This window comes from Teleopsis dalmanni, chromosome 1 (genome assembly GCF_002237135.1).
Source record: "Teleopsis dalmanni isolate 2A chromosome 1, ASM223713v2, whole genome shotgun sequence".
Taxonomy (NCBI): Eukaryota; Metazoa; Arthropoda; class Insecta; order Diptera; family Diopsidae; genus Teleopsis; species Teleopsis dalmanni.
This window is the reverse complement of record NC_051846.1, coordinates 186,865,756-186,927,305: the sequence shown is the minus strand read 5'-3', so window position 1 is coordinate 186,927,305 and position 61,550 is coordinate 186,865,756. Positions and strand designations below refer to the sequence as shown.

Here is a 61,550-nt window from a genome sequence, read left to right as displayed (position 1 = left end):
ATATATTTTAATATATTTAATATATTTTAATATATTTAATATATTTAATATATTTAATGTATTTTAATATATATAGGTATATATATTTAAATATATAAAATATATTTTATGTACGTTTCGTTTAAGAGTGACTTGTTCCAGGCATAATTTATCGGCTGAGTTCCGGTTTAAGTCTTGCAATAAATATAAGCTTTTGAGACATGATAAAAAAAAGTGTTGTATAGTTATTATTAATACATTTGTATTAAAAATCATAAAAATAGTTTTTTTATTAATTAAATAAAAGTTGGTTGTTGTTAAGCTTACAAGTTTTAAGTGATATTAAATAAATTCTAGAATTAATAAATATATAGAGTAAAAAGTTTTTACAGAGGAAAGATAATAAATCCAAAGTTAGGCCAGGTACTAATAAGATAATGTATGTATCTAATAATAAATATATTCCTTTACAGCATATATTTTTTTATTAGACCCAAAAATATGTTTCCACACAAGTGCTAAATTTTTTATTTTCATTATAGAATATTTCTATATACTTTTAGCAATATTGCTTCAAATCTCTTATAAAAATTTGTAATTTAATTTTCATTAAATTACTACATTAGTAGTAATTTTACTACATTAGTAGTAATTTTTATTTCCTTTTCTCATCTGAAATCTCTTAAAAATATTTAACTTTCTCAAAGGATTAAAAATCGTACTACAATTTTAATATTAGGATATATATATATATGTATTTATTTTTTAAATTTATTTTACTTATATTCAAAAACACATAATAAATTTTGCATATTTATTTCACTTTTACAATTTTACTCATTTCTATTCTCAATTTTACTTAAATATTAATTTCATTTTCTCATAAGCATACATAAAATTTAGAAGTAGAAGTAAAACTAAAAACGAATAATCCAAATGATATAAAAAGTTTTTAAGACTTAAAAATTACATTCATAAAGATTAAAATTTAAATAAAATTCTTTTTTTTTGTGTAAAAAAATGTTAAAATTATTACAAAAAGCAGAGGTGGTGGTGATTATTGTTTAGTAAATGTGTGTGTTTTTATAGTTGTTATCCTTATGGGTTGCATTATAATTATTATCATCATCATCATCATCATCATGCAATATATGACGATTTATACTAATCTCTATATAAACGGTTCTGATTTATTTTTAATCCTGAATTTCCTTCCATTATAAACATATTCTCTCTTTTCGACGTCAGCATTCAATAAAAATAATAGGTCTTCTTGTTGTTTGTTTGTTTGTGGTGGTTGTTATAAATAAAAAATCGTGGGTCAGTTACTTTTGTTGAGGTTGATTGATTTGTAGGGTCGCGAGATGGATGATTCCTTAAAAATGCTTCGGTTTTGTTTGCTGGTAATGCAAACAAGAAGAAAAGAACTAGAGATCAAATTCTGCAATTTCCTTTTCGTGATTCTTTTTTTATGTTTTCATTTTGTTTGTTAATTTTGATACATTTTAGTTTTTTTTTGTTTAATTTTTTTTTTTATATATAATTTTATCTTAATTCATTGTTGTCAAAATGTTATTTGTTGTTGCATAATTTATGCAATTTTTTCGACTTTAGTCACGAATTGGAATAGTTGGTGGCTTAATATGGCCACCGTCTCCTTCGGAGACAAAACGTTTACGTCCTCTGAAAAAGAAAGAAAAAAAATTATTATATAAATTACATTTTTCATTATAATAAATATATATATATTATAAAATAAATAAATATAATATAAAATAAATATATATATAATATAAAATAAATATATATATAATATAATAAATATTATATAATATATAATAAGAATATTGGAATTTTAAAAATAATTTTAAAATTTAAGCTAGTATCAAGACCCACAAGCCTTCCTATTTATTTAATCTATCCCTAAATCCATTCCCACTTCCCAAAAATGCCTTCCCCTCTTATACAACTAATATTCAAACCCAAGTATTCGTCATAAAATTCTCATTTTATGTTAATTGCTTTACAGATCTCTGCGGGCTACAACAATTTTGTTCTTCTTATAACCTATAGAGATCTGTAAAGAGCTCTGTAGGTCACAACACCCAATTCGTTGTGGCAGAGCTCTGACGTAGTTCTGATTTTTCGGGCACGTCTATTTAAAAACGACTTTAGTATGTCATTCTATAGTGCTTAGAAGAAGAACTAACTTATACTTCAATATTGATATAACGTATTAGTCAGTCTTAATGGGCTCTGGCATATTCTTATGCCACTTTTATAATAAAATGGCATATAAGAAGTAACAAGTTCTAGAGATTAAAAATTATTTACAGACATTTAATTAGAAAAAATAGTTTGATAAAACACTGATCATAGATATTTTGCAAAATCCAAACAGCAATTTAACTGCAGAAGTATAAGATTTATAAATGCATAATAGGGTTTAAAAATATATTCAAATACTACTGATTATAGATATTTTGCAATATTCGAAACAGCTGTGTAGACGGTATGTAACTATATTTCATTATATGGTCCTAATGGTCCTTACATTGATGATGTATATTTTGCAATATCCAAAACATTTTTATTTTCAAAGACCATTGATGAAGAATATTTTGCAATATTTATAACGGCTGTATGATCGGTATGTATCTATAATCTACAATATACCTTTATTACCAAGGACCATTGATGATAAATATTTTGCAAACCAGAAATGGCTGTATACGAGTAGTCAATATCTAGAATATTTCTAAAGATTACTGACGATATATATGTATTTTACTGTATAACTGTATTATCTATCTTTATCTAGCTTTTAAAGTTGGTTTTGCAATACCTACTATTATAAATGGTGGGTAGTTATAGATATTCAATATAACAACAATCAGACATCTGAAAATCCTTATCGAAAAACTTACTTCCGAGAAGTTTTTATGTATTACTAATGTACGTGTGTTTATGAACTAGTGGTATAAAGAAAATCGGAATGCTATAGGGAATGACACCCGGAACAGAACTATGAGTAACCTTTAATAATCTACACGTGGTAATAAAAAAATTAACCAAAAAAAAAAACTGTGGTTAATTGGTTTATTGCCCAGGGGAATAAAATTGAAATCTACTAAAAACTATGAAACCACTTATAGACATCAATGATAAAAAAATTAAAAACTAATCAATTTTCAGTTAATAGAGTTCAGTGCATGCACAATTTACAAATTCAATCAACTTTAACATTGGTTGTCTATGGAAAATCGATTCATTTCGCCCTGTCTAACGTTACTCCTCTCGTCCACCACCCATTACCCATTACCCAGTAAAGCTTCATGTATATTTGAAATTCCAAAACAAAATATTGTAAATTGTAACATTACACAGCCGTTACATTTTCTTGGCTAAGGTTAATAAAAAGTGAAAGTTCCAATAACAATACCAATTTCGCTCCTATGTTGGATACACATTATTTATCCTGTAAAATATGTGGGTGTGTCAGTCATTTCGAATAAATCCGATGCAGAGTTTTGCGCAACTGCAGTACAAGTAGCGCAGCTATGCAATTTTTATAATTGGTGCTCTGTTGCGGCAACACTTAACTGTGATTACACTCTCAACCGTAGCTATTAGCACCGGTCGGGCTCGGGTCTATTAAAACTATGGTATTTCGTCGTACACATTTACACTTCCATTTGAATGGAAAGCGTAAGGCGGCAGGGCAGGGCAGGCAGGCAAAGCTTGCATTGCACTGTTTTGCAAGGCAGTTTAGCACAACAAATAAACCACTTACGGGCGAAAAGCTTTTTCATGCTTAAAGGCGGAGTTCATTGCATACACAATATTGCAGCAGCAGCTGCAGTAGCGGTGCCGAGTAGTGAGTGCATCCATTAACAATACAGTGGGTCAATGAAGTTTTTTGACCGAAATGTTATATAACGAAAATATTGTGGACTGAATGAAACTAGAAATAAGTACGATATCACATAAACACTGCTTGGACTGAAAAAAACTTTTAAAAACGCCGGCTAAGTAGTCACAACATAAAAAATAAGTGGGGGAAAAAGATATTCGGTATTGTCATTTCTTTTTATTTGTAGTAGAGGATAAAATATTGATTAGATGTATGCAGGGTAGCTGTAGAAAAGTAGTATCTTTCTCAAAAAGATTCGTTATTAGGAATTCCAATATTTTAAAGAACACTAATACTCATCTTTCACATGCTGAAAGATCCTAGCGTTAATAGTAATAGTACATTGAAGTACTATAAAACTTTATCAGAAAGAATATGACTGTAATATATTTATCTTGTTAGCCATAATATCTTTAAAGTCACCCTCCTTTCCAATTCTATCAGGTCAAGACTTACACAAAATGAAATTAGTCCGGACGTTTGAAGGTAAAATAATTCGCGATTATATTAATTATTATAATTAATTATAATATAATATAAGGGCAAATCCAATGGCAAACACTATAACGTTTACAATTTCGTTAGAAGAAACTCTAGTAATCGATTACGTTGTCTCTTCTGCTAACAAGCTGTTTTACTTGATATCATTACACACTCTCGTTAGCAAGACAGGAGTTCCATCACTAACCCCTGACTTGCTGTAAATTTTGACACACAGGTTCCTTAATTAATTACGTTTTAACTTAAGTAGCACCAAACCATTCGTTCTCTGATTTCAGGCTACATTCGTGCTCATCACGAGCAAAAATTCGTTCGTGTGTACAAATACTGTCAATGAATAATTGTTCGCATTACTGCCGTATAACCTTACACCCATTCAAGCTATATAAAAATGTCTATTCCAAATGTCTATACAATTTTGCATAGTGTTCACAGTATAAGGTGCCTTGGTACATCCTCACATATGACATACTAATAGACATATTTAGAATAGACTCGGTCAAAAAATAAAGCTACTCCTGAAAATCGACTAATCTCAGAATAATCTCTAGCCGCACGGGGCGGTACGCAGTTCTTAGATTAGTCATAGAATAATCACAAAGTTTTTGAGAAATACATAAATTAGTCAGAGAGAAGGGTGGGACTCTGCTGAAAACCCCCAGCTAACAGAGAGTAAAAGTGCCCTAACTGCACTAACTCGGAAAAGACTTAACAAGATGATGATAATGATAAAAACTCAAGTGGGCTTTGGGTACTAGGCCGTTACTTCAACCTAACTTAAGCTCATAGTTTAACATAGCGATCCTTCAACTACTATGTAGAGGATACTTATAACCCATAAAAATCGTTGTTATTTACTATTTGAATTGATTGATAGGTTCAATAATATCTTTGTAATGACAGTGTGAGGATTTTTGAAGAGGAGTGTATAAAAGTTTTTTGAATTAATAGGAGTTTTTATGTGTTAAATCCCAACTAGGAATTTTTAAATTATAGACCAGATCTTGGACTTGAATTTTTTATTTCACAAGATTCTCAAAGGGATTTTCAATACTAAGAAATTTTTATGAAAAAAAAAACAATAGGCCAACAGACCTAAGTGGATCCATTGTAATAATCCATTGTAATGATCCATTGTAATGATCCAGTGTAGTAATCAAAATTAATACCAGTTAATAGAAGAAATATGCAAAATTTTAAATTTAATAACTATATAAATTATGGAATAAATATACTATTATTTAAAGCAAAATAATATATTCAAATTATTCAGCGAAACCAGTAGCCATGGACTAAGATTGCAATATATTATTGCACAGTTAAAATTGGATCATTAAAGTGCGATAAATATTAATTGGAAAGGCTATCATTTTGCATTAAATCGCCTGAAATGGTTCACGCAACATAAACTGTGATCGCACAGCCAATGTCTGTACAAATTTTATTCATTTGCTCTATGAGTTGGCACAAATTTTCGTCGTTTTTTTTTTCATTTTTTTTTCTTTTTTTATTTTTTCATAATAAAAATATCGGCTCAATGCATTTGTACCAGAGATGCAGATGCAGTTGCAGTGATTTTTTTCTATATATTTTTTTTTTGTAACGTCATCATTGACGTTTTTCTCTTTTCTGTTGTTGTTGTAGGTATTGTCGTGGTCGCCGACACTGTCGTTATAATCTTTGGATTCGTATATTTGCAGTTGGAATTAGTGTTTTTTTTTTGTTTTTTTTTCCTCTGTTGCACAAATTTTCGAGTTTATTCACCCGCTGACCTTTTTTTAAAACGTTCGGTTCGCAAACACAACCGATTGCGGTTACCAGCAGAGGCGTGACTGCGTTGTGTTGAATGGCGACGACGACGATGTCTTGAATTACTTGGTCGTTGGTGGGTTGAAGCTGGAGTTGCTACAACTGGTTGCTTCGCGTATCTGTCTTTTTAGTTTTCAAACAAGTTTACGACTTTTTGTCTTTTATTAAGATTGTTGTCGTAATCAGAACACTACGCCACCACACCGTCACTTAAGTTTTTCAATTATGTTCGATCGTTACTCGATAGTAATAAATACAATACATGTATTGTCATGTGATATGTGATTATAGACACTGGCTGTTAGCTGCTATTGCATATTGCATATAATAATAGTTGCAACATTATTACAAAAAGTAATTACTGGACTGCGCTCAAAAAATAAATAAAAATTAGAAAACTAGAAAATTACTCTAGTTTTTAAAAATTCTGTATATTATATATTTCTATTTTATAGATTTTATAGATCGTTTTCTATCATTATAAAAACAGAACAATAGTACACCGCAACCTATGAAATCTATAGTGGAAATTCTAAAAACATCTATGCTAACTAAGGCGATACATTTGATTTACATCAATGAAAATCAAAAGGATAAGCTAGATGGATTCGTTTTTAGATAATCGCAGATCGCTAGCAGATATATTCGGCGTATGTTTCATTAACTAAAACTATACAACTGATTTAGTTCTATGAAAATCTGGTGAACGAACTGAATCCGGTCTTTAATAATTGAGCGTATGTTTCCCTATACATTTTACAGAATCTGCAAGTGCAACCTTCCTTTAATCCTATCTTTAAGAGGTAGTACCTAAGAGGATATTATCCAATATAGAAATCAGTGATTAGTCTAGGTAAGTAAATGCGCTTTAATTCGATTTTAAATTTGATTTTACGTAATAAGCAAGTGTGTCTAGTTAAAAATATGGTCAGATCAATACTTAGATTAATAGACGCACTAAAAGCAGTGTGCGTATATTTCAACTACAACATACAAGTTCTGGGTTTAAAGCCTACTAAAAACTGTTCTTACAGTTAACAAAATAGGTCTCTTTTTAAAAAAGGTTCACCCACACTTTACAAATGTTTACATAGAGATACATACATAGACATTAGAGACAAAGAGATATATAGAGATTAGAGACATAGAGATATATAGAGATTAGAGATAGAGATATATAGAGATTATAGACATAGAGATTATGGACATAGAGATATATAGAGATTAGAGACAGAGATATAGAGATTTAACTTATCTTATATAATAAGTAACCAATAAGTCTACACGTGGCTTACAACCAGGCAGATAAATCTAACCTTACTTATTTAGACTGATACTGAAATTGTCTTCTTTGTAGACTCAAATGGCTTGTTTGGATTGCTTAAAGCCTTCGTAACTAATTTATATGAAATGTTTCAATGTACCTATATCAGACATACAGACGTACATATTTCGCAAAAAACCGTGTGTTTTATTTTAAAATAGTTATGTGTCTGTAGATATGAAATTTGTAGATATTTAGATGAACATGGATTCTCATGGATTCAAGAGTATTTTTGCATTATTAAAGCAACTATTTCAATATATAGTAAATACATAAATCAAGTCAAAAATCTCAAATTCTTTAATAACTTTGTGAAGATGATTTTTGAGCACACAATTTTTTAACTTACATATTAATATAAGTCTTTTTAATTCAATAATGGAAATACTTCCTATATTTGTTTCTAATCGCGTCGAGATAGTTTTTATATTTTAAAATTTAAAGCTTACTTATTGACGTTAATCCTCTTGATTCATTAGTTGCTGCTTTTATTTTAAACTGATTTTTGATATTCTGGAGATTAACATTTGACAATGCTTAGATTTTGTATATTTTCACTTAAGTTGGAATTATTTTCTTTTTCTCCAATCTTTAATAGTCTTAATATTTTTTGTAAACATTAGTGAATTCTTAAAGCAATTAAATGCCTTCCATATTCTTGACAGTGATTAAACATTCTTTTAAATTTTCTTGCTATTTCAAAAATCCAACTATTTGAGATTGATTTCATATTTTTTCTTTCTTCACTGATCACGGAAGCAGCACTAAAATAGAATTTAGTAAATTATTACAAATATATAAAATTAATTAATTAAATGTAACCAGAGAAGAATATACCATATAATCTACTTGTCAACTGTAATACATTAATCCATTTGGATATATAAAAATAAAAAGAGAAGATCAATCCAAGTAAATATATATCGATGCATTGCATTAACAACTATTATTTTAAGGAACTACACTGTTTTCAGATGCAGTTGGGTCTACGTCCCCTAACCATTCGACTTAATAGACAACTAATTACCTTACTACCCATCCAAAAGGAACTCAAAACGCAATTACGTGTTTCTTTTGACATTTGTCTAATAATCCATTAATATTTATGTTTTCGTAGCTCCCATATATATAATAACAATAATAAAGAATTGTAATACCAAATTATAAGCATGTGAAGAGTAGTCGTCTTCTTTCAAAAGAGATCAAACAAATCCTTTGTTATTAAATAAACTGAATAAAGAAAAATTCTCTTTCTCACAGGTAAATATTATCCTGTAACATTCATTAATCACAATATCACAAAAGTTCCAAAAATACTTTAAATCCCAAGGCAAACAAAGCGCAATCAAACCAAGCTCAATCTCAGTATCGTCTACCCCTTAACACACTTATTTTGCTGAGGTCTTTGAACTCTGAACAGGTAAGGTTCGAATGCACGCGCTTTTCATTTTGATTGCAAGCTGGCCGGCCTGGCTTGGCCGGGTCTCTCATTCAATGCATTGAAAATTTCAATTTTTGAAATAAATATTCTGAAAAACTTGATTTTTATTGCACAAAATAAAAATGCTTGATTGACTAAATAAAAAAGATAAATTTTGTAATTGCAAAAAATACAAAAATACAAGTAGCACATGCACACGATGGAAATAACTTTTGCTTAAAGTGCAAATAATAATAAAAATAGAAACATGTAAAAAAATAATAATAAAAATAATAATAAAAACAAAAATAAAAATAATAGTAAAAATAATCAAATAATTAACAAATAAAAATATAAAAAAAATAAAAAATTACAAAAAAGTTTTATTATTTAACAAGAAGGGACCCACAGTCCGAATAAAAATATATATAAAAAAACCACTACAAATAAATAATTTAAAAAAAAAAACAACTTATTAAAAAAAAATTTTTTTTAAAACATAGAATATATAAAAAAAATTAAACAATAATAGAAGATATTAAAAAATAATAGAATATATAAAAAAAATAATTGAATATACAAAAAAAAAATTACAAAATAATAAGAATATGTAATAAAATAATTTAAAAAAATAATAGTATATGTAAAAAAAACAATTAAAAAATAATAGAATTATATATTCTAACAAAAAAAAAAAATAATAAAATAAAATACATATAAAATAAAACATAAATAAATTAAGAATAGATTTAAAAACAAATTCAAAACTAGAAGATAAAATATATAATAAAGATTTAGACTATATTAGGTTAAAGCCCGCCCCGCCTATATAGCACTTGCGTTATGGTGAGTCTATTATTTTAAGATATTTCCTTCTTCTAATGCTTTAGGTTTATAGAATTTATTATATTAAAGCTCTTATAAGTGCATTTTTGAATTAAGAGAGACCCGTACCGCTTAACCAATTAATTTATTTTTTTTGTCCATTTAATGAAAATTTCAATATAAGTTTTTAGTTTCTCGAATATATTTTATATATTGTTTTCTTCAGTTTCCTCGAAAAAGAGTTATATGTGAAATATAACGAAATTGGTTGGGCGGCCCTGCAGCATTTCAGTAATTATTGGATATAAACATTCTCTGCCATATGATTTTGGTTTGTTTCTCGAATCAAAGAATTACTCCCCACATTAAAAGTAAATAGTCTGTAAATATTTATATATTGAGTTACAGCTAATAGCCATTATTTAAATTTATATTGACTTTGGTGCTACCACTATAACCTAAGCTTAATATTTATATATATTTTAAATATCCCTCAAACAATTTTGCTACAAATTTAGAACGTATATATACTATATACTATAGTATAGTCATATATTTCATATAAATTTCTCAATTATAAATAAGATTATTACAGTCTAGTGTTGTGTTTATGCTATTCTACTCGAATTATATGCGGCAATATATACCATTTTTTATACAAAATCCTTACAAAATCCATATAAAAATACGCTAACAAAGTTCGATAAGTCATAGTGTAAACATAGTAACTATAAAATACTTAAATTTAGTATTTAGAATTTTTTACAACGCTGGAATTATTACATCTATCTTTAGACTGGTTTCAACTAAATAATATCGAATCATTCCGTATAAATTAAATTTTTGTATATCTATTTTATTTTCTGAATAAAAATTAAATTCTCTCAACCCATTTAAATCTTGCACACTTTTGTATAAAAACAAAGGAAAAATTTTTTTTTTAAAAATTTATTTATAAATAAACACCTTATACCTTATTTTATATTCATTTTAATTTTATTTTGAAAAATAAAATACAAACATTTCTGTATTTTTAAATATATATGTTTGAGATGTTTCACTTTTACTGAAGGCATAACAACAAAAACTAGGTTAACAAGTTATAATAAAAATATTAAATTTATGTTCTTGAGGTTGAAATGAGAAAAATTTAAATACATTAAAACCTCACACAAAAAAATTAAGTATAAAAAAAATTAAGTAAAAACAAAAATTCTGGTTCTATAAAAATATATAATTTTAAGAGCTTTAATAAATATTTAAATTGTCACACCGTCATCCTTTTTAAAATTAGAAAATTTGTATTTCATATATTTCAATTGAAGAAATTGAGATCCGTAATAGCCATAATTAAAATGTCGAAAAAGATACATATCCCAAATAAATTAATTGAATGGATGTGTTTAAAAAAAAAAGTATTTATCTTGGGTACTTGTTTTTATTTGAAAAGACAGGGTTCAAAATATAAATAGTAAATATATGCACTCCTAAAAGAAGTAAGTATTTAATTAAAACGGCATGCGTCAGCTAACAGCACTTTTTTATTCAGTTATGTTTAGTAAATCAAAAATAAAGAAATTTATTATTAATTATGTTTACAAAATATATATCTAGTAAGAAATGCTACCAACATAAATCTATTAGACTTATTTTTATCTCAATAGCTTTAATTAAAAAAATTGGTGCCTTCGCTTCGAAACACTATAAAAAAATGCACGTTTTCAATGCTGCTTAAGGACTAGTGCTATAATTTAGCCGACTTTATCCAAAAATAAAGAAAATTAAAATATCACCTCATTATTTTTCCACATGTGTGTTAGTATGCTCTTAACAATTTTGGTTTGGACGAGATAATAGATACTACGACATATTATATTATCACAGAAATAAGTGAGTTATTAATATTAAAGTAAACGTTTGGTTACAATATAAGACTATGACCTCCTAGTGAAAGCAGGAGTCTCTGAAAAGTGAGGTGCGATGTCAGACGTAAAAATAATAGGTATAAGAAAATTTAATTAAAAGTGTATCAGTGGTCTAAGGGCATTAACAATCTGATAGGACGGAAACAAAATTTTAATCCTGTAGACCATGTACTTATAGTAAAGTCGGTAATTTTTTTGCTATTGTAATATTTTTTTCAGGTTATAACTTAGTATTTAAGATTTAGGGTTATCTAATTTTCGAATTAGTGGTTCTAAGGAGAATTTGCAAATCGTTAATAGTTGGACACGTAGTTCGATTTAAGTCTGTGATTTGATTCATTTTATTCACATCCCTGATAAACAGTTTACCTTTACCTTTTATAATATACTAATATATTATTATACATTTAATCAATATTATATACATATTGTTCAGCCCCAAAACCATAATTGCACAACTATATCAACAGATTAATCCATAGTAATCCATAGATTACAAATCTGTGTACAAACAGAAAATGTTCTATAATGTTAATTTTTTTTGCCGAATGCAACGAGTCTTATGACGAAAAACTTATGATGATAAACTATTTAAAAGTTAGAAGGGTTCAAATAGAAATGAAAAGGTAACAACAAAAATTTTTAATTAATTTATAGAAATTTGGCTGACCATACAACGCTGTTTCGAGTATTGCCAAATACTCATTATCAGTGGCCGGTCTTAGGAAATATTTGAATTTCTTTTTAATTAATTTATAGTCCGTAAAAGTTTTAATTAACCAAGACGATGAGCCGAGTAATGCTTCGGCAGTCGTTAAATAGAAATAGGGAATCAAACTAATGAAGCTTTTCAAAGACCACTGATGATGGATATTTGAAGATAGCAAAAATAAATTACCAATAAATTAAACTTGCTTACAATTAAACATAACAATGTAATTGTTCCCACTGTTATCTGTTTTCCACTCGAAGTTGGGTTTCTTGTCAGAGTATATCAAACTTTTAATCAAAATTAATAGAAATCATAAAATACATAATAAAAAAGAACATTTATTCTATAACAAAGTTATTTAAAACCTATATTATTATTTTTTTTTTTTTGTATTAATAATGAGAAAGATTTATTGAGACGAAACTTGAGTTGTAATAAAAAAAATAATTTTTTTTGCTGACCTCTATTATTTTTTTCATTAAATAAATTGTATTATTATAAAATATTTAAATATATTATATAAATACTTAGGTTTGTAGAAAAGAAACTATGGCATTTATTTTTGTAAAACGCTGAACATAACAAAATTCATGAAAATTTCATAAAATTTATAACAAAAATAGAAAAATAAACAAAAATTAAAAGAAAAAAAAATAAAAAAAATGGAAAAAAATACGATATATGAATAGAGTGCCAAAGAGCAACAGCCGCGCTCAAGGCGAACTGCACTGCATTAAAACTGCATAACGGCAAATACTGAAAGCTCATAAAAAAAAGCTTGAATACATATATATTTTCTCAAGCGGTTGTAAAAGCGTTTAAAGACCACGCAACTATAAAAATGCCCAAATAATAATGATGCAGTGGGAGTGGCCCTAGTAACACCTGCTCATCAAACCAAACCAGTTGCTACGGAGCAGTAGCACGTACATAGCATAACTAACTACTAGAAAACACAAAAGCAACGATGACGATTGCTTTGGTGGCGACTACGATGAGTGCACCCATTATATTTCTGTAAACAATAGAAAAAGCTTTTAAAGATTTAAGTTCCAACGTCCAGGCCTCACCGAAAACAATATAAAAATTCATATCTTCACATGCAAGCAACGTACTCTGTACTCTGCTGCTGCTCTTTTGCTTGATTATTGGCTGACTGCATACAAACGATCTTGAACCACATACAGGTTGTTGCACTTTTCCATACGCAACAACACAACATTGTTATGCGCAGCGCATAGGTTTTCATTATTTCAAAAAAAAAAAAAATAAACCAAAAAAAAAATAAAATCGGCATACATGGAACTATCGAAAGAAACAAGATACCAGATACAGAGCACAAGTACTATTACCGCCAAATATATGCGGCGGTGCTGTGCTGCTCGGTGGTTTAAGCGGCGTCTGTCGTTAAACGCTCACCGCTTTTGTTTGTCAACAGAAATTAACTACAAAGTAAATAGCTGATAGTTGATAATAAAAAATAATACACTCAAACGAGTACATGAAAGTTGATAAAATATCTTGTATCTTGTAATACCACGTAAGTAATGCATATTTATCTACTTGCAGCATATACATGCACGCATACATATATTGCCTTTCTATAATTGAACGTGTTAAATTTACAAAACTTAAATATCGCATTTATTGGCTTGTCAATAAATTTTTTTTATATTTTTTTTATATTTTTTGTATTTTTTTTGTACTTTTTACTTTTTAACAGATATTGAAAGCACGTTCGTTTACAGAAATAAACCCAAACGATTGATTATACATTATTTATATACACCATCCATAACATCAAAGCATTATAAATTGTTTAAATATAATAAATTCTCAAGTGTATTGTTATTGTCATAAAACGATAAAAACCTGAACACTTTTTAATTAACTTTTTTTTTTATTTGTGTAAAAATTTTGGTTGTTATGAATTTTCGCTTTTTATAGCAAATTAATTATATTTTATATACATTATTTTTTTTAAACAATAAAAATAAGTATTACTAGATAATATTTACTAGTATTATAAATCTGTGATAATTAAATTTTATGGAAAAGTTTTTTCCCTCCAAAAAAGAAAAAAAAAAAAAAGAATTAAATATTACTTTAAGCAACAACTACCAACCATATTTATCATCATAATTATATAGCACATTATTTTCCGACTAAGTTTCAATTACTATAATTAGTGGAACTACACATCATTCTAATCATTAATTAAAAATAATTTCAATAATATAATATTAATAATATTAATAAAATATAGATATAAGATAGACATAAGAAATATAGATATAAGATAGACATAAGAAATATAGATATAAGATAAACATAAGAAATATAGATATAAGATAGACATAAGAAATATAGATATAAGATAGACATAAGAAATATAGATATAAGATAGACATAAGAAATATAGATATAAGATAGACATAAGAAATATAGATATAAGATAGACATAAGAAATATAGATATAAGATAGACATAAGAAATATAGATATAAGATAGACATAAGAAATATAGATATAAGATAAACATAAGAAATATAGATATAAGATAGACATAAGAAATATAGATATAAGATAGACATAAGAAATATAGATATAAGATAAACATAAGAAATATAGATATAAGATAAACATAAGAAATATAGATATAAGATAGACATAAGAAATATAGATATAAGATAGACATAAGAAATATAGATATAAGATAGACATAAGAAATATAGATATAAGATAGACATAAGAAATATAGATATAAAATAGACATAAGAAATATAGATATAATATAGACATAAGAAATATAGACATAAGATAAGATTTGCAACTACACTATTTGCTAGTTTGAATATTGAAAGCACCATATTTAGAAACATAAAACCCGATCAACCTATTAGTTGACCCCTCAAAATCAAAAATACTGCTTATAATTAATTATCTCCAATCTGTTGGTTTATACTTCCAAATATAAAACAAAAAATATATATATCTTAATTTAGCCCTAAACACTATACCCCATCCCCTGCACAAGCCCCCTTCCCCCTTTTTCCGACCAAAAATAAAAAAAAATAAATAAATATTTGAATTTTTGTATTTTTCGGGTGAACATATCCCAAAAATAGCCAAATTTTGGCTAGAAATGACATATATTTCCCTAACCTTGCTTCTGCTAAACTAAATGGTATAGCCTAAACAAGATCTGTTGTAAAATGTTTCTTATAGAGACTCAAATCTCCAACAGTGTTATATCTGAAAAAGGTTTGTTACCTCTACTTTGCTTGCGTAAATCAAGATAGATTTACTCAACCAGAGTCTACGGAGAGTCTACCACTAATATCGATCTCCGGGGAACTTAAGCTCCTAACTATAATACCTTTTTTTCTTTTTCAAATCAGTAAGCTTAAGGCCAAGGAGCTATAGCTTCTATAAATTTTAGTTAGATGTGATTTATAATTACGTTATAATTTTGTTAATAAATAAATAAATATTGAAAATGTTAAATGATATTATAGAAATTCTTTTCTTTTTAATTAAAAGACGTTTTTATTCTGTACTTTTAGTGCATTTAGCCAGCACTTTTTTTATTATTTTTTCTCCTATTCTTTTTATTAATTACATTTCACATCTTTATTATTATTAGAGGTACTTCAACTTTAATTTATATTAATATATATTACAGTGAAGTTAAGCACTGACTGCATGTGTGAGTAAAGCGAACACGACGGACTACTTCACAACTACACTATTTACTAGTTTCAACAATGAAAATGTTAATACTAATATTTTTCTTATTTTTATTAAGTCCTTTTATATTATATATATAATAATAAAATAAATTTTACAGTGATTTAAGCACTGACTGCATGTATGAGTAAAGTGAAGAGGATTACGTCGTACTAAATACCAAAAATATAAAAAAATAATAAGCACATATCACTTATGAATACATAATTTTGTTACCACCAGAGAATTACACTTAGTATTAAATCGAACTTAGTATTAAAAAAGTTAATTAAAAACTTCTTAAAAAATATTTAAGAAATGGTAGGAAATTGTTATGAAGTCTCAACGCCCAAATCCTAATTTGCAATCTATGGGTTGTAATTCCGTGCATTTATATTGGCCCAGGCTACTTTCAATTAGTATACTCCTCAATTAGCTGAAGAGAAGTTTTTCATAAGATCTTCTTCTGTATGTAAATCATGGACTTTACGAACTTTATGACGATGTTGGATGATGATGTAACCGACAAACATTGACCTAAAGTCCCTCGCAATAACATTGAAAACACATCCCCATAACCTTTTAAAAATGTAATTTAAGGATGAAAGCGCCATAATGTTGGGTGTGAGTTTCTAAGTAAAGGTTTCGCTGGGACAGTGAAACGACATCTATTAGCAATTAATTTCTTTTACTTTATAACGATGAAATGGTTAAGTAAATGGGATCCAATTAAAGGTAACCAACGTTAAAACTTGTTTCTTCAGGTCTTTCAAGTATTAAGTTGTCTAACTACCTCGCTTCAAAATTTGAAAAAAAAAAATATATATTTTTTTAGCCGGAAAGAGAAGTCAACTTATTGAAATTAACAAGACATAAAATTGAATGACGTGTATAAGTTGAAATAAATTTTTAATTTAATTTTAAGTAATTGTACAAAAACTAGATAAATCCAAAATTGGAAAAAAAAATTTATTAACAATTTTAGCAAAAATTATCAAAAAAAAAAAATATTTGTAAATAAAAAAATGTAAACAAAAACCGGCAAAAACCAATTTAAGAAAATAATGTTAAGATATTTATTTAAAAATAGTAAATATTTGTTCTATATATGTTTGTAGCTATGTGTATATATTCCTATATATACATAGCCCAATATAAATATCATATAAATTTATTATATTTTCCATAATGACTCAGATATCTATCTAATGCAGGTCCCGTCATACCCCCAGCACCATAACCTACTCAACAATAAAGCGAGAGATAGCAATCATGACACCTGATAGACCGGCAAATACAACACCCGAGAAACTAGAAAGTACGAGAATAATAGAAGAAATTACGCCGCAGAAAAGTTTTTATAAACAAATGACAGTGGAATGAGAGAGAAACTGAAAGCTAAACAAAACTTGATAGAATCAAAATAGTCATATAAAGAAAAAATATAATATATACGAACAACACACAATAGGCTTATATGTGTACACCATAAATAGAAACGGGTATGGGCAAATGGAATGGAAAAAAAAAAGTAAATAGATTATGCAATCGTGGACGAAATTTAATTAGGAAAGTAAATTTTTATTTTTATTATGTAATAAATAAAACGAGCCGTCATAATTTTTAACGAATCGTTTTGTTTATTTTTATTTTTTTTTTTCTGCTTTTGCCGCAACGTCAGATATTGTGCGAATATAAAACTGAGTACATGCGAACTTAGGGGAAAATTTAACGAGCGGCACAAGATACATATGAGACTAATTGAAAATGGATTGGGATGGAATAGAGCTGTAAGCTGACATTTTTTGTGCAAAAAGAGATAGTCATATAGGAACTAACCTTTTATTAGGGAATCTAAGGGTGTTAAAGAAACAAACAGGTCTACGAAACGGGTTATAACAACATCAGACGTGCCCATTTGAGACTCACGCAATATTATTGAAGATCAAGTGTATATTATCATTATCATATAAACATAATGTAATAGAACTAAAATTCTAAGTTGGAACTAAATATCAGGCAAGAAATCCAGTCAACTGCTTGTACGATCTTGTACAAGTGGAACTCAAAACCAACAGAACCCATATATGTTGTTACTAAGTCCCTATTTGGAGTAATGAGCGACCCTCTGACGTCAAGTAAACAAGTGGGTTCAAAATGTGGAGTGTGGGATACTCCTGGAAGCGGAGGTTCTTAATGCTGGAAAACCGCGTAATCACTCTACACTTAAAACAGAGAACAGTTCCATAATAAACATGTGCGAAGATAGTCAAAGTAGCATTAAAAACAAATCCATAACAACATATTATATCTAGAAATGTTATAAAACAGGAAGCTTACTGTGAACACACAATTTAGGTAGTTAAAGAATATCTTGAGTTAAAGTCAAAGACATCACGCTATAATAAATCTAAAAATGTTCTAAAAAGGGAAGCTATCTTCAAATACACAATTTAGGAAGTCAGAAAATGTCTCGGGAACAAAAGTTTATAAATATACTGCTTGATGACTTCTACAAATCTATAAAGATTTTATTGCATCTGTTATTGATGAGAATCAAACTATTTGTATATGGCCTATATCCAGCCAGATCAACTTTTTATAACCTAAATGGAACAAGTAGAAATTAAAATCAGGTTACAAGTACAACCTTACCGAATTACTCAAGTTACTAAAAAAATTGCATTAAAATTAACTTTTTTTAGAGTTTTTACCTAAACAGAAACGTGTATAAAAACACTTTTTCAAGTATAACGGCACTTTTATTCACCAGCATTGTCAACATTGCAATTTTTTTATTTTATTATTTTCTTATTATTCTTTTCTTTTACACTGTAAAATACACACAGTATAGTTTGGTTGCTCAAGCAGAACAAAAGGAATACAAACAATGCAATTGCAAAAAATATCAAAAAAAAAAAATTTTAAAAAAACAATAAATTTGCAACAACAACGTTGTTATTTTGTGTTGGAAAAATATACGTTAACGTAAACTATAAAAAATTGATTTTTCGTAAGCTGATTACTAAAGTTTCACCTACATACTTGTATGAAGATTATATCATATATATTAACTATTATTAACTATATATATTAACTATGTAATAGACACATTTTCAATGTCTGATTTTATTACTTTAATAAAAATCTATCGGAAGTTCTATAATAAAATCCAGTTGAAAAATTCCTCAACATATTTTACTAAAATAATTACGTCAAGCATTAAGAATGTTATTTTATATTTGAATTGCTCTATTTAATAGTAGATTTCATATCAATTACGAAATAAACTCATTCACTTCACTCACATATGCAGTCAATGTGCAACTTATGAACTTTTTGTTGTTGGTTGGTTTATTAGCATTTAAATGAGATAAAATAAACTTTTACAATAATTTTACAAAAAATATTAATACATTAATGCAACATTGCTTTTCATTTTGAATCATATATACTTGAGGGGCTAGTATTTCTTATTTCTTATAATTAATTATAAGTAGAGTGGAAAAATTAAACTAAATTCGATAAGCTATAATGACGAATAAATATAGAAAAGAAGATAAGAGGGTTTTGTGGCCAAACTGGAATGTAGCACTGCGACCAAAGTATATTTTTTAATTTATTTTTTATTATTTAAAATTTATTATATTTTTTTAAGTAACGCTGTCTAACATGATATAATACTAGCAAGCAGGTAGCTGAAACTACTAATGATATTTTGTCGTAACTAAAACATTATTTTTATTTTTATTAGTTGGAAAAATTTCATATTTTTACTACAGTACTGTGTATTTCTTATTTGAAACCTACCTTAAACTTACATTGAAAAATTAAGTCGAAGTAAATGAGGAAAAAACTTATCGCATTTCAACTAGTAATTTAGGTCATTTTAAATTATGTTGAAATATACATCAGAGGTAAAACCATAGAATGACACTTAAGACATTTCGCTGATAACAGCAGATGTTGTGGTTTTCAACTTCAGTACAAACACTTGAATTATTATCAGTCAAGAAAGGCGGGTACATTTACTGATAAATCATATCAGGAATTGTAGAAAGAAAAAAACTTAATAGTTTATTTATAACCTACACATGCATATATAGTGCAATACAACAGAAAATGATTATTATTTTTAAATGGTTTAAATTGCAAACAAAAGTAAAAGAAACTAGACACTTCAGATTATGCCAGCAAATAAATTATTTTTGCCTATCAAAGCAACTTTTAATCAATTTTTATTTATTCCTAAATAAACAATTTTGATTAAAAATATTTTTAGTTTAAATAAATACATAAACAATGTAAAATCAACTTACCGAGAGGGCATATTATTCAAAATCTTATCAGTTAAAAATCCAGCGCGATTACAACGCTCAACAAAACGGTCCAAAATGATATAAGCGAGTGGCACATCCAGAACTATATCTGCCATATCATCAAAAACACGCAAGAAGCCCTAAGTCAAATATAAAAATAAAGTTTCATATGTATAATAATAACTTAATAGAATATTTGATATTATTTGTTTATATTATTAATAAAATTTATTAAATAATATTTGTATGAGTTAACTTACTTGTTCCATGCCAGCTGGCAATACTAAGCAAGCTTGATCCAATGACTTTAAAAGTTCACACATTGCTTCTTCGTTAGTCTGACTCAACGATTCGAGAGTCAAGACAACTCCCTCATAAACTAATTCATGATGGAAATGTGGCACCTCAAGAGCCCTTAAACAACGATGCGCCTCCTGCACATCACGTGATGACATGTATTCTCTTAAAAGCAAACCCATTTGCTTTGTAATAGTATTTACTGGCCGCAATGGACCACCCATACCCCAAACATTATCCAAATGTGCCCAACCCTGCTTCATGTGCAGTAGGGTGTCAGCACGACGAAGAGCTATTTGAGCATATTCATTTTGCTCCTCATACTTCTTTGGGTCTACAACGAATTTTGGTGGTATGCAATCATCAGCAACAGCACGGGCCAAAAAATTGCCTTTATAAATGAAACGTAAGTAAAATTTATTAAAAATAGAATACTAAGCAAATAAATAAATTTTTTTGGACTTTAAACAAAACATATATTTACATATTTAATAACTTACCACTTATTGTTGGTGCTTCCGGTGTGTCCAATGTTAAATCTGGCAAATTGCCTAACAAGATTTCGAAACCTTTTTCGATATCTTTACCTGTAATCACACGTCCATATAAATCAGATATTAATACAGACGTCATTTCACGTTGAGAATCTTTATGATCCATTGAGATCTCTACCACAACACTTGTTACGTATGGCCTTAAAGGCCCAGTCAATATTTCATCCAAACTCATGGCAACTTCATGCGCATCACCATGCTCATAATACTCCAAAATAATTGGTTCAGCCAATTTAAAGAACTCTTCAGGCGTTATTTCTGGTATTACTTCTCGTAACTCAATATTACGATCATTGGTTTCACTATCGTAATTTGGATCGTGCTCATCTTCGTACACTTCTTCAAATGCTTCAGAACCTGGAAGACCCCAAACACCTTTACGACCGGCACCACCTTTTTTTGGCAGACCACGACCATAACCATTACGTGAACGACGACTATTCTTCCAACGACGATGTGGCACAATATAATTAGCTGCACTACCATTTGGTACAGCTGCTCCGGCTAACCCATTACTTTCACGACTGTTTTGCCTGTGTATTAAACGTTTAGCTTTACGTTTAATGCGATCATGACCATCACCAACTGGTAATGGTTTTTTTATATGACCGTTTACGCCTTTCGGTGAACCAGAGGAGCCATTCAACTCAACAGCTTTAACTTCGTCATTAAGCTCACGTTCAACAGAACTTTCACGAGAATCGGTGGCATTGCCGTTATGATTAATAGTTTCTACCTCCATTTTATCGGATGGAAAATATAGGTTTTGTTGATATCACTTGTAAATTAGTCAGGTAGATAAGCAGAAAACACTTTTTTTCACCTAGTTGTACTTTAATGCAGGTGCTTTTGTAGTAAAACAAAGCTACACACTTGTAGTTAAATACGCTTAAAGGTGGAAACCGGTAAAAATGTGGGTTTTACACGCTCCAAAACCTTTTTGTCCTTTAAAAGTTACGAATCCACTTCGGAAGCTGAAATATGCAGAGAAGTGTATATATTTGTTAGTAAGTTGTATTGATATATACATTAGATATATATTATATTATATATAGACATATATATATATTATATATATATCTAATATAATCTATATAATGTGGTTATATATCTGGCTGACAGTATAAGATAAATATAGATCAATATGTATAGTACTATTATAATACTATATGTATAGTATTTAATTTTTTATTAACCAGGCAAAAACGAAATACATGGGTTTTAACATAGGACGAACCCACAAAATCTAGATGGAATCGATGGAGTCTTACGTAGTATTTTTGGTTCAATACAGGATGAAATAATGGAGAGCATAGAATTCGATGGAAGACATTGAAAACGTTGATCTCTTCAACCACAAAGATTTCGTTGGATCTAATACGGAACTAGAATGAATCCCAGAAGAATATAAACTAAAATCATGAATTAACTTCCAGAAGTGATCCAGTCTACATTGAGGTGGCTGTAGATTCGAAGGACGACCAGGTCCCGCATTCATCGAGTTCGACCAACAAGCCGATCGTCATTAACCACTTCCAAATGCGACAGATCCCCGCGGGCTACAACAACAGCATCGCGGTTTCACTCGTCTGACAGATTGATAAGTGCTAGTCACCACTCCGAAAATGGGACAATACCAACTGGTCTCCTAGGGTTATAACCGCAATGTAATCTTTTTGATTTTAACTCGCGTTGGTAACGTGTATCTTTCAACACGATTAATATGACGGGAAGACGTCAAGACAGATTTAAAGAATATCAATATTTGAAACTGGACAAAGTTTGCTAGCAAAAGCCCGGTATGGAATGAAATTTCTCAGGTCTATAGAGTTAGTTGAGTTATAGAATCAAATGGGGGTGATGAATATCAGATTTAATTCTATAATACCTGAGCTGATACTGAAGATTGGATTATCCTAAAAGATAAATTATATTTGTTCGATGCCTTGAGTGTGTATTCGATACCCTGAACAATATAGAGATATTCTATAAATATCCATCATAGCTTATTTTATTAACATGTTAATTATGCATTATTCTTTAATGTTTACTATAACTAAATTATGCATGATATGACGGCAGGCAGGCAAGCAAACAGGCAGTCAACAAAACAACAGCTCCACCTAATTGAAAATGCAAATGCACAAAGTGCAGTAACACATGATGCAGTGCCTTCAACGTCGACATTTAATACCAGCAATGAAGGCTTTAGAAACTGCAATAATAGACACGATATACTAAGTACAACAGTGCATATAACAGAGCAGAGCAGAGCAACATATAGACGAGTCTATCTGCAAATATATAAATATTCATGTACAAATAGTAGAAAATAAACAAACTAAACTACCCGTAGACCCGTAGCTTGTCAATGCAATATACCATACTTCATAGAATTTCAACATAGAAAAACGGGCGTTGCATCAGGCGTCAAAGCACTCGTCGAAGGTTTGTTTACGAGTTTGCATTTTTCTATTTTTCATGTTACAACAAACTTGAGTTTAAGGCCTTAGTAGTGCGTTGCCATTTAATGACATTGTTGTTGTTATTGCTGTTGTTCTTGTTGTTTTTTTTGCATTATTTATACTATTAGTAATTTAGTTTTTAGTTGTTGTTTTTATTTTTATTTTTTCTGGCTGGCATTTTACAACACATCAGACATTTTACTTCATGTGCCAGCCAAATGCAATAATAGTTTTTATTGTATAATTAAAAAATTGTTTTGAAAAAAAAAAAACAAATAATATTGCATAAAATCCGTAATTTAGAATGTGAAAATTATATGATTTTATTGTATATTATTAGACTGTATTAGCCTGAGATTTTAGATTAGATACATTCATTAGAATGTTAAACCAAATAAATTATTATTATCATACGCATAAAAGAATAAGAAGGTAAAAAGTTATTTGAGATTAAAAATAAAAATATTATATTCAAAAAAAATATAATATATAGAGATAGATATTTACATTTTTTATAAGACATAACTTCTGGCTAGAGACATTCAACATCTTCAATGTGATTTAACATATTATATACGCTGGGGGCGTATATATATGGAAGTGAACACTAGAGAAAGAAATACAAGCTGAAATACGTTTGAAGAAATTAAAACCCTGACAAGAAGTCGTGACAGTTGGAAAAAGTTCGTTATAGCCCAATGTTCCCCCGGGAACGTAATGGAATGAAGAAAAAGATACCCTAAAACCTGATTGACACCGAATATAAAAGATCTGAATAAAAGTTTTTAAAAGATATAAACTTAGTATTAAAGAGAATGGACCTGAAAAAAATAGTAGTCTAAGAACCATACAAGGCTATGTAGCCAAGAACCATACAAGCTATGTAATCACAATCGCAGCTGACTCAGAAACAGAGTTTGCTGCACATAGAAGTCATCTCTCTTCCTTGGAGATATAAGACCTTAACATCACTATAATATCACATGCTATAACCCTAAATTTAGTTATGTCAAAATAGAGCTAACGAAGAAATAATTTGTCTGGATAAGATGTCAGACTTACCATATTGCAAACTAAGTTTTAATGATTACGGTATCTATATATATATAGAAGAACGGACTAAATCGGTATACGTACAATACATAACCACACTAAATTAATACTTTTAATTAAAACGAGATAAATCCCATCTGAGAGGTTCTATGCTAAACGAGAAGTTAATGGAACGAATAAGAAGACATTCGATCTAAAACTCAGATATTCGAGAATAAATGTTTGTTATTCGCATAAATGGATGTGAAAACTATAGCAGACAGAGACCCGTACAAGGCTGTCTTATCAATGATTAGAAGTTCATGAAAAATATTATTATATGGCTATGTTCTGATTTCAGTTGTCGGAACAGTTTTTCTACGTAAAGAAGTAATCTCTCTTCCTTAGAGATAATAGACCTGTTTAATACTAATCCTAATGCATACCGGGTCTAAAGCGATTCGAAAAGCTAAGTTGATAATTAATAACATAAAAGTTATAATAACTTATGGATGAAAAAAAAAGAATTAAATACCTAAACTCATATTCTAACTATTTATTTGTTTATGTATATAAATCATGTGCTTATTTTTTTTTCCCTATAGATACTTTATTTACAATCTACCCTAGAGCTAATCATTTCAACTAATATTCTATATATTTATTTATCTATAAACATCAGATGTACTCTCTGTTTTTGTTGTTTATAGTTTATTATAAATAATAAAATAAGCTACTTTGTTAGAATTGCAATATTTAACAGAAGCTTGTAAGTTCCATTGACAGTTCCTTATCAAAATAAGTAACGTTAATTCGATAATTAGAATTTAATACAGAAGTTTAATTAAATTTCTGTAGCTTATTAGTTTTTCAAATCCATAAGTTTCCTTAATTATCTGTTTTAATTTAATATATTAATCATAAAACATAAAACAGAAAAAATATAAGAAAGATATGTTTTTCCACACATATTTAATTTTATTAAGCAGTTCTAAACAAATTATAGTTATTTAAATGATTGACAGACCTCTTTGATTCAAAATCAAACATTTGCCTTTTAAATTACTGTTAATAACATAAATGTTATATGGAATTAACATTTCGGTGCAAATTCAATTTAGCGCTTAAATGAGGAAAGATCGTGTTAAGCCACAGTTAAAAGAGTAACTAATGCATTGGAGGCCGGTTGCTTCTGCATTGCATTAACAAATTTTGTTTACATTTTTTTTCGCTGTTATTGCTTAATGTTAAATGAATTTATTGTTGTATTTCTTTTAAGTAATACATATATAAAATGAACTAATAAAATTATCTTATGATTTTCTTAACATTTAATTATTTAAATAAATTGGTTAAAACTTCTGTTTATGTATTTTGTGACACATACTTTATAAATAATTTTAATTGCAGTATATACAGATGGTCCTAAAGAGAACCAGCCATTTTATTGTAGTTCTGAACTGTCAAAAGTTCGCAATTTGCAGAAACAGATTGAAAAAAGAAACTAAAACATAAAATAAAATGACATATAAAACAATATTAAATAATATAAAATAAAATTAAATAATATAAAATAATATTAAATAATATAAAATCTAAAAAATATAGTATAATATTATATATTAAAAAATATGGTATAAAATAATATTTAAAAAAACTAATAATATAAAATAAAAAAAATATAGATTAAAAGAAAATAAAAAAAAAAATAGTATAAAAAAAAATATAATATACAAGAAAATAAAAAAAAAATAGTATAAAAAAAAATATAGTATAAAAGAAAATAAAAAAAAAATAATAAACTAAAAAAGAATATAAGTATAAAATAAACTAAAAAATATATAGCATAAAACAAACTTACAAGAAAATATAGTATAAAATAATATAAAAAAAATATTGTATAAAATAATATAATAAAAATGTAGTATAAATTAATATAAAAAAAAATATAGTATAAATTAATATAAAAAAAAATATAGTATAATTAATATAAAAAAAATAGTATAAAATAATATAAAAAAGTATAGTATAAAATAATAATTAAAATAAAATAAAAAACATATATAAAATAAATAAAATATATAAAAATAAAACAAAAAATATATATAAAAATAAAAAAAAAATATATATAAAAATAAAATAAAAAATATATATAAATAAATATAAAATATATAAAAGTTAAATGAAAAAATATATTTATATAAAACATAAAACATTTAATTATTGAAAAAATATATAAAAATAAAATAAAAATAAAATAAAAATAAATATAAAATACATAACAAATTTTTTTCCTTTTTTTTTTTTCTTTTCGAAAATGAAATCAAACTTAAAAAGCTTCTTAGTTTTATCTTAACTAAACGGTTTTAATTAAAACCAATCAAAGTAAATATGCACATACATACATATGCACATATCGTATATTGAAAATAGTAGAAGCTACTCGAATTATTAACTAGTAATAAATTTTATCTATAATTATTTCTACTCGCAATTGCACGATAATACCAATAAATAAAAATTAGTTTGGGCAATTTGTAATGTTTTGCACTGAAAAACAACAACAACAACACGTTGCTTTATAAATATGCTAAACTCTGCAAAAGTAAAACGCATTTTACTAAGCATAAAATGACAATAACAAAAAAAAACAGGAAGTCAAAAAAATTGGGAAAATTTTCAAAAACAAAAAAAAATACAAGTAAATTAAAAAAAAAAAATTAAATCAAAATAGCAAAAATAAAAAATACTAACAAACAAGAACAGAAAATAACAACAAAACAACAAAGCAAGAACATAAAAAAAGCTAAAACGCAAAACTGAAACGCACAACAAATTTCAAGGTTAAACCGGGCAAAATAAACATAAAATCAACACACAAAAACCGGTTACAGCACAAAAGCATATAAAGTTTACAAACAACATCACTTTTTTCTTTTTCTTTGACTTATATAAAAAGAAGTACATATACATAAGTATGTATGTAAAAATTACTTGTGCTTATTATGTTACTTAGATGAAGAAGGAAAAAATTTATAAATAAAAACAAAAACATTACAAGAAAAGTAAAGAATGAAAAAATTTAATAAATAAAAATACAGCTGCTACACATAAACATATACACACACTCACATACCATACTACATGGCCACACCAAGCAGAGTAGAGTTTGGTTTTGTTGTGTTTTGCTTTCACAAAAGCTCAAATTTAAGAAGAAGAGTGGAGAGAAAATTATGGCACAAATCAAAAGCATAAAAGGAAACATTAAAGTCGGCGTAAATGGGAAAGAAGTATTGACAATTTGACAATAAGACAATCAAAATCAGTTGAAGTACAGTGTACACGAAATCAACAAAAAAAAAATATATTGGTTTAAAAATTAAGGTTAGGTGAGTTGCAATGGAATAATAGATGAAGATGTGGATTCTATGTAAAGTTAAAATCCAGTTTGACAGGAATGAGGAAATTGTATAAATAAAAACGTTTGAAAAATTCAAAAAGAATAAATAAAAATTGTTACCATTGCTTCAATCGCACCGATGACAATGATGACTTGTCTCTAATATTCATTTGGAAAGTACCAGAAAAATATTATTATTTTGACAGTTCAGTACATAGAAATGATTGAGAGTTACATAGGTAGATTTATTTAACCTCTAGTAAGCGCGTTACAAGTTCTTTATAGTCAACTGTACCTTGTTCTGTCAATACCAGAAAGTAGTAACAAATAAATCTATAAATTGCTTTTTTAACTTCAAAAATTTAGTCTCCGTTGTCATCATGACAAAAATTTACTAAGATCCAATTATAACATTCGCTTAATGACATTGTATTAAGGTAATAATAGTCTTTCTTATCCATTGATTATGTATTCATAACGTAAATAATTTCTACCCATTTTCTACAAATTTCTACCATAGAGACTTTTTACGTCATTTGATAGATATAATTAAATTACATATAATTTGTTGACTTTTTTAAAATTAAGTAATTTTAATGTTGTACGACATAAGATGTGATTTGATTTGTTTCGATGAAGATAGTACTTGTTCTAATCTAATCTAATCTAAGATTATAATCCTTCATCGTTTTGGATTGTGCTAGTTTTTGAAATTAAGTAGTTTTCCATCAACACAAGTTCATTATGTGTTGATATAATCTATAATAGTTGATATGTTTTCTCAAAAAGTTTATATATCTATAGAAATCTATATCTATAAAAAATGGATAGAAATTCTTCTATATTTTTAACCATGAAAAAAATGCAAAAACTTTCCGTGCAGTATAGAACTGACTGAATACCAATTTTGAACAGCGCCTTCATCTGCTAAGAAAACTGCTCTCTAAAGACAATCTTGATCTACAAAATTCTAACCACATGACAAAATGAATGTCCAACTATGAATTAATGGCATCTAAACTAATGTTCGAAAAATACTTAAGACCGAAGGAAGATACCACACAGTCATACCGTGCCGAAAAAGATAGAAGACCCTAATTGACAAAGCCTATAACATCTGTAAGGATACTTTAAGATGACGATGATAGAACTGACAAAAATGGTATAAAAAAGTAATTTAGAAATAAAATTTAATGAGTCAAATTGACTCTATACATATTATATTTTTTTCTATAAGGCATACTTATAAGTAGTATTTTTAATATACCATATTATGTAGACTCCATTTAAAAGGGTACAGTTTCAAATTGCATTCAAAACTGTCGGAAATTGTTATTTACTTATATATTATATAAATGGGAGTGACCAAATCTTTATAACCCATATATAATATTATCTGTTAGTGGACGTCCCATTGAAACTGTTTACAGATTTCAATGATTTGAAAGTAAAGTATTTGTTTATATTTACATTTGACGTAGAAATAAAAATACTGATCTACATATGTGTGTATGTATATAAATAAATATATATCTGTATGTAATAGTACATATTTATAGTGTCTGTTTATTTTGACTGTACAACTTAACATATAATATTAATGTTACACAGTTCATTCAGAAAAATTATTCCTTATATACTTAAACTTTATGCAAGTACATATGTACATATATAAAGCATATATCACAAGAATATGTTCTAGGGTGTGTTTAGCTTGCAACATATAACATAAACACACATATATACATATTTACATATGTACATACATAATATATTCATCCTCAGATTTTTTAATTCATTTTAGTACTTTAGTTTGTAAATAAACGATATTAGCAATGTTGATGCAACCGGGCAATCTCTCTTCCAATACACAGATTACGTGTGAATCTGAGAATGTGTATGTGTATGTTTGTAAATAGAGCAGCATAGCGCATGACCTTGAATTTTCGAAAAGGGAGTTGCTGCTGTTTATTTTTTTTTCACTTTTTTCTTTTTTGCAGCATAAAAAGTGGGCTGCGATGCTAAAGAGAAATTGCGTAGTTATATTTTGAGCTTTTAAGGATATGATTTGATGTTGCTTTGCCGCCTGTACAAAAATAATTTGTTATGATGCGTATATTTTTTTTTGTTATTAAAGCAAATATATATTATAAGAAAAATTTGCAATATATAATTAATTAAATTTAATATAATATTTTAACAATTCATTTGCAATACAAAAAAAAAAAACAAGTAAATATTACACTTTGCCGGAATAAATAAAAACTAAATTTTTAATTTATTTAAAAAACCCTAAAAACACACATCACACACAGAATGTTGCAGATTTTTTTTTATCTTCTTATTTTTATTGCCATTTTTTCTTCTGCTTTTTTTTTTGGTTATTTTTTGACTTTCTTGCCGCAAAGTTAAAAATTGCGACGCAATAAGCTGATTTTTTTTATCAGTAATTGAATGGATGGGGGCACAAACAACAACAACAACAGTAATAACAATAAGCCATGCCAGACTGAAGCGTCGTAGCATGATATGAAAATTTTTGGTATTCTCAATATATTTTTATGCACATATAAACATATGTGCGTTGGTATGTAAAGTAACAAAAAAAAAACAAAACAAAATAAATACATATAGTACATATTAAAATACAAACAATAACAACATTGTAAGGTTGGGTAGGTGGTGGGGTGCTGAAGTGGAGCAAGCACTGTGTGCCTGTCGGGCGACATTTATCACGTACACCAAAAATAAAACCGTAAAAAGAAAATTAAAAAGATAAACAACAACAACAACAGTAATAATAAAAACAGGAGGCACATGTTTTATTATTATTATTTTTGGTTATATACGTGGACCGGACCATTCCCCTAAATTATTGTGTGGATATTAATTATTAAACTGAAATGCATTTTATTGTAAAAAAATAAGAAGAAAAAAATTTGGATGAAGTGTTTGTTGTTTTTGTTGGGTGTGATCAGTTGCAATACAAAAAAAAAAGAAGGTTAAAAAGATATTAAAAATTTAAAAAAATATTAATTCAAGTTTAACTCAAGGCAAATTGTATAATATTTTATAAATTTTAATATCCATGTATTACGAGGGTTATATAAATTGATATTTAATTGCAGATTGATATCGTATATTATAAGGTCATTTAAATTTTAATTAAATCTTAATTCTCTCTATATATGATGATCCCAGAATCACGCTTTTTAATCAGCATACGCTTAATCCTGAAGATACAAAAAATAAAATAAATAAAATTTTTCTTCTTAAAATAAGAATCAAGCAATGTGGATCAAACACTTTCCATTCAGCGCTTCTCAATAATCCTTGAATATCTTCCTTTCTTTAAAAGAATTCGAATAGCAAAGTAACTTTTGGGAAAAATAATTAACTTTAAAAATATCTCCATTTAACCAATTATTATTATTATTTATAACAGTCCAACACAAAAAGTATTTGGACTCACATAGACCAAAGAAGACGCTTGTCCCAGCTGACAGGAAAATAAACAAAATGCTTAATATCTGGTTTAAGTTATTTTCCAGACAAGAAAAGTTAAAAAGTCTGTATTTGAAAAGCATTTAGTATATTCCATTAAAGATTTCAAATAATTTTTTATACTTTTCGAGTTTTTTATACGGAGCAAATAAGCTTGGGATCATCATTAAAACCTACCTAAAATAATGGAGATAATATTTAGTTAAATCTATTTCAAATTAACTATAAAGTTAATTTATAAATTTAACAAAATAGTTAAAAAAGCAAATACAAATTCTAATATTTAAAAGAATTCTATGGATTTTGTAAATGCAGAAATAAGCATTGAGTTCTAGGATAACAGTGAAATGAAGTACTGTGATCACAGTTGTAATTTAAGACGAACTGAAGATCCAACGCATATAAAGAAGACAAAGCTTTCACAATGGGAGAAAATGATGAGATATAGAATATGAATACAGAAGGGGAAGTTTGAACGTGACATGGGACTAAATGAAAAAATCTTTTCACCGTATTAGGGCAGAACCATAAATTAAATAGCTTGATTTGTATGCGTTTAAGCATGAAAACAGATAACCAAAAACAAAGTGGCTCCCTAAACCCGCCTTCCCTTGTTTAACTAACTAAAACACAATTTTAAACCCTTATTTTCTTATTTAGAGTACTATTGATTTTTAATTAGTAGATAATAGATAGCTTAATTTGTCAAATAGAGTTCACAAGTTGATTTCATGAAACAAAGGTCTGATTATTTTTATATATAATTGATAAAGTGAGTTCATAATATGTTTATCTAGCCTGTTATATACCATAAATCACTATAATGTCCTTTAAATAGCTTCATAAAAGTATTTTTAGGTATTGTGATTATATCTTACCAGTAATCACAATAAAGGTAGAAATACATTGGCATCATTTTAATGTATATTTAACATTATTATATATTGAATAGTTAATAATAACTTATTACTTAACTATCTTTTATTTATATTGTGTAGTATTTATTATTTGTGCACAAGCACGACAAAATACTACTCAAATATGCAGTTAACAGTTGTTTTAATTGGAATAAACTATTTATATTGTTTTTACTTATATAGTTAAGTATTTCATAACAACTTGTCTGTGTATAATTTATACAGATATATACGTCCTACAGTTCTTGAAGTTAAAAATTGTCGTAGAACCTTTATTTCTTTGGTTTTATTATTCCTACGCAGTTAAAAACTGTTTTTTTTTCTCTATATGGTAAATAATAAAAAAATCTTACTAGCACCATAAAATTTATTTTATATAATAAAAATACCAGAGAAATATATATAATGTTTGCATTTTAAAAATAAACACAGACACACCCACTCACTCATTTGACTCTCATTAAAATCATTACAAATAATAATTAAAAGCAAAAACTGTAAAATATATGAAACAAAATAAATTAAAAATAACGTACATAAATTAAAAATTATTGTAAACAATAATAAAAACTATTTACAAAACAAAAGTTGATAAATATTCAAGAAACAATATTAGATATTCATTTAGATTTTGCATTTATACAACCAGACATTTTATATGAATATATATATACGTATATATATATAATTGAATTTCAATTAAAACAAATATAAAAATTTTCTAAGCTATTTAAATACTTTCTTATTAATTCTTCAATAAAACATTTCAGTGCAGACAACACATAAATCTAATTTAATTTTAATCAATTCAATCAATTCAATTGTAACTAATAGTTAATAATCAACTTTAACAATTTATGCTGATTATTTAAATTTTATGTTTATAATAATCAGTTATTTTTTTTAATTAAGATTACAATTTAAAATTATTCCTTTATTTTTCATTTAAAGTGTATATAACTTAAGAATGATAATTACAGTGTATAAAACTGGTGAATTTTCTTAAGCCATGGTGAATATAATAAAGAATATCCCAAGTTATACGTAAAACTGTGCATTTTTTAATTTCCTATTAAAAAAATAAAAAAAAACACTCAATAGAGAATGATCTGCATTTAGTAACAAAACAAAAAACAATAAAACTGTCTCATACAAATAAAAAAAAAGTATCTACATTTTTAATATAATATATATATTTTTTAAATGATTAAATAATTTTAAAACGCAAATATTAAAAGCACGTGTTGTTGATATATTAATACACAAAAATAGCATAATCATTAAAATAAAAAAAAATATATATAAAAAATTTAATGGCAAGTGAAATAAAATCAACAAAAATAAATTTTGATAAGACAAAAAACAAATAAACGCTAGCCAAATGGTGAATATTTATTTAAATGCAGAAAAAAGGTGAAAAACAAAACAAAAAAAAAAGAATGATTTTAAAAATTATTTAATTTATTTACGCAAAACGAAAGATATAATAAGATGTTAAGAACTGATATATATTTATATATACAATATATATACATTATGCACATGTATATATAATTTTTATATTGTATTTATTTTTGGTAAGTAAACACATAATATTAGAAAGACTTAACGTGGTTTTTTTTTCCTCCTCTACATAGAAATATAAATAAATTCTGTTGTTTCTACCGGCATTTGCATTTATTTAATATGTATGTGTTAATATTATTAGTTTGATTAATTTTAAATAATTTTTTTTTTAAACTAAACTTTAAGTGCTAAATTATAGGCGGTAATAAATTAAAAACATTTTTTAAAAAAGATTTTGACCCTGTCGCCATAAGGGCATAGGATTATACAAAAACGTTTTTGCAAGGAACTTTTAACTTTAAAACGAAGTTTTGTCTTGTCAAATTAGTGAAATGTTAATAAAATAATATTAAAATAATAGTTTATTAAAATAATAGTTTTTCTGCGTTTTAGTTAGAAGACTATAGATGGCGTCGGTATGAACCCTTTAAAGATGTCCAGAATGAAAGTTAAGACGGTTTGAAAACCGTACAAGATTATGTGATTCAAATCATTTGTTAAAGAATGATAGCATGCTTTTGATGTCTCAGAAATGTATCGTTAAGACGATTTAAAGGCTTCAGATTATTATGTGATTTAGTCCATTTTTCAAGGACTGTCAGTTAGAATGGCTTAGAAGCCCAAGAAGATGATGTTATACTGTATATTTGAAAGGTATATAAGTTAGGATTTAGAAGTCATTCTACAGTATATAGAGCGATTATGCGATACGTAATATGTCAATCAGATATTGTTGATAATAACTATTAAATGATGATTTCTTATTCAATATTATTCACAATATATATTCGTTTCACAAACGGTCGATGCTACGTCCCGGATTCACTCATAAATTTCGATGACTATGTGCAGTTTTATACCTCAAAAGTATTTTACAATCAGGTCCTCACTTGTAATTAAAAAAAAACTGCTCAAAAACTTAGCAAGGTAGCTAAATATCTTCCCAATTATAGGGAGGCTATCAAGGTGTTTATATTACATATTTACAAGGTATACCAATTAAAAAAACTTAGTTTTAAAACTTAACGATATAGCTAAATATCTTCTCAGTTATAGGGAGGTTACAATTTAAAAAAAACCTGACTTTAAGACTTACCAATGTAGCTAAATATCTTTCCAATTATAGAGAGATTATCAAGGTGTTTATACTACATATTCACAATATATGTTAATTAAAAAAAATTTGGCTTTAAGACAACAATGTAGCTAGATATCTTCCCAGTTACAGGGAGGTTATAAAGGCGTTTACACTACATAATCACAAGGTATACCAATTTAAACTTAACAAACTAGTTAGATATCTTCCCAGTTATAGGGAGGTTACAATTTAAAAAAAAACTTAGTTTTAAAACTTAACAATCTAGCTAGATATCTTCCCAGTTATAGGGAGGTTATTAAAGTGTTTACACTACACACAATATATAGCAATTTAAAAAAAAAAAATAAAACTATTTTTATTTTGTTTAAAACCTAACTTACAAGTTCATTTGAATAACAAAGCAAAACATTTAAAAAATAAAAAAACATAATAATTAATACACACAGAAGTCGGCACAGAAAGTAAATGCCAGCCAACTTAAATATCCAAACCTACCACATATATTTTTATATTGCGCTGCGCATATGAAAAAAAGGCAGAAAACAAAGTGGAAAGAGGAAATAAATTTCTCTCCAGAAAAAAATATCAACCATCGTTGCCTATGAAATCAGCTGAAGTAGATATTTGTAAATTATATTTCTAGAATTTTCCATTGTCTAATAGGCATTTACACATTCAGTGAAATACAATAAAATGCCTTAATTTACAACAAAGTTGAGGGGATTAAATAACACACACAAAAATGAGGGTTTGAAAGTCTCACGTTAGCCGGTAGGCACAGCGAGCGACATATTTAATAGAAATAGATATTAAAAAATACTACCGACACAACGTGTTTTGTTTCTATATTAAAAATATTTTTCACACGAACAATTTTTTTGGAAAATTTTAAAATTTAAACACCAAATAATATTTGCATATTTAATTGCATTATTTATTTTTAAATTAGCGTTTAAATTTTAGTTAATAAAACTGGCAACATCGCATTTTTTTTTTAGTTGCAACAGCTGAGCTTTATTTGTGTTTTTTAAGCATGGACTAGAAGGATAATGCAAATTCATATTAAAAAAGAATACATAAAACAAAAACAAAAAAAAAGTAAAAACAAAACTTACAATTTTTGATTTGCTGCTCCAAAGATCTTGTTTTAGTGCTTTTGCATAATTTTTGTTTTTTTTCCTTGCAGTAAATTTTCAACACATAAAGATTGCTGTTTTTTTATAAATTGGAAGGAAATTGTTTAAAATATTTTTTAATAGGATATAATTTTCAGTACTTCTCTGATTTTTGCAATTTATTTTAACACTTTTTTTTATTTTGCAATTGAGAGAAAAAGTATGTTCAAACTTTTTCTCTCGTGCAATTGTTTTCTATCAATTAGAATGCAATTTTTATAATTTTTTTTTAAAATTTTTTCTTTAATTTTTACACAGGAAATTTTTTTGTAACATTAAATGTTAATTTCCAAACTAATATAGAAATGTCAAATTTCTTTGTCAAACTTATTTTTTCAATTTATTAAAACAAAAAAATACTGGTTTACTTCAATTTTATTCAATTTCTAGAAAGAAACCCGTAAAAGCACAAATGGAATTAAACTTTTTTTTCTTCTATTATTTCTCCAAATAACGTTTCCAGCTTATTTTTTCGCTGCGACAACACAACTTTACACTTTGCAAACAAAATTTGTTCTGAACGTAGCAATGATTTTGTAGCCAGCATTTCGCCTTTTCTCTGCTTTGCTGCTTGTATGACTTGCTGCTGCTCTGTATTTGTTTTTGTTTCTTATTGTTTTTCGCTTTACTTCCCCTACTTTACTATATGCCGGCTCATTTTTTTCTTGTTGTTATTATTTTCCTGTATATTCTATATTTTTCTTATTGTTTCTTTTGTGCGAATATGTTATTCGGGAGAGTTGTTACTACACAGCTAAGCCGTTGTGCTGCTGCTGCTGCTGCCGCTACTGCTGCTTGTTTTTGTTATTTCTGTTTTGTTTTCGTGCTTCACTGAATGTTGCTTGCTTTCTCTTTCTGCCACATGACCAGCAAAGATTTTTCTTTAAAATTTTCTTCTGTAGTTTTATTGTTATTGTTTGTTGCGCGGTGGCGTACAATATTTGTAAATATTCAAATTTAAATATAAAAACAAATTTAAAAAAATGGATCCAAATGGAAAATTACTTCTAATTAGCCGCATTGAGTGCCGTGTTTTTAAATATGTTGGGAATCGTAAAAAACTTATCGGATAAAAGTAAACGTAGAAGAAGAAAAAGCGATGCGCGCAGGTATATACAATATCTATTTGAAGAATATAAGTTAGCCGAAAATAATAACAACAAAAGCAACTGCAAATCATATTTATTAATGGATGAAAACTGTTTTGAAGAGCTTTTGGAATACGTGCAAAAAGAAATGTCCCTTAGGGATGCACACTTAACGAAAAGTGTTACACCAGTTGAAAAATGTTTAGCAATAACGCTTAGATTTCTAGCGAACGGGGAAAGCTTCAAAGAACTCAGCGAAAGTACGTTGCTAACAAAAACGTTCCTTAAAGCAAATATTATAGAAATGTGTGAAATTATATACAAAAAATTAAAGAAACGTTTTTTAAAAGTATGCATAATTTTGTATATAATTTAATTTAATTTAATTAAATAATTTATTTCATTAAAGTTCCCACACACCAAAAAGGAATGGTTAAGCATTGTTAATGACTTCCAACAACGCAGTCAATTTCCACATTGCTTGGGTGCTTTAGGTGTTCAGCATATAGCCAACACTCCCACAAAAAAGTATGCCACTTCATATACCAACAACAGGGTTGTTAATAGTATGGCGCTAATAGCAATAGCCAACGCAAATGAAAAATTTATTTGTATTGATATTGTAGCTGATAACGCTTTAAGAATGACAAAATCTACGTCTCGAAGTTATTTGAGGACCAAGTGCAGTTCAACACACACTCAAGGAACTACACAAACGGATCCTTGTGGGCTACAACAAGATAACCATTTAAATAATGATTTCTTATTCAAAAGTTCCAAATTGTGTAAAATTTTTCAGCAAAGTGATGAGTTTTTCCCAAAAGATGACTATATCAACAGAGATAAAATTGCACCTTATGTTATGGTAGCAGATAACTCATTTCCACTAATGTATAACCTTATAAGACCATTTACCGGAACATTGAGTGAACCTAGTATTATTAACTATAATTTATGTTTAAGTAAAGCAAAAGAAAGTGTGGAAAATGCTTTTAGTATTATGAGAGAAAAATTTAAAATCTTACAAAAGGATATCAAATTAGATACTGCGAAAAGTACAAAAATTATACTGTGTTGTTGTGTTCTACATAATTTCCTTATGGAGAAAAGTCTATGGTATAAGCAGAATTCTACAGATTACTTGAATGAAACAGCGGAATTGGAAGAGGAACAATGCAATGAAATTTCTATGGCTTCTGAAGCTTCCAGGTCTACAACTCAAAGCAACTACGCTGAGTTGACGTTTAAGTGTCACACACCTCTCCCTTTAGATAACAAAAAAGAAGATGAACTTTCTATGGAAAATTTTATTAATGATACACGAAAAATATTTATAGAATATTTTTCTAAAGCAGAAAATCTTTGATAAGACAGTAAAATTGGATAGGTTCCAACAAAGTAGAAAAAGTTTACAATAGCAAATTCAATTGTTGATCCGTGTACCTCTTGGTTGAATATATTTCTAAAACAGGAAATCTTTGATAAATCAATAAAGTTGGAACTTTATGTATTACATTAAGAAAGTTGGTAAAGAAAATTTAATAATTAAGAATTTAATGCTCTATAGATAGAATAGAAATAAACAGGGTACCAGCTTCCAGAGGGTGAGATAAATGTGAGGAAATTTTCACATCTAAAAAAAATTTTTGTTTATCAAATAAGTTCCTGGGTTAACCATACAGCTGATTCGGAAAAGCAGTTCACTAAATATTTATTATCACTAGTCTTCAGACTATCTTCAAAAATCTGTTAGTTTTATTATCCGTATATAATTTTTGACTACAAGCCATGGACCTGAACCAAACAACAAAGTTTGCTACGCTTTTAATTAGAAATAACGCTTAAACTAATATTTTATAGATGATCCACTTAAAGTATTTGCTGTATTTTTTTTTTTTTTAAATAAAGATATATGTGTTGCGGATGTATCACATTAACCATGTTTCTTCTACGGACCGGAATTATAGGTTCAAATAAAAGTCCTATACCGTCCACATAAAATGTCAGAAACCAAGGAGGCAGGTCCTAATATTATTTAGCAGATCAATACATATTCTAATAAATAACTAGCATGAAGGCGTGAACAGTGTGTTTCTGCTTCACCTTCTAATTTTAAATTATAAATAATAAACTATAATAATTTAATAATTAAATTTTTTTTAATAAAATTATTTGCCATATTACTCATATTTTTATATGATGATAATTAACAGTTAAAAATAAATATATGTGTGTATTAAAAATTTTGATATAATTAATTTGAATAAATTTACATCGTGGTATACCTATGCCTATATACATACCTATAAAATGCTTCTAAAATTCTAGAACATTCCAAGCAAATTTGCCGAGAAGATTTATGTGCGTACGTGCGTAAAGAGTGCGTATTCCGGTAGGTATATTTATACGTACATATGTAATATGCACTATATATAGAACAATTGCTATGTTTATTGGATTAGTTGGTTTCTAATTGTTTTTTGTTAAAACTTGTATGGAAAACAGGAATTTACTTTATTATTGGCAAAAATATGTACATATTTTTATAAATACATATTTGTATAAATGTAAACATAGTTATATCCATAACGTTTTAAAGATTAATGTAGAATACAGAAATAATAGAAATATTGAGTGGAGGTAAATACCAAATATAGAAATATTAATATTGAGTCGAGGTTAATATAGAATATAGAAATGTTGATGGAAGATTAATGTAGAATATAAAAATATAGAGTGGAGATTAATGTAGAATAATAAAATATTTAGTTGAGATTAACATAGAATATAGTTATAATAGTAGTTTTGAGTAAAGGTAATTGTAATCATTACTGCTACTAGACACTGACCTTAACTGCTGTTATTGCTGTGATCCGACTTCAGATCACCTCAGCTCTCCATTACGGAGCTAACCCAGTGTTCAGAAAAAAAAAGATAGTAGAATTTTGAATTTTAACGTTAAAGAGTGTTGAGTAATGGATACCATGGATAATGGATATCATGTAGGAATGAATTACAAGAAAACGAATGGATTACAAAAAAACGAATGGATTTCAAAAAAACAAGTAGATGGAATGGAGTTTAAATGGATAGGGTATTGTTGAAATATATATAGAGAGTGACCGAGAATTTAAAGTAGTATTAAAACTAGTTCAGATCGAGGAAGTGTGTATATAAAGTAATTACAATACGAACAAATGGGGTGGGATGAAAAGAAAGACAGGTCGGTAAGACATGTACAAAGAATGAGAATTTGGATAAGGTAGTACAGAAAATAGTCTAACTTGAACAAACAAGAACATAAAGAAATTAATATTGAGTAGTTGTGAGTTCACTTCTTTAATTATTTTTGTTTTAGAAATACTGATGGGAATAAAATTAAATATAAATCAGTTTTTAGTTTTGTTTCTAACATTATATAGAAGTCTATACAAATAGGTATCACCGACGTTTCAAAGTTTGTTTGTTCAATTCTAGAGCATAAAAGAGCATAAAAGAACAACAAGACACATATATGAAGTAGGATGAATAAGAAGTAATAAATTGTGGAGTATATGTAGAGTGAGAGTGTGGGCTAAGTGGTATTGAAAATAAACCAGGAATTGCTATAATAATCATGTGAGCTCACGAAATTGGATGGATAAGAAGTAGTAAATTGTGGAGTATATGTAGAGTGAAAGTGTGGGCTAAGTAGTATTGAAAATAAACCAGTAAGAGCTATAATAATCATGTGAACTCAATGGAGTAAAGCTGTAGATCAATGGGGCTAAAATTCTTACACGCAATATGGTAGAAAATGAGGTGCTGGCTATATATCTCAGAGTCAGTTGACTTTTTAGATGAAAGAGTACTATGCTTACTTTTCCAAAGAGACGCAAAAAATAAGTATGTACATATATGGTTAGTTGCCCCTTATTGCGAAGGCTGAAACCTTGCCAGAAGTTTTTACCGCATCGGGATTTCGATGATAATGGGTAGTCGGGAAACATAACCTTGTAAATTCATTGTAATTTGTTGCAGTGTACTTTTGAGGGAAATCGTTTGTTTACTAAAAAAATCATTGTTTTAACCGAGTCCATTGTATTTATGGGTAACCACAAAATGATTAATAATGTTTATATCCTTATAGTATTTTTTTTTATGGATGTAATGAATTCAAATTTTATGTTTTATTTGTTAAAATAATAAAAATAATTTAATAAATTAATAAATTTATTTTTTTTAAAATAATTTTATCATTTTATAGAACAAAAAAAAAGCAAATATACTTACGATTATGAATAACTAAGCCATTGCCTATATTAATTAATTAATCACCTATTAAACATATAGTTTAAATTAAAATGTTTTTAATGATTAAAATAAAAGAAACCACCACTCATCTCGATTACAACCACATTTTCCCAACGTGAAGACTATCGATAGATCGATGACTATCCCATTCATTATATCGATTGATTATAGAATAAATAATTTTGTTTATTCCTTTATAATAATTGTAAATAAATTAAATCTGAGATATAATGTTATAATTAATACAAAAAAAAAAAATAAATGAAAGTACTTATCTTCATTTCACCTATATTTGGTAAATGGTAAGATTTCGATAACAACCTCATTTATTATATCAATTAATTATTAAATAAACAATATTGTTTTTTTTTTTTAGAAAAAGTTTAATTAAAAGTGCGTAATTTTCTTTAAAAACAAAATTAGATTAAAAATTTTGTTTGTTAACAAAAAGAAGAAAACAAAATTCTTAACAAATTGATATCGCATAAATACCGTGTTTGGGGGCCTTCACATATATGTATGTATGTACATATTAAAAAATATACGGACATGTTAACTTACTTATGTATCTGTATATAAACATTTCGATCAATATACAAATATATATTATCATCCATGGCCAAACTTGTTTATACTTTTAATATGAATTTATTGTTTTCAATTTTTATCCATTAGACATACGAACATCGAACATAGACGTACATATATTGAGCATGTTTTTGTCTACGGTCAGCACCCATGACTGAAATATTTGTTTTTGCATTTTCACGCTCTGAAAATGATTGTTTATGGCAATATATTGAGTAATACGACCGGCACGTAGCCCACCGGTACAGACTTGACTTAAAGCACGCGCCAAAAATTCTACGAGTATAAGGAAATTCTGTTATATAGAATTACATGGAAGTGGAGTATTTATTTACAATTTACATGTATTACATATTATCTTCATATACGAATATAGTTCTATAAAATTCTAGTAATAAAATATATCCAGACAAGAGCAGACTAAACAGTTTTTAAGTTTTTAAATGCATAATAATATTAATCTACGATTATTTTAGAAAGATCTAGTACCTATAGATGATGAAGAAGATTCGAGAAGTACGAGTATATGGTGCTTTAATAGCGCTGTATATTTCAAAGTCATAGATGTATATAATTTTGTAGAAAGTTTAGTTAAAAATAAATAAAAAATATCTACTCCTTTTTTATATGTTATCAAGTTTAGAAACTAATTTGATTTATATGATTTTTTATCTGTGATAATAAACAATTTTATCATAATAGACCGACCATTCGTTTTATGCTATTTACTGTTTAGAATAGTAGAGATTATTTGAAGTCCCTTTAAATTTCGGATTTCTCTTATTTAAGAGGGAAAACTAGATAAGAATTTAAGGTTACAGATTGCTAATAGTTAAAACATTTCGAGTATTAATTCCTGGAGAACTTTTAAGTTCGAATTTCTCTTAACTTACTAAGAAGATTCTAATAGGAAGAACTTAGAGATAGGCTAAAAGCTGCTGATTATATGTATATTTAAGAGAATATTTGGAATACTTCTAAGTACTTCAAAATTTTTAAGTTTCGATAGTTCCTTTCAGTTTTCTTTCCTTAAAGAAAAAGAGACTTTCTAGTTTCAGTGTTTATTTACGTACAACAATCAAATAAATCTTACGTTCTGACAGTACATTTTCTTTTTCCTTTCTATAAAATAAAATAGGTTTCTAGTTCCAGTGTCTATTTAAGTACATCAATCAATAAATTTATACTCTTTTATAGTTTTTTTTTTCATTTTAACCGATCAATAAAATATTTATTTCGACAGCATCTAACCTTTTTTCTCTATGCCAAGTAAAGTGGTTTTCAAGTTCTAGCGCTATTAACATATCACAATAAGTATATAAATTTTTAAATTTTGACAGCACTTCTCAATTTTTCTATAAAGTATACCGATCCTACCTTTTAACACCTCCTTTACTTTTTCTTCATTTCAATTAAAATAGGTATCTAGTTCTAAAATCTATTAAAAGTACAACGATCAATTGATTTCTACTATTTAATAACTACTTTCTATTAGCTTTCCTTCAAAAAGAAATGGGCTCCTTGTTTCAGAGCCAATAAGATATACCGGTTTATATACTGTTACCTTTTGAGATACCCCCTTTTCTTTTTCTTTACCTCAAATAAAATAGGTAACCAGTTCCAGAATCTATTAAAGAATGTATGCGTTTGTACCTGAGTTCGTGATATTATTTTACTTGTGAACAGTTTTAAGTCACACCAAGAACAACTGCATACGATGACTTTATGAAATGATGGATCTGATGTCTTTATATCTGCCTGTGTTTATCAGGTTTCACTGTGTTTTTAGGTTGTTAAGTGTCGGATTATTGTGACTGTGTCAATTATGTTGAACAGTTTCAGTGTATGAACTTTAATGTTTTTTTCGATGGAATCAACTCTCAGATCTCTATGGATATCTGCTCCTCTTATGTACCACGATATTTTGCCCCCCTACTAGAGTATATCGATCGATAAATACTTGTGTTTTGACATGTTCTTTTCATTATCTTTCTTTCAAAAAGGAGTGATTTCTTACTTTCAGAGTCTATAAGTTCCACCCTTTTCATACCTATTTATCTTTATCTTTACTTTAAATAAAGTCCATTACTAGATTTGTAATCTATTATATATTATACATATATTGATCAATAAATTTTTACCTTCTGCCGGCTTCCTTCTGTTTTCCTACCTTCTAATTGATATGGATTTGTAGTGCCAGAGTAAAGTAGGTTACTAGATTTAGAATATATTAAGGTATATTGATCAATAAATTTTTATTTTCTGACAGCTCCTATCTTCTAATTGATGTGGATTTCTAATGGCAGAGTCTATAAAGTGTAACGATCAATAAAATCTTATATTTTAGAATTTCTTTTACTTTTTCTTCCTTTCAAAATGAAGTGGATTTCTAATTCTAGTCTATTAATAAATATCGATCAATGAATTCTTCCAAATCGACAGCTCCTTCAAAGGCACTTCAAACCCTTCAATCAAACTCTTAAAGGGAAATTCTAGAAAAATATCTTGGAAAAAAAATTTGAGGCACATATAATTTTATTCCATGGACAGTTTTACAAAGACAAATTCCCACACGTAGTTTCAAAGCCATATGGCGATGAACCTATTTTTATCCCTCTTCCTCTCAACTACCGTTCGCTGGTACATACAAATGTGTTGCGTGCATCAACGAACGACATCGCAATACTCTAGGAAAAAGTATTCTAACCTTCACCCTACATAATGTGGTCACCACAATAGTTTCACTTTCAATAAAGCGGCGACTATGAAATATACAATTATATTAAAAACCTACAAATGTAAACATACATAAATATATGTATGTCTGTGTCTACAGTTACAAACACAGACATATACATATATGTATGTATGTACATTTATGTAGCAGATAAAAGAACTGATAGGAATGCTTAATGAAATCCACCTGCAATAAAATCTACTGCAGCACTCCACACTACACTATTGTTTTTGTTTTGGTTTTTATTAGATTTTTTTGTTATTGTATTATGCACATACATACATACATATATAATGTGTAAGAAAAAAATTCTTATAAGAATTCAAAAACAACACAAACTACATAACAAAACTTCTTTTCCTTGTTTTTATTATTGCTTGAAGCAATTAAAATTGTTATTTACCCCATATTAGATAATAAAAGAGAATCACAAAAAACAAAAAACAAAAAAAAATTCCTATGTAGAAAAGCATAATTTTGTTTTTGTTCAAAATGACTGAATAAAAATAAAACATATATGGAAAGGCTATGAATAGCTGCTGCGAAGCAATAACAAACAACAAAAAATACAAGAAACCGGTAAGCTGCTGCTTCTGCTGCCTCTGCCAGTGCTACTATTGCAACAACAACATATGTTGAAAGCAAACCCTCATGCCATTCTAAAGCGAACATAGCATAATGAGAAAATTTTAATTCGCTTTATTTCTCCACTTGACACAATGATTTTGTGTTTGCTCGCTCTCTCTCTCTCTCTCTCTCTCTTTTTGCCATAACACATTTTTGCGTCTTTTACTGCCTACGTGACGATTCCCACACACAAATAAAGCAACACAAATACAAATTGTTGGATTTGGACTAGTTTATTTAGAGCTATGTTTATAAATTGCGTTCTAAATAAAATTTGTTTAAAAAAATATGATTTAAATTAAATGTTTGTATTTTTTCTTTGAAATTATTGTTTAAAATAAATAATGAGTTATTTTTTTCAATTTTTTGGTTTTTATTTTAAATAAATATATATAAATTAATTTCTGGGAAAGAAAATAATTCTTTATGCAGTTTGTTTTCTGTGAAAGGTTGTTGTCTTTGATAAACAGCTTTTTTGTATGCAATAAAGCACAATTTTATGTTAAGGGCGCATAACCATTTCAAACCCTAAGGCAGTGAATAGCGTAACTGTTCTTAGACCGTGTGTGAGTTCGATGGTAATTGATGGTAAATTAATGGAAATAGTAAATTATGTCAGTATATTTGAAATATTTGTCATCTGTTTTACAAGTAAAATATAAATAAACAGCTGAGCTGTAAACAAACATACTAAGAAAGTGAGTATTTAATAAAATCTTTGTTTTTATTAATTGAATATTTCAAGGATACATTAAATATATATATTTAAATGATTTAATATACTAATTATATATATAATTTTTTTGTGATATATTATTAAGTAAAATTTATTTAAACAGAAGATCTCTCTTAGAACTTTCAAACAAGTTTCTGTTACATGAAAACTCATATGCAATAAGTAACTTACATATGTCCATGAAAACGACAAAATTTTAAAGTTACTTAAGTAACTTACTAAGTAAGCAGTAAGTTAAGTTACATATTTCCGCTGCGTCATTTACGAAGTTTTGCTCATTAGCGGCCTTGCTAATGAGAATAATTTACAATACAAAGAGCTTTTTTATAAACGGGCTAATTATAAATAAATCAACTAATTTAAGGCAAAAAATGTGGAATACAATTTTTAAAAATAAATTCTTACAATAGAAACGACCAAAATATGAAACATTCGTTATATGTTTTATATGTAAAATGTAAACAAACAAACTATTTCGCATGCATGAATCAGTTTAAACCAATGGAAACGACTAAATCTTTCTAGTTTTGTTTTAATTCTTAATTTCATTAACATAAATAGTTTTAATTGCAGTAGAAACATGATATTAAAAACGCGGAGAGTTATTAAATTTAATTATTTAAATATTGCTAAATATAATTCGTTGATATTAGTTTTGGTTAACGTATTTGTTCCAATTTCTTTGACAAATGACAAACAAAAATGATAATTTTAATTTTATTTCAATAAAAATAATCAATATTAATTAATATATTTGTTCAAATTATCAAAAATCAATTAATTTAATTTAAACAAAACGAAATTTTATTGTTCCAAATATAGGTTACATGCAATCCGCAACCAGAGTCTACATTCCTAATTAACTTCATGAAGAGTGAGGTTATGTCCGATTATTAAGACTACAGATATTTTAAATTCAAATTTCTGTAAGTATTTAAATACTTACGCTTAAGGAGTAGTCTTAGCTAAATATGAAAGATTTGGATATTAAGAATAAGAATGGACAGGGTATTAGCTCCCACTTGAGGAGAGCACTGCGATCATGATTGACATACCCTAACCGAACAGAAGACATTCTGCCTTCCGAATGAAGGCTAAAATGTAGGCCGGTGAGGACCTCCTAATGTCGGAAGATGAGAGTAGTTCCTGACCCAGTGACCTCTTCCTGGCCCAGATCAAGGCTGAGCAGTCACATAGAATGCGACAGGATGTCTTCTCTGCTTCTAAGCAGAGTTTACACTCTATCTCTTCGGACAGACCCATTCTGTTGAGGTGGTAACGTAGTCCGTTGATGACCCGTTAGATATCCCACCAACAACCTTAACTCTGTTCTGCTGAAGAACATATTAAAAATTATATTTCTAAGAACTGAGTTGAATTTTATTAACATAAATATGTAAATGCAGGGTTTTATTATTTTTGGAATTTTAAAAACAATTAAAAGTGCATTAAACATTAATTTTTTTCTTCCTAACAATATTTTTTCAATTGAAAATATAACTCCACAGTCAGTCAACAATTTGCATATATTTCATAAAATCCACTCCAAAACATCTATATATTATATACAACGATACGCTGTTCTATTTAAAAGAAATCTTGAGGGTATTGCAAGAGTTCCTCTTCCATGAACTCATCACGTAATTCATCAATGAACTCCTCGTCAAAGTCATCCCACTGTTCGCCAAAGATCAAGGCATGAACGTGTTCTTTAATTCCATCAAATGAGTATAGAGCCATGAGTATCCAAATTATCATCATGAACCGGCCAAGTACGGTTGGAAATTTTCGATACTTTCCAAACAAATTAAAAATATAATACTTCCAACCGAACTCACTTACTTCGATAGTACATTTGGCGCAATAGGCTTCAATTACGAATTCGGCAAAACCCTCCGTAATTAACATTTTTAGTGAAAATATCAAACCGGATAGTATCGGAGAGCGAGCGCAGTACTCATGGGCCTTATAAAATTTCATATTGATTGCTTTTGTCACAATGATTTTTGTAGTCCCAATGATCAGACATAATACGATTGGTGATAGCCCATAACATACATCATCTATAGGGACTTGATGATTCCATTCAAAGTACATAGACACTGCTATATAGAGCAGATCCCAAGTTCTTAGACTTGTATTCAATATATACGAAAGTATATAGGTTAGCATCTTTGTTGTTCTAAAATTATACAAAACAGTTAAAATTGTAACAAACTGCAGAATTTTGAAAATCTTTCTAAAAATTATTCAAATTCAATTAAACTTTTTATTTATTTTTTAAAAATTATTTTAAAAATATTCTAGGTAAACTGTCATTTTCTATAGTGATGTTCATTTTTTACTTCAAAATGCAATGTGAGGACCAACTACTCATTTGGTACCAATTACTTTAAGCATAGAATACTTCTATGGTAATTATGCTATTTGTTTTGTCGCAGAATCATTTTACGATAAACTTTGGTTTATTCGAGTTCTTTTAGAGTTTTAAGGTATGCTTTTCTTTCTCTCGTCGAAAAGGTTTCATAAATAACATCAGTTTAGGTTCCATGTCAAGTAATGGTACCATAAACTACAGATGATACGGTTTACTCATTTTATATTTTGCCTTTTGCGCACTATGTATAGACTTTGCTTTTTTATGTATCTTATAATAGCATCTGAGCTAATTGATCATATAAAGGCCCTGATTAACAATTACATCAAGTATGCAAATGATGATGTTTTGTGGCTACCTAAACATATCTTAGACTCGCTGATAACAGCTTATATCCACTTTATTTGAAAGATAACGATAACATGGAACATTTCGTATGCTTCTGTCCTCATCTCTTAAGACTTGCACTTACACTTAAAGTACCCAAGTCCCGATGTTGTAAGTACCTCATATATAATTTTCTTACCTCTTCTATTCCGCACATATCTTAGACTCGCTGATAACAGCTTATATCCAGTTTATTTGAAAGATAACGATAACATGGCAGATTTCGTATGCTTCTGTCCTCCTTTCTTAAGACTTACACTTACATTTAAAGTACCCAAGTCCCGATGTTGTAAGTACCTCATATATAATTTTCTTATCTCTTCTATTCCGCACTTTCAGCATATCTTCCTGTGCGTCCTGAGGTGGACTTAAGGTTTGTTAGGGCGGGGTTGGGCAACGTATCAACTTTTGTGAATAATTTTAGGGCTCTGTTCTTGATATATTTTTTCACTGAGTCGATTCTTAGATCTCTATGCATGTCTGTTGTTCTAATTCTTTCGTGTTATGAATATAGCCTTGGTTTTGTCGTTGTTAATTTTAATTCTCCATTTCTGGAAGTTACATTTATGGCATTGACATGAGACTTAAGGTGGGGATGTCTGCCGTATATATATTATATGGGTGACAGTGGCGACCCTTGAGGTGCAACTTATATATATTGTTTTTATATTATAAAAATAATACATATATACGTATATATATTATATAATTATAATATATGTATATAATGTGTAATATGTATTATTATATATATATACTATATTTTATATTTTGTTTATATAGAAATGATAAATTAAAGAATATGTTAAAAAATAAAGAATATGAATCCGTGCATTTGTTGTTACCATTGAGTCGGGAAAGTACCAATTATTTTAAATATTTTTTGAGTCACATTCATGGTCACATATATTATATTATACGTGACATGTACATTATATATGTGTAACATATGGTAACTATATTAATTGTAGTTAGGGGGTTTTCTTAATGGTTTCATGGAAAACGTTTACCGAATATCAAACAAAAATTACGAAATAATAAAATTAAGTAATAAAATTATTAATTAAATAAAATAATTGATAATAATATATACCAACAATATTCATAGCTAGGCTATCAAAGAGTCACCTTAAGATTTGAAATACAACTTGTCTTGAATAGAAAAAAATTCTACTTGATTTTATAATTTTTCTTTACTGGCTACCTAATTTTTTTGACATATGTATATCAAAATATGACAGATAAAAAATATTATATTAAATTATATTAAGATAATCAATTAAACTTTTACAAATTTGGAAACACCAAGTAATAAAAAAATGATTTATTTCATATTTCTATACTTCTTTAACCATCGGCCGCGTATTTTAGACTACATTTACGTTATCTCTAACCTTTTATGGAAGTTAACTCAAAACGCTTCTGACGATTATACATGTACTGGACTGTCACCATTATATTTATTCACGTTTCTAGCAGCAACAAAAATAATACATACCAAAATCTTGAATTCATGTTTGAAAAAAGTCGTCGGAAATAATAGGTTTCTTCCACTGTGGCTAAATGTGTTCCTATACCTTTGTAAAGTTATAGCTACTGATATCATTTGCGAAGTCGCTACATTAACCTACTGCGAGGAACTGATTTTTGAGGTAGAAAATCTGAACCTAGATTCTACGTCGGGATTAGTTGAGAAAAGTCCAACAATACTGGGTTTTATAGTGTACCATGCTGTCATATCGAAAACTTTAATGGAAGTGCTGGTTGATTATATAGATGAACATCGGAAGCGTCGATTCGAAGTTGTGATATTGCAGCTTTAAAATTAGTATAAACAATTAAGGTATATATTGGAACTTATTATAATTGTATATTAAATTTGAAATTTATTGAAAGTGGTTTTATCTTAAAAATAATCTGAACTATTTTGTTTTATTGGTTTAAATAGTTATTATAGCCATTGGAAGACCTTTTATATATTGGGTAGCAATATATCTGCTGTTGCTTAAAACTTTACAATAATGATAGAAAACCAATATCGGGTCATCATGTTCCCTCATTACGTCTTTAAATTATTTAAACCGTTTCGTCTATTGTTTAGTGCTCTATTTCATTCCTCTCTTGTTAGGTTTATCTATATATTTGATACGCAAATAATTAAGCCAGCACTACTGTTTGGATATGTTACATATAGCAAAGCCTTAAATACATATAGCAAAGCCTTAAATACATATAGCAAAGCCTTAAATACTGTCATAAAGCAATTACAGATAGCACAAAACCTGGCTGCTATAAGAAGGCTTTTTAAGATTCCGTGGTATATTAGAACAACAGACATACACAGAGATCTAAGAATCGATTTAGTGAAAAAATATATCAGGGACAGAGCCCTAAAATTATTTATAAAAGTTGATACGCTGCCTAACCCCGCCTTAACAAACCTCAAGTTCATCTCAGGACCCACAGGAAGATATGCTGACCTACAGTCCGTCATCAATTAAAAGATAAATAAACGATATGAATCTCTGCATAGCTAAAGCCTAGTGTGGGGTAGGGATAAGCCCTTCAGACACAAAAGAGTAAAAGTGCACAATAGCACTAACTCAAGAAACCACAAAGACAACAATAAAGTTGCGAGAATAGATGAAATATATCACAATTATATTTTGACTATAAAAAATCTAAAATAGATTATACATAAAAAATGATGCGATACTTTTTTTTTAGTTTAAAATTGATGGAAATTTTCTTATTATCTCTTAACTTTTGGCACTCTTTTGTTGGGAATTTCCCTGTCATTTGTAAAACCCTTGTCATTGTCTTTAGGTATAAATACAAATTGTGAAGTACATAACTATTCAATTCTTATCATTATTTAGCAAATGTATTAAATATTATTAAATATATTTATATATATATATATATATATATATATATATTATTTAATATATTATATTTATTAAATTATTTTATTGGAGGGGTTTCGAAAAGTGGTGAACTATAACCACAAAAATTCTTTTTCTTATTATTTAATTAATCGGATTACGATATATAATTTATGTAGCGGAGAATTTAATACTAACAGCAGAGTTACCAACTCGATACCATTTTTGTACTTCTTGAAACTTAGTATCTAGTTAGTTCTTAGCATTACAGTGCTTACCAGACTAGTGCTCTAACAACCTATTTGTTTCATTTGTATAAATCTAAAACAATGGATTCGATGGATATGCTAATTTGTAATATGTGATGTCCATAATTTTGCTGATTATTGTTTCTTTTTTGATTTACAGAGATAGGTATGCTTGGGAATTTAATATGAAGAGTAGAGTTACCAATTCAATATAGTTTTAAAACTTTATAAAGACTATTGTATTCTCTATTCATATTATTTTTTAGTTCTATAGTGCTCAGTGACCCACTGCTCTAACAACTAATGTGTTTTATTTACAACGGCTTTACCTTACTATTTTGTTGGAGATACCCTCTCTATTTTCTGTAAAAGTAGATATTTCACATTTTTTGTGTTTTTTATGTTCACCGGCTAATGAAAGAGATCGACTTAGGTCTATTGATCATTGTCTTACCTTATAAGGGAAAAATTTAGAGGTTTAAAACCACCTTTGGCATAGCTTAAAAGGTTTTAAAATGTGAAAATCTTGCAGTTGCAAAGATTCTCAAAAAAGGAGTCCCATAGAGTATTAAAACGTAATGGGCGAGAACAAAGCAGATGAGATGCACTATCATCCTTTTTTCTGCGACAGATATAATTGAAAGGGAGATTTTTAGTCTTCTAATCTTCTTTTAATCTTCTTTTCTAATCTGTAATGGCATGTGAGTAAACCTTACACTTTAAATTAGTCTTCAAGAAATCACGACCATATAAAAGCCTGGTCGTATAAACCAGGCTTTTATATGATTATATATAATGTTAGTGTTGTTGTGAGTTGGCTTGACTTCTGGTTTGTTTGAAGAATTCTGCTGGGTTTACTTGATTCCTTTCTTTACGACTAGTTAAATTCTGAAGGTACTTGTACTGGTACTTGGTAGTCGATGATGAGTGGTTGTTGAACGTGTAGCATTACAATGGTTCGTATAAAAAAAACTAAGTCTTTTTGTACTGTCATTATACTCTAAAGAATATATAGTTTTCTTATGTATATAAATAAATATACTCGCCTAAAAAGTAAATAAATTTTTAATATTTCATATTTATTTAAATTACTTGCGGTTTTTAAATGCGTTATAACTGAATAGATTTCTTACTCATCCTAATATAATATATAAATCAAATAAAGTAGTAACAAGCCCTTTTAATGTATTTAAAAATAAATATTCAGGTCTATAGACCCGTCCATAGAAATAGATTGTATATATTTGTTTTTATAAAAATCCAGTCACGATTTTATTAATTTATGTAAACAAAAGCATTAAAACTATGATATATTTGACGATTTTTTTTAATAATTTATTTAAACTAATTTTTTGTGATATATAGAATTATACTATATATAAGTTTATACATATATATATATATATATATTTTTGTTGTTAATGTATTTTTTGCAATTGCGCTAAACATCAACAAATGAAAAATTTGAAGTTATCTTCTCAGAAATTGAAATTGATTAAGTTGCACTGCTCAGTATTCCGGGCTCATTTCTTTCTGTGTAGTCTCCGTCATCTATACCTTTGCATTCTGTATTCCGTAGTTGTCTTGATGGAAAAAATAATAAAATAAAATAGAATAGAATAAAAGTTGTTTGCAATTGTTGTTGATTAAGCACAGTGTGGGCAAAAAGTAATTTCCATAAACTAGAATCTAGAATCCCACAACTTGTTTACGTGGATGAGTTAAAAACGCAAGAGTAGTAACCAATCTGAGATATTCACTAGAAAATTTTACTATGGCGATCGAAATTTTATCTTAGGCGATCCTCTAAGATAGTTTAATCTACAATTCTATCTTTTAAAATTTTATCACATGTTTGATAGTTTCCGAAGATACTAACCAAATCGCTTTAGATACCATATCTAATTCTTTAACTTTCTATTAATTACACTTAATAGCTGCACTTCAATAAGCCAATGTAATAATGACTTCTATAAGTTCTAATAAATAGGAATAAACGGGGTACTTTCTCCATACTTGGAGGGAGGCAGTACGATCATATCTTTATCTGCATGCTATTGATATATATCACCTATATTAGAAATAAAATTTATTTTTGACAATCAGAGAAAAATGCATATCTTCGATAAAAACTAATTCCCATACTGACAATAATATAATTTTGGTTATATATTTATAGATATAAAAATGGGTTTCATTGGGGTATATAAGTTTCCATTTTTATTGTTTAAAAAGAACTTCAAAATTTTACGATCTTAAAATTGTTATATACTGAGGTGCCTTTTGAAATACGGCGTTTATATAATACCTACTGTTTGTCCTAATCCTCATTTCGTTTTTGTAAGATATAGAACCCATCGAATTAAAGTTTGGCTTAGCCCATAGATCCATTTTTATTATTTTGCCTTGGTTGTCATAGTTTAATAAGGTACCCAATGAAAACCTCAGATTAGAAATTTAGTACATATACATATAAAAGGATAGATCGTGAACTGCAATCTATATCCAAACACTCTACTTATCATCCATTTCTTACAAGTACTAGTTGTAAAGTTAAGCTGTTAAGTATGTGCGATTCAAAACTAAGAAAAGCTCAACTGATGTGCAGATTATTAAGCCGGCCGGTGAAATAAAAAATATATTAAATTATTACTACAATTTTTTTTGCACATCCATTTTTTTTTAAATATATGTATGTGGAATATTACAATGTATTTAATTTCGCAGAAAGCAGTGAATTACTGTCGGTCAACACTGAATATTATATTATTAATAATTATATTATTATTACTAATATAGATAACTGTCTGTTATACTAAAATAGATAGATAAAAAGGGAGAGTCAGAGAAGAAGATAAAGGTAAGAGAGATCACAAAAAAATATATATCGGTGACGTGTTTCAGTATGTTACACTGAAAGAGAGATAAATGGACGCTGAAAGTCAGAGAGCAAGGGGAGAAAGAGAGAGAGAGAGAGGGTAAGAGAAATTATAAATATACATATTAGTCACATTAAAAGAGAGATATATGGAGAGTGAGAGAGGGAGAGGGTGGGAGAGATTATAAGTATACATATCAGTCACTTGTTACACTGAAAGAGAAATAGATAAAGATGAAGAGTCAGAGAGAGAGAGAGAGAGAGAAAGAGTGGGAGAGAGAGAGTGTGAGAGAAAGAGTAGAAAAGAGTGGAATAGTGGAATTTAAAAAAAGAATATAAGAAGAAAAATGGGAAACCAGAATCGTCATAGTTTATGGATAGGTGCTTTGCTGGGCTTATGCTTAGTTGCAGTGGCCAGTAGTGAGGATAAAATCTGTTAAAAGAGAGATATATGGAGAGTGAGAGAGGGAGAGGGCAAGAGAGATTATAAGTATACATATCAGTCACTTGTTACACTAAAAGAGAGATAGATAGAGATGAAGAGTCAGAGAGAGAGAGAGAAAGAGTGGGAGAGAGTGTGAGAGAAAGAGTAGAAAAGAGAGAGAGAGTAGAAAGAGTAGAGTAGAAGAGTAGAAAGAGTAGAAAGAGGGAATGGGAATGGAAGAGATATAGGGTGTGAGAGATTATAAATATGCATATCAGTCAGCGAAATTTTTTTTTATTGCTTAGAATGAGTTTATATAAAAAAAATAAATAAATACATATATATAAAAAAATTTGTGTAATTTGTTTATATACGTGTGAAATAAAATAATAATATGTGCAATAAAATAATGTTAACCAGATAGAGGTCTTCTATTATATTAAGTACCTATAAAGGCTTCAATCCTAGCTTAGGTATTTTTACAATTTAAAAGTATGATACGTAATTTCTCCCATGTAAGTTTCAAAATTTAACCTTAACTTAGTGTATAATCTCTTTTAGGTAAGTTTTAAAATTTAAATACAAAATTTTAATTTTAAAAATAATAAAAAATATTTTATAAGTGGCAAAAGTCTCTTATCTACAGCAATGACCGTTGCAAAAATAAAAACTGATCTACAAATTTACAAAAAAATAAAACAAAATATGCTAAAAAATTAAAATTTAAAAAAAAAATTAAAAAAAAATTAAAAAAAAAAATAAAAAATAAATAATCAATTGGTGATTCCCGACTTGTAAGGGAGACGTGCATTCACATTGAACGAGAACTTAAACAAGCAGCGAGTATAAAAAGAAACTCGTCAAGACAAGTCAGTCAGTCGCCAACTCGCGCATATTGAGGACAGAGTTCGGTTGTGTCTTTAGTGGATATTCTAGTGGAATTTAAAAGAAGAATATAAGAAGAAAAATGGGAAACCAGAATCGTCATAGTTTATGGATAGGTGCTTTGCTGGGTTTATGCTTAGTTGCAGTGGCCAGTAGTGAAGATAAAATCTGTAAAAATAAATTCTAGTAATCCTTAACGAGTTCAATAATTAAATTCAGAAAATTATAGATCGTATGTGTGTGCCACAAAAGTATTATCAAGACTGTTTGAATTTGTTACGTGATCCTTCTGAGGCTGGTATTCATATGATCTGTGTAGCAGGACGTGATCGTATTGACTGCTTAGATTTAATTAATCAACGTAAAGCCGATGTATTAGCATCTGAACCAGAGGATATGTATGTCGCATATCATAAGCAGAATCAGGACTTTCGTGTTGTATCTGAGATAAGAACTAAAGATGATAAAGATGGTAATGAAATATTTTCTTGAAACAAAAAACCTCGATTAGTTATATGAATTATTTTTTACCATAGCCGATTTTCGTTATGAGGGTATAATTTTAGTTAAGAAAAATTCGAATATTCACAGCTTAAAGGAATTACGAGGTGCTAAATCCTGTCATACTGGCTTCGGACGTAATGTGGGCTTTAGGGTGAGTAAAAATTTGTAGAAGTTTAAAAAATTTTAAATTGCTAAAAAGTAAAGAAAATAGAATAAAAAATTGATATATGATATATATGTATAAATATGTATGTATATGTATATATATGTATACATTTATTGTTGAAGTAGTTATTTAATGGTTACAATATTTAGTTATAAAAACTAGTTCTATAAATGAAAAAAAAAATCTAGTAGCTATAAATTTTTGTGAGATTGTTGAGATAAGTTTTCTACAGCAGTGAAATCTTTAAATAATTTATTATTGATTTCAAGAATATGATAAGTAATTGGTAGAAAGAAGAGAATTATTTTTTGCATCTAATATTGTTTCATATAAAATAATATGTAAATATTCTTTAATTATGACTTTTGATAGCTAATATCGTTAAAAAAATTAATTAGTTATTTAATAGAACTACATTACATATGCTATTTTAATAGAAATTAATAATAGTTTTTGAAAAAAAATAAATTTAAAATTAATTAAGTAAAAAATAATGAATAAATAATATATTAACTAATTAATATATATAATTATAAAGGCAAAAAAAATTTTAAATTTTTAAATAAAAAAATAATATGCAAATATAAATAAAACTAAATTTAAAAATAAAATAATATAATACATTTATATATTATTTGAATAAAAGATAAAGACAAGTATAAATAATAATAAGAACTGCAAGGTTAAAAAATTTTTTAAAATTAAAAATAAATAAAACTAATATTAAAATTGCAATTAAAATTATTTATATCTATAATTTTATTGTTAATTAAATTTATATAATTTTTTTTATTTTTAATTTTTTTTCTTATAGATTCCCATAACAAAATTGAAAAACGCGGAAATTCTTAAGGTTTCCATGGATCCCTTGTTGACCGCTACCGAACGTGAATTGAAAGCATTATCTGAATTCTTTTCTCAATCCTGTCTTGTGGGCACATACTCTCCATATCCAGAAACTGATCGTATATTAAGTAAGTACATGCGTTATTAAATATATAGAGTTATTAACAATCTTTCTTAACATATCAAATATACATAAGTCCATAAATAAAGTCACAGTGTATATATATACAAAAGTGCTAATAGATAATTAGAAGAATAGTTAACGGAGAGTATAATTATAAAGTATAATTATAAGTGACTAGACTAAAATAATATTTGTAGTTAGTCCTACCTCCACTCTCCACGACGGAGATTGTGATTTAATTTTGTGGTAATAAAAATAAAAAGTATGTAAAGAGATCCGATAATGGAACTAAACCTAATTCGCAGCAATGCTTGTAGGAAATGCACCGAGCCGAAAATTCTGGAATATCTGCTTTGTAACTGCCCGGTTCTCTCGAGAACTCGACAGAAATACTTAGGGGCTATCAGTTTCAACGGACTGGATCACATACCTGAAGTTTCTGTTGAAAATCTAATAAAATTTGCTAATAACACGCTCATCGTAAGCGATGCACACTATTGTTAAAAAATTAAGGCTCTGATCTGGTATCGCAATGGACCTTAATGTTCTACCTAACATATTTCGTCTATATTTTGAGAAATATTTCAAAATGCATATTCATGTTTTTGAACATGAAATGACACATGAAGATCACGAGAATATAATATATGTAGGATACTGAGATTCCACAAAAACGAAAAAGTTTATATAGAATCTGTTTTATCATATAAAATAGTAAGAAGTTCTCTGGACAAACTGTGGATAAACCGTTTTTGAACCAAAATAATGTTTGTGATATCGAACCACTTGACGAAACTGATTTAAAAATTTAAGAACCACAGTGTTTCATCCATAAAAAATTAGCTATTCATTGCGATACACAACAGCTTTTGGGCAAGAAATATTTTGATGACCTATTTAAACTCTCTCTCTCTTTGAAAATACATTGCTTATATCATGAATTCTAAATATTAATAATATATTTAAAATTTAATTATAATTATTCATTATTAACTCTCCAGAGAAAAAATACTCAAACCTCTGCGCTCTTTGTGAAAAACCCGAACAATGCAATTATCCAGATATATATTCCGGTTATGATGGCGCAATACGTTGTCTCGATAAAGGTAAAGGTGATGTGGCCTTCACCAAGGTGCAATACATTAAAAAATATTTTGGAGTAAGTATATTAATTTACTTCCTGAACTTAATAATAATTAAATAACTATATAAATGCTGTTTATATGATTGTCTATTTCTATTTTATTTTTTTTTAATAAAATCTTTATATTAAAGTTATCACCGAATACTAAAGCTGAAGGAGATTCGGATAATTTTGAATACTTATGCGAAGATGGTACCAGACGTCCTGTAACTGGTCCAGCTTGTTCCTGGGCTCAACGTCCTTGGATGGGTTATATTTCAAATGCAGATACAGTGAATGGAAATGATAATTTACATAACTTACAAAATCGTTTGGAAAAATTCTTTGAAAATGGTTTACATGCAGAAAATAAGGAAGCCGCCTCACATTTACTCATAAATGATAATGCTGTCTACCATAGTAAACCACAACCTGTATTGCCTCAAGAATACTTGGAGCGCGCTGGTTACAAAGATGTCATTGAACGTGATGGTAGTGCTATTAGAAAAATTAGGTAAGGACTACAACGTTTTCCTCTAGAAATTTTTTTGTTTTCTGGGTCTCTGGCAATAAAGAGTTCAAGTTCAAAAAATTCGGTTTTAAAGGGTTAATAACAAATATTTGTTTTGAATAGATAGATATGTTTGCCTTAGAAAGCCTTTTCCAAATTCTTTTTTTTTCATGTGAGAGAGGGTTTTTAAATTAACGTGTAGAAGAAAAATCATTTTAGGAAAATTTTGGAAAATCACCTTTTTGATAGGAAAGGGGAAAAATTTTAGTAAGAGTTTCTAAGGCATGTATATTTATCTAATTATTTGTAGCAAGTTTATATGTTATTTTAAACCCTGAAATTTTGTTATGATTAACTGTATTTATATATATTTCACCTGTAAATTTTTAAGGTAATTAATTTCTGGTATTCATTTATTGATCGAATTCAGTTATCGTGTTATGTATAAATACAAAATTTATCATTCTGTCTCTTTTCATCTCATATATATTATATTCTAAGCATATTCCTTTAATGTATTATCTCATTTCTTTAGATTGTGTGCTAAGAACGATGTTGAAATGTCAAAATGTGAAGCCATGAGCCGTGCTGCTTATTCTCGTGATGTACGTCCAGAAATTGAGTGTGTACAAGAAAGCGATTGCATGATGGCAGTTAAAGATAACAAAGCTGATGTAGTTCCAGTACCCGGCCCACACTATAAAGATGCAAGATATCTTAAATTGGAACCTATTGTATATGAAAGCTATGGTGATAATAATGTATATGTTGCAGTAGTAGATCCAAGTATTTCAAAAGCAGACTTAGAAAAGTTGGCACCGTAAGTAATTTTTTGATTATATTGTCAAAAACATATATATATCATATATATCACATTATATATAATATTTAGAAATTTTGATGAATCGAATATTCGTGCGAAATTAGCAGCTGCTTTCATAAACAAAAGACGTCGTTTGAGTGTTTCAGCGAAATCTGACGAAAACGGCTTAATGATTGTGAACTCAAAGGATTTGGAGGCCCATAAAAACAAACAATTACTCTGTCCAAATATGGAAAAAAAACCAGTAACTGAAGCTGCAAACTGCAATTTGGAAGTAAATTTACCTGTGGCCATTTTCATTCGTAGCGATATGACAAGCATTGAACAACAAACCATCAAACATCTGTTCCTTTCCTTATCAAGCAAATTTGGTACTAACTCCAAGACTGCGGACGTATTCACTATGTTCGGGCAGTTTAAGGAAGGGCAAAACAACGTCCTCTTCAGTGTAAGTTGACTTATTGCAATTCTACAATAATAAATTGTTATTATGGAATGGATGTATATTAATTATTTATTTTTTATAGGATGAAGCAGTAGAACTCGTTTCTGAGCCAAAGAATTCGAACGTGAATGAAAATATATATACTGCTCTAAAGGCGGAACTCCCATAAATTATTCTAGATATATTAGTATATGCAATGTATGTGTTATGATATTAATGAACATTAAAAAAATATTAAAAAATTTTGTGTTGCACTGAAAAATTGATATAATAATTGTTTTAATAAAAAGTTTTATAGCCTCCTATTCAACAAAAGTGACTAGACACTCTGTACTCTAAATAATATATACCACAGAATATATTCAATATATATTTTTAATGTGTCAAACTG

At 27.9% G+C, this 61,550-nt stretch overlaps 3 protein-coding genes across 4 annotated transcripts; 2 read left to right on the top strand and 1 right to left on the bottom strand.

Annotated features, from left to right (window-relative positions):
• Positions 1-1,388: 1,388 nt before the first annotated feature.
• LOC119670770 (programmed cell death protein 4) lies at positions 1,389-36,978 on the bottom strand. 2 transcript variants are annotated; one of them, XR_005251729.1, is made up of 7 exons: positions 36,566-36,667; positions 36,405-36,499; positions 21,253-22,280; positions 20,716-21,143; positions 20,456-20,595; positions 7,976-8,290; positions 1,574-1,662 (listed from the first exon to the last, which is right to left on the bottom strand). XR_005251729.1 is itself a non-coding variant. In XM_038081173.1 (5 exons), the coding sequence occupies exons 2-5, from the start codon at positions 22,046-22,048 to the stop codon at positions 1,590-1,592; spliced, it is 1,437 nt and encodes a 478-aa protein (XP_037937101.1). In that variant the 5' UTR covers positions 22,049-22,280; positions 36,405-36,978; the 3' UTR covers positions 1,389-1,589. The 2 variants fall into 2 exon arrangements, 1 of the variants encoding a protein (XP_037937101.1); XM_038081173.1 differs by lacking the exon at positions 7,976-8,290 and having other exon boundaries at positions 1,389-1,662; positions 36,405-36,978.
• A 92-nt stretch (positions 36,979-37,070) lies between these two features.
• LOC119670771 lies at positions 37,071-39,409 on the top strand. The gene is made up of 2 exons (XM_038081174.1): positions 37,071-37,901; positions 37,962-39,409. The coding sequence occupies exons 1-2, from the start codon at positions 37,506-37,508 to the stop codon at positions 38,916-38,918; spliced, it is 1,353 nt and encodes a 450-aa protein (XP_037937102.1). The 5' UTR covers positions 37,071-37,505; the 3' UTR covers positions 38,919-39,409.
• A 17,189-nt stretch (positions 39,410-56,598) lies between these two features.
• On the top strand, positions 56,599-61,425 carry LOC119670769 (transferrin-like). Its single transcript, XM_038081172.1, has 9 exons — positions 56,599-56,787; positions 56,847-57,089; positions 57,154-57,272; positions 58,102-58,261; positions 59,259-59,416; positions 59,533-59,894; positions 60,427-60,711; positions 60,784-61,162; positions 61,242-61,425. The coding sequence occupies exons 1-9, from the start codon at positions 56,700-56,702 to the stop codon at positions 61,326-61,328; spliced, it is 1,881 nt and encodes a 626-aa protein (XP_037937100.1). The 5' UTR covers positions 56,599-56,699; the 3' UTR covers positions 61,329-61,425.
• The last annotated feature ends 125 nt before the right edge of the window (positions 61,426-61,550 follow it).

Excerpts from the sequence above, each read along its gene's own strand:
- LOC119670770 (XM_038081173.1), bottom strand. The coding sequence starts at position 22,048 with ATGGAGGTAGAAACTATTAATCATAACGGCAATGCCACCGATTCTCGT. Across the intron at positions 20,596-20,715 it reads TGCCAGCTGGCATGGAACAA|GGCTTCTTGCGTGTTTTTGA; the intron begins GTAAGTTAACTC and ends TATTTGACTTAG. Across the intron at positions 1,663-20,455 it reads TTGAATAATATGCCCTCTCG|AGGACGTAAACGTTTTGTCT; the intron begins GTAAGTTGATTT and ends TTTCTTTTTCAG.
- LOC119670771 (XM_038081174.1), top strand. The coding sequence starts at position 37,506 with ATGTTGGGAATCGTAAAAAACTTATCGGATAAAAGTAAACGTAGAAGA. Across the intron at positions 37,902-37,961 it reads TAAAGAAACGTTTTTTAAAA|TTCCCACACACCAAAAAGGA; the intron begins GTATGCATAATT and ends ATTTCATTAAAG.
- LOC119670769 (XM_038081172.1), top strand. The coding sequence starts at position 56,700 with ATGGGAAACCAGAATCGTCATAGTTTATGGATAGGTGCTTTGCTGGGT. Across the intron at positions 56,788-56,846 it reads CAGTAGTGAAGATAAAATCT|ATCGTATGTGTGTGCCACAA; the intron begins GTAAAAATAAAT and ends AGAAAATTATAG. Across the intron at positions 60,712-60,783 it reads GACTTAGAAAAGTTGGCACC|AAATTTTGATGAATCGAATA; the intron begins GTAAGTAATTTT and ends TATAATATTTAG.